General features: G+C 45.7%; 1 protein-coding gene across 4 annotated transcripts; it reads right to left on the reverse strand.

The window, feature by feature from the left end:
• Positions 1–670: 670 nt before the first annotated feature.
• On the reverse strand, positions 671–38128 carry LOC146009956 (uncharacterized). 4 transcript variants are annotated; one of them, XM_083150635.1, is made up of 4 exons: positions 37788–38128; positions 31825–31936; positions 9442–9553; positions 671–2900 (listed from the first exon to the last, which is right to left on the reverse strand). In XM_083150635.1, exons 3-4 carry the CDS (start codon positions 9500–9502, stop codon positions 1381–1383), a joined length of 1581 nt encoding a protein of 526 aa, XP_083006761.1. In that variant the 5' UTR covers positions 9503–9553; positions 31825–31936; positions 37788–38128; the 3' UTR covers positions 671–1380. The 4 variants fall into 4 exon arrangements, 2 of the variants coding, with proteins under 2 accessions (XP_083006761.1, XP_083006762.1); XM_083150636.1 differs by lacking the exons at positions 31825–31936; positions 37788–38128 and adding an exon at positions 18772–18805; XR_014444705.1 differs by lacking the exons at positions 671–2900; positions 9442–9553 and adding an exon at positions 20691–21536 and having other exon boundaries at positions 37788–38117.
• Positions 38129–66793: the final 28665 nt, after the last annotated feature.

Below are 66793 nucleotides of genomic sequence, written 5' to 3' on the forward strand. Positions count from 1 at the left end.
CAGACCAATCACGGCTTAGCCTCTAAGGTGGGAGGAGACTAGGGGACACAGTGAGGTATGGCAGTAATATGATCACCGCAGATGCGAGAGCATTTGGTCATCAGCAAGTTGGAGTGAAAATGAAAAGAGAACGCTTCTGCTTTTCTGTGCATTGGTGCAGATGGGCCCGATACAGAATCGGCATTGCAGGGACACTCACCACCACAGAATGAGACAGCCTTAAGAAAATAGGGAATATATACATATATATCAAAAGTAATGCTGCCCATACACTTATGCTATCGGATTCGATGCAACATCGAAGTGCGATGTCCATCAAACCCGATTGCATCTTGCGGTGTAAAAAGTGCCCCTTTTCAGCACCCGATGTCCATGCCATCTTGAGATGGCACATCAGGTTCTGGCAGAGGACAGCATTGTAGTGTAGTGCTAGCGGGCGTCAGCAGTGGTGGCAAAATTGTTTAAAACACTGGGCAGCCCTCTGATTGGCTAAGCTGTCTCAGCCTATCAGAGGGCTGCCCAGTGTTTTAAATAATTCTGCCAACACCGCTGACTCCCGCTAGCGCTACAATACAATGTTGCCCTCTCCCACGTCCCCAGCGCTCCCTTCGGCCCCCTCTCCCCAAGCCACTGAAAGCGTTCTCTCCCCCCCCCCCCCCCCCCCCTGAATTGCTCCTGCAATTCAACAGAAATGATGTGCAGCACATACGATCTATCGGTGCAACGTTCAAAGGCGTGCCCACGCATCCTTTTATATGGTCCCATTAAAATGCATACAAACATTTCATCTATCAGCCAGATGTGGTCAAAAGCAAATGATTGCATGTAATAACTCACAAGTGTATGGGCAGCATTAGTTCTCACCCTCACAATTGCCTTCTGCTGTCCACAGTCTTATTTAACACATTGAATGGCGAATGAGAGACAAAGTAGAAAATGCTCTGAATCTACAACTAACCCCGCATAAAGAAGCCAATATTCAAACACTGAGATGTCAGCCTCCTGCTTCCCCGGGACAGCTCATATCTGACTATCAAAGGGACACCTGAGCCGAACGCTGAGGAAGACCCCGCAGTGCGATCGTGACACTGTGGCAGGTAGGAAGTAGATTCTGATTGGTTGCCCATAGCAACATCACATGTGAAGCAGAATACACATCTTAGTAAATGTCCCCCTTAGACTACTCGTGTATGCACTGACACGAAAAATCCTATAGAGACCGATATTAATAATAAGGTTATATAATGAATATTTAAGATCAAACAGCGCCTGACAATTTGGTATAAGTGAATACATCATATTTATGCCAACATTTCTCCTTTTTAGTGTCAGAGTAATGTAACCAGCCTGTATCATTTCCCTTATCTTCCGGGTATTACATTACACCTGTGTGTGGATTTTCTGGTGTCTAACCAAATAATATTTATTTATAAAACATTTCCCGCACTCAGAACATGCACACGGCTTCTCCCCTGTATGAGTTCTCTGATGAGCACAAAGCGTTTGTTTTTGTGTAAAAGATTTCCCACATTCAGAGCATAAAAACTTCTCCCCTGTGTGAGTTCTCTGATGTTTAACAAGATCTCCTTTCTGGGCAAAACACTTCTCGCACTCAGAACATGGAAATGGTTTCTCCCCCGTGTGCATTCTCTGATGTTCAACAAGATGTGATTTACGTGCAAAACTTTTCTCACACTCGGAACATGGAAACAGCTTCTCCCCTGTGTGAGTTCTCTGATGTATAACAAGAGTTGATTTATGTGGAAAACATTTCCCACACTCAGAACATGCATAGGGATTCTCCCCTGTGTGAGTTCTCTGATGTAGGACAAGATGTGCTCTCTGTGTATAACATTTCTCACAATCAGAACATGCATACGGCTTCTCCCCTGTGTGAGTTCTCTGATGTGTAACAAGAGTTGATTTATGTGGAAAACATTTCCCACACTCAGAACATGCATAGGGATTCTCCCCTGTGTGAGTTCTCTGATGTAGGACAAGATGTTCTCTCTGCGTATAACATTTCTCACACTCAGAACATGCATACGGCTTCTCCCCTGTGTGAATTCTCTGATGCCTTTCAAGATCTTTTTTTTGTGCAAAATATTTCCCACACTCAGAACATGGAAATGGCTTCTCACCTGTGTGAGTTCTCTGATGTAAGACAAGAGCTGATTTATGTGGAAAACATTTCTCGCACTCAGAACATGGAAACATCATCTCCCCTGTGTGGGTTCTCTGATGTACAACAAGAGCTGATTTATGTGTAAAACATTTCTCGCACTCGGAACATGAAAACGGCTTCTCCCCTGTGTGGGTTCTCTGATGTACAACAAGAGCTGATTTATGTGTAAAACATTTCCCACACACAGAACACATAAATGGCTTCTCCCCTGTGTGAACTCTCTGATGTGTTATAAGATAAGACTTTACTTTAAAACATTTCCCACATTCAGAGCATGGAAACGGCCTCTCCCCTGTGTGAGTTCTCTGATGTGCAACTAACCTTGACTTACATGGAAAACACTTATCACATTCAGAACAGGCAAATACTTTGCGAGATGTACTAGGTGTACCAACATCTGTGTCATCAGTGGTACATTCCTCACTATCGGTGCCATCAGTGGGACATTTCTCCTTATTGGTGTCATCAGTGGTACATTCCTCATTATCGGAGGGATCAGTGGTACATTCCTCATTATCGGTGCCATCAGTGGAACATTCCTCATTATCGGTGGCATCAGTGGTACATTCCTCATTATCGGTGGCATCAGTAGAACATTCCTCACTATCGGAGGGATCAGGCGATGTATCTGCACTGTGATGGACTGAATGTATAGTTAGAGGAATGCGGTTTTCTCCTGGAGAACTTCCTGTGATGTCATCTTCTATTTTCAAATCTGAAAAACAAAATGGGGTTAATCCATCAGGATTATTAATTCTTTGGTGTCCGTGCGCTGGGAATACAATACACGCATGGAAACAGAGATCTTGTGTTACACCGTGGAGCATTTCCACAGATGGGTCCTTAATTACTGCAGCAGCACCAAATAGCCCCTCTCAGCCGTGCCAGGCCCCCTGGCTCACAGCAGCACAGAGCATCTTTCTCACCCATAATGTGCATCTTATTTGGAGAAGTAAAACAGACAGAGGTGGAAGAACGACATTGCTAGTGTACACTGATCTCTGGTGTGTGCGACATTTGTACATCAGTGTGGGACTGAGGCTGAACCTGTACACAAAGCCCCACAACGCAGTGCCGGCAGCGTATATCACACGTTCTGTTGTGCGTCATCTGTGACTGTACGTGTGCGACACCAAGTCACAGCCCAGAGTCTGTAGTACAATCAGAGGCTTTTCTCTGCACCTGCGATGTGACTAAGATGCCTATTGTAAGGAAACATATGAGACACTACTCCTCTCGTGGTGCCACTGGGAATCTCGTACCACGTGGTGTAAGGGTGCACGGGGCATGAGGACACAACTGTGATGTGACTAAGATGCTAAATGTAAGGAAACTGGACAATGAGGCAGCAGCAGGACAGAGGAGTAGGGTACAGAAGGAGATCACACAGAATGGGGACATCAGGACTGAGCTGGAGAATGGGGCAGGACAGAGGAGTAGGGTACAGAAGGAGATCACACAGAATGGGGACATCAGGACTGAGCTGGAGAATGGGACAGGACAGAAGAGTAGGGTACAGAAGGAGATCACACAGAATGGGGACATCAGGACTGAGCTGGAGAATGGGACAGGACAGAAGAGTAGGGTACAGAAGGAGATCACACAGAATGGGGACATCAGGACTGAGCTGGAGAATGGGGCAGGACAGAGGAGTAGGGTACAGAAGGAGATCACACAGAATGGGGACATCAGGACTGAGCTGGAGAATGGGGCAGGACAGAGGAGTAGGGTACAGAAGGAGATCACACAGAATGGGGGCATCAGGACTGAGCTGGAGAATGGGGCAGCGGCAGGACAGAGGAGTAGGGTACAGAAGGAGATCACACAGAATGGGGACATCAGGACTGAGCTGGAGAATGGGGCAGGACAGAGGAGTAGGGTACAGAAGGAGATCACACAGAATGGGGACATCAGGACTGAGCTGGAGAATGGGGCAGCGGCAGGACAGAGGAGTAGGGTACAGAAGGATATCATACAGAATGGGGGCATCAGGACTGAGCTGGAGAATGGGGCAGGACAGAGGAGTAGGGTACAGAAGGAGATCACACAGAATGGGGGCATCAGGACTGAGCTGGAGAATGGGGCAGCGGCAGGACAGAGGAGTAGGGTACAGAAGGATATCATACAGAATGGGGGCATCAGGACTGAGCTGGAGAATGGGGCAGGACAGAGGAGTAGGGTACAGAAGGAGATCACACAGAATGGGGGCATCAGGACTGAGCTGGAGAATGGGGCAGCGGCAGGACAGAGGAGTAGGGTACAGAAGGAGATCACACAGAATGGGGGCATCAGGACTGAGCTGGAGAATGGGGCAGGACAGAGGAGCAGGGTACAGAAGGAGATCACACAGAATGGGGACATCAGGACTGAGCTGGAGAATGGGGCAGGACAGAGGAGTAGGGTACAGAAGGAGATCACACAGAATGGGGGCATCAGGAGTGAGCTGGAGAATGGGGCAGCAGCAGGACAGAGGAGCAGGGTACAGAAGGATATCACACAGAATGGGGACATCAGGACTGAGCTGGAGAATGGGGCAGCGGCAGGACAGAGGAGTAGGGTACAGAAGGAGATCACACAGAATGGGGGCATCAGGACTGAGCTGGAGAATGGGGCAGCGGCAGGACAGAGGAGTAGGTTACAGAAGGAGATCACACAGAATGGGGGCATCAGGACTGAGCTGGAGAATGGGGCAGCGGCAGGACAGAGGAGTAGGGTACAGAAGGAGATTACACAGAATGGGGGCATCAGGACTGAGCTGGAGAATGGGGCAGGACAGAGGAGTAGGGTACAGAAGGAGATCACACAGAATGGGGACATCAGGACTGAGCTGGAGAATGGGGCAGCGGCAGGACAGAGGAGTAGGGTACAGAAGGAGATCACACCGAATGGGGGCATCAGGACTGAGCTGGAGAATGGGGCAGGACAGAGGAGTAGGGTACAGAAGGAGATCACACAGAATGGGGACATCAGGACTGAGCTGGAGAATGGGGCAGGACAGAGGAGTAGGGTACAGAAGGAGATCACACAGAATGGGGACATCAGGACTGAGCTGGAGAATGGGGCAGGACAGAGGAGTAGGGTAAAGAAGGAGATTACACAGAATGGGGACATCAGGACTGAGCTGGAGAATGGGGCAGCGGCAGGACAGAGGAGTAGGGTACAGAAGGATATCATACAGAATGGGGGCATCAGGACTGAGCTGGAGAATGGGGCAGGACAGAGGAGTAGGGTACAGAAGGAGATCACACAGAATGGGGGCATCAGGACTGAGCTGGAGAATGGGGCAGCGGCAGGACAGAGGAGTAGGGTACAGAAGGAGATCACACAGAATGGGGACATCAGGACTGAGCTGGAGAATGGGGCAGGACAGAGGAGTAGGGTACAGAAGGAGATCACACAGAATGGGGACATCAGGACTGAGCTGGAGAATGGGGCAGCGGCAGGAGAGAGGAGTAGGGTACAGAAGGATATCATACAGAATGGGGGCATCAGGACTGAGCTGGAGAATGGGGCAGGACAGAGGAGTAGGGTACAGAAGGAGATCACACAGAATGGGGGCATCAGGACTGAGCTGGAGAATGGGGCAGCGGCAGGACAGAGGAGTAGGGTACAGAAGGATATCATACAGAATGGGGGCATCAGGACTGAGCTGGAGAATGGGGCAGGACAGAGGAGTAGGGTACAGAAGGAGATCACACAGAATGGGGGCATCAGGACTGAGCTGGAGAATGGGGCAGGACAGAGGAGTAGGGTACAGAAGGAGATCACACAGAATGGGGGCATCAGGACTGAGCTGGAGAATGGGGCAGCGGCAGGACAGAGGAGTAGGGTACAGAAGGATATCATACAGAATGGGGGCATCAGGACTGAGCTGGAGAATGGGGCAGGACAGAGGAGTAGGGTACAGAAGGAGATCACACAGAATGGGGGCATCAGGTCTGAGCTGGAGAATGGGGCAGCGGCAGGACAGAGGAGTAGGGTACAGAAGGAGATCACACAGAATGGGGACATCAGGACTGAGCTGGAGAATGGGGCAGGACAGAGGAGTAGGGTACAGAAGGAGATCACACAGAATGGGGACATCAGGACTGAGCTGGAGAATGGGGCAGCGGCAGGACAGAGGAGTAGGGTACAGAAGGAGATCACACAGAATGGGGGCATCAGGACTGAGCTGGAGAATGGGGCAGCGGCAGGACAGAGGAGTAGGTTACAGAAGGAGATCACACAGAATGGGGGCATCAGGACTGAGCTGGAGAATGGGGCAGCGGCAGGACAGAGGAGTAGGGTACAGAAGGAGATTACACAGAATGGGGGCATCAGGACTGAGCTGGAGAATGGGGCAGGACAGAGGAGTAGGGTACAGAAGGAGATCACACAGAATGGGGACATCAGGACTGAGCTGGAGAATGGGGCAGCGGCAGGACAGAGGAGTAGGGTACAGAAGGAGATCACACCGAATGGGGGCATCAGGACTGAGCTGGAGAATGGGGCAGGACAGAGGAGTAGGGTACAGAAGGAGATCACACAAAATGGGGACATCAGGACTGAGCTGGAGAATGGGGCAGGACAGAGGAGTAGGGTACAGAAGGAGATCACACAGAATGGGGACATCAGGTCTGAGTTGGAGAATGGGGCAGCGGCAGGACAGAGGAGTAGGGTACAGAAGGAGATCACACAGAATGGGGACATCAGGACTGAGCTGGAGAATGGGGCAGCGGCAGGACAGAGGAGTAGGGTACAGAAGGAGATCATACAGAATGGGGACATCAGGACTGAGCTGGAGAATGGGGCAGGACAGAGGAGTAAGGTACAGAAGGAGATCATACAGAATAGGGACATCAGGACTGAGCTGGAGAATGGGGCAGGACAGAGGAGTAGGGTACAGAAGGAGATCACACAGAATGGGGACATCAGGACTGAGCTGGAGAATGGGGCAGGACAGAGGAGTAGGGTACAGAAGGAGATCACACAGAATGCTGCTTGGACAATTGGTGAGCATACTCTTCAGTGAGGATTACCTGTGCTATAGTGAAGATCTGGCATGCGGTTTACTTTTAGTAATCTCTGAGGTGTCTGTTCCATGTAAATATATCTGTATGTGATCTCGAGCTTACACTACTTGGAGCTGAAGTCCTGGTGGCTGCAGAATACCAGTGAATGACTGCAGATCTGGGAAAGTGGCAGTTATAGGCGAGGCACTTGGTAGGTGGGGTCTGTAAGCTCTAGGACATGGAAGACACCATATAGGAGCCCATACACGCTCCGTTGTGGGCGTACGTTTTGTACTTTAATAGTACACATCGCATTGCATGCCTTGTGCATGCAATGCGATGCAATAAAAAGCTAGTACAAAAAGTTTGTGCAGCACATACTTTTTGTACTGTACAATGAGATGCGCGGGAGCGCGCATCTCAAAGTACAAAATGGAGCCGCCGCATTGCAGCGTGTATGGGCTCCTTAACACAGGGAGATAACGGGCACTATGACAGGTGATACATGTTTCTGCCCTGTGGGTAACGCAGGAGCCAATAATCTTCCATCCCCCGAACATCCCCTCTTCTCCCACTATCTCCATCAGCATTGGTGAAATCGAGATCACATCCACCGACCAAACGCGAAGCCTCGGTGTCATCATTGACTCCTCCCTCTCTTTCACCCCCACATTCCTGCTCTCACAGTCTTGCCGCTTTCACCTCCGCAACATCTCGCGCATCAGACCATTCCTCTCCACTGACGCGACCAAAATTCTCATTCACTATCTTGTCATCTCCCGCCTTGACTACTGCAACATCCTTCTCTTCGGGCTACCTCTCACCCACCTCGCCCCTCTCCAATCCATTCTTAATGCTGCTGCTAGGGCTCATCTTCCTCTCCCGCTGCTCTGCCTCCGCCTCCCCCCTCTGGCTATCTCTTCACTGGCTCCCCATTCCTTTCCGAGTTCTCTTTAAACTCCTCCCCTTCACCTACAAGGCTCTCTCTTCTCCTCAGCTGCTTCTTACCTCTCTTCACTGATCTCTATCCACACTCCCTCCCGTCCTCTTCGCTCCACCACTGACCTCTCACCTAATCACCTCCTCCCACTCCCGTGTCCAAGACTTCTCTCGCGCTGCCCCCCCTGCACTGGAACAACCTCCCGCCACCCATCAGGCTTTCTGATTCCCTTACCCACTTCTTTTGACTAGCCTATCCCTCCTCCATTAATACTTATCCTATTGTTTTTCGTTTGTCCACCCACCTCCTTTTAGTATGTTAACTCTTATGAGTAGGGTCCTCCTTCCTCACGTACTCACCCTACCTCTTTACCTCACCAGTGCTCCTGCCCTGTTCTTCCCTTCCTTTACTTCATTCTCAGTCTTCTCAACAATTTCGACAGCTACTTCAGAATTGATGCTGATTTCAGTTTTATCAGCTATACCCTATTTATGCTGTATTTTATCAACACACCCTGTACGTTACCTTTTAATTTGTTTTTATGTTTGCTATGGACGGCGCTGCAGACACTTTGTGGCGCCTTATAAATAAACAAACTACTACTACTAATGTCACTGGTTCTCCTCTCACTGACTAATGATGGAATCACTGCGGCAATGTCCCTTGTAGGAGCAGCACCAGGCTGCGGGGAGGCTGTGGGAACAGCTGAGAACATTGGTGTAAGAGGAGATGTTGGCTCCAGCGTTACCCACGGGGCAGATACATTTCCCTCATTAGTCTGAGCTGACAGAAGCGGGTATAGAATAAGATAATACTGTATAGACAAGGAGAATATGTGACTGTGATTAGTACACAGAAGCCTACGCAGCTGCCATGTCTGAGGTTACAGACCTGGTGACCATCAAACGTGAGCAGCTGCCCAGACAAGATTACACACGGCCACCGGAGCCATTGCAAGGTCCTCACCATACACGGCACCATCACAGAAGTGGGGAACATCGGCTCCCTGATTCTATGGTCACACAGACTGGCCGCTGCAGTACTGATACTGGCCCGTGTTTCTCTACATACATGGTCACAGCTGATGGCAGGAACACACCCTGATAATGGCAAGGACTCTCCTGCCGCCACTTCCTGTTACCTCCCCCAAGCCGTCCCTTCCGGTCATTCACTCTCCGAGTACTCACTGCGGCAGCATCACAGAGTTACCTTGGTGCGTGCGCAGTGTATGGAATGTCCACCGATAATCGCTTAGCTGTGACCATCGGTATTGCATACATATCGGAATCAGACCCTCTGTTCTGTACTTAGTGATTATTACTCACCTGTACTGATACCTGCAGGGATTTCCTCCTCCTTACACTGCTGGTCACCCATCACATCCATCTCTTCTTCTCCCTCTTTATTTTGTTCTTTAATATCGGTCAGTGCTTCACCCTAATTAAACCACAAAATAAAATACATTATTAATGTCTGAATATTACTAACGGGGGGCTGCTAAGAACATATATTACATGCATCTTCACATCTATGTTTATATGTGCTGGCAGTGTATTTGGGATAGGCAGCAGCACTGTGTATATCTCCTGGCCAGCTTGTCCAGCATCAGGAGCCCTGTACCCAGCAGAGGTGTAAGCCAAGGTCTCAGGTGCTGATTACCTGGCTGTTCTTCCCAGCAGGCTGCAAAAGATGCTTAAAATAGGAAATACAGTCCATTACATTCTGTTATAGGTTATAGCTTTTATGATTTAGTACAATCCATGAATGTATATGTGCTACAGGAGGGGTAGCAACAGGAAATGGGACAGGCTAGAACCAGATAGATGACTGAACTGGAACCGGTTAGGTGTGCTGCTGCTGGTTTGTTATTTAGCTGTTGCTAAGCAACCTGGTCTGATTTTTCTCATTAGCGGATTACCTGTCATTAGGGATTCTGACCAGCTGCTCCCTGCTGGTTATATTTCCTGTTTTGTTCCACAGCAGTGGCTTCTCACTGTGCAGTCTGTTGGTTAGTGTTCCAGCCTGAGTTCCCAGCCGTGGGTCTGCTGTCCAGACTCCACGTGCTGCTGCCTTGCCTTAGTTTGCTGTTGGAATTGCTGTCTGCCGCAAGTCCCTGTTTCTGAGTCCTGTGTCCTCTGCCTGGCCCTGCAGAACCCAGGAGGTTGAGATAAGGTGCACCCCCTTTCCATCATTGTGCCTTACTAGCATTCTGTGAGAGATTCTGTGTAGAGTTATATTGTCTCTTTCAGGTCAAGTGTCTTCTAAAACACTGTGTGTCTTTGTACTTGTTAATTATTTTGTGTAACATCTTTATGCATTGTTGCATTTACCAGCATTATACTTGTGAGTTACTTTTGTTTAACATCTTCATGCATAGTAGCATTCATTAACACTGCTCGTGTGTATGTTGTTATTTCCTATACTAGCATGCAGTGATTTTCCGTATTTTGTACACAGAGCAGAGGGGTCATTACTTCTGTGCTTTTACTTTCTGACTAGGCCTGGGTTGTTAGGTCTACACCAACTAGGTTTGGTCGACAAGCACTGGGTCGACATGGGCGAGGTCAACATTGTTTTTTGACCCGAATGTCAAATCAGTCGACATTGACACAGTTTGAAGTACACTGCATAACCCCGCATTGCTCGCAATGCTTCGGGCACATTATTTTATTCTCCCACCACACCCTAGTGGATGGTAGTGCATGAAATACTGCCTGCCGGCACATGTCGGCTCAAAAAACAGTGAAAAACCCCATGTGGACCTTTTGACTGTCAACCTATTGCTTGTGTCGACCTACTTACCTGTCGACCTAGACCCATGTCAAACCAGTTGGTATAGACCTAATGACCGTATCCCTTAGGCCTCTAGAGTCTGTTTGGGGGTCATTCCTCAAATTACCCATTGGGAACAATTGTGCCACTGTCTGTTTGCTTGTTTACTGGGTTTTAGTTAGTTTTTCCTCTTGTCCAGTTTAGAGGTATTAGGCACCTTGTTCCCTATAATACCTGGTGGCACCGGGCTGGGGCCGGACACAAACATGGCTATTATAGGTGAAGCCTTAAGGCCCACACACACTAGAAGATTTTCACTTCAAAAGACTTTGCCAAAATCTATGATAGATATATCTTTCACTAAAGTAGTGCGTACACACTGAGCTATTTTCCCCAAAGAGCGAGAGCTTTTCAGGAGGCGAAAGACTTTGCTGAAAATCTTTCATAGAAAAGGCTATTTACATAATGGGCGGGGTTTATATATATTACTGTATTGCTGGCGCAGGCCAGTAATGTGTACATTATCGCTGACACTGTCCACCTGCGCCAGATTTTTTATATTTATATATTGGCGATATCATTGATTGTGTACCCCCGAACTCCAGAGGAGGTGACAGAGGCCGCCAGCTCCTTCAACTTGAAGCGAGGTGGCTCTATAAACTACAAACAATACAACCCCTCGGTTTAAATGAACAACTGTCCTACACATGCTTTTTGTAAAACAGTTGATACAATGTCGACCATGTAGCCTGCTGACCACACATCAGGCACACAACCCGTGTAATTAGCACAGTCCTTACAATTACCCTAACTTGTCCATTCTGCTTCTTACTCTGAGTGCCAGGCTTGATTGGCACCCCACAGGACATTCAGTTTACCCCACTGCCTTGTTCCTAATTAATTGATGAGTGCTCTTCTGCAACATCATGCTCGTAATATGCGTCGCTCTATATCGCTTGCCTACTTACATACTTTGTGATTAATGTAGGATTCCTTGCGTGAACGCATAAATGTACTTTCATGTTTTGATGCATTCAGTACCACGGAGAATCCGCATCTGTTTTTAATGCACAGTGTTTGTTTCACATCACCTAGGTTACGGTGAACACCACTTCTGACACGCCCTCCCCCCCCCGGGAGTCTGGACCCGTTGGCGCCTTGGCGCACCAGTGACGTCACCCGGCTCCGGGCCACTGCGTCAGTGGAAATGTACAGCACGGGTTTTTGCACTGATCATGTCTATATATGTAAGTACTGCACAATGTCTTTTTATGTCTTGATAAAGGGTGTACAAGCCCGAAACGTCGATATCACAGCCTCTGGTCTAAGCTGTCATTTATTTCATCGCATTGAATTGAATGAAAAGTGTTGCGAGTGCCTCAGGATATCTCCAATATATTTCTCCCAGCAAAGGGATAGAGAGCACCGGATCCGTTTGCAGTGGGCATATAAATATTCAGACATTGGTGGGCAGTGCTGGCGGTAATGTGTACATTACTGGTGCAGGCTAGCAATGTATATGTTACCGCCATCACTGCTTACCAATGTTTGAATATTTATATGCACACTGCTAACCAATGTTTATATATATATTGATGAAGTCGTAGATGACGAAACGCGTTGGGTACTGCCTGCTGACTCCTCCATAGAAAGATAAGTTCTGATACCTTTGTATCTTTTATCTATAACTTATTGTATATCTCCCATTTTTAAGCGATTTTTTTGATAAGTGTTTTTTACTTAGCTTCGCTATTTTTATTATTGTTATTTTCTATGACATTTCTTGTACTGTTTGTTCTTATATAAATGCTCTTGTGCATTTTTATATATATATATATTTTTTACATGTACTAAATCAAACTTTTATGTTTTAAAAGTAAAACGTTTCCGATACAGATATTTGTAGTCGCTTAGACCTTTTTCCAAACCGTTGTGTGTATATATATATATATATATATATATATATATATATATATATTGTAGATAACAGCGGTGGCACTCGCTGGACTTTCTAGGAAAAATGCAGGCTACACGAGCAGGTACTGGTAAGCTTTTGGATTTTACTCCTTCATCAGACCAACCAGGTTGGTCTGATGAAGGAGTAAAATCCGAAAGCTTACCAGTACCTGCTCGTGTAGCCTGCATTTTTCCTAGAAAGTCCAGCGAGTGCCACCGCTGTTATCTACATTGCATTACCGGAGGGTCCGTGGGAGGCACCGGGGCAGCTGCTATCTCTATTACACTGGAGTGCCTGTCTTCTCATATATATATATATATATATATATATATATATAAATATATGCCCAGTGCCCACCATTGTTTATATATGTGTATGCCCACTGACCACCAATGTTTGTATATACAGGGTATTCCGCAGAGACATAACAGAACCATATTGGGTACTTATGTAGTATCTGGGTGCCCGATTTTTTGATTGTATGCCTTAAGTTAAGGCATACAATCAGATGCGATGCGATATCGCATCGCATACGACCATATCGCATGCGATGACCCGATTTTTCCATAGGATTCAATGTTAAAATGAACTGAGTCCATTTTAACATGGAATTCAATGGGAAAAAGGGGTCCTTTTCATACCCCTACTATCCAAGTGGGCATGGAGTTGGATATAAACCTGTGGCGAGCGTAGCGAGCCAACGAGCCCGAAGCGTGGCGAGCGAACGGTATTCTGTGTCCGCTCGCCATGCTTCGGGCTCGGTGGCGAGCGACGCTCGCCACAGGTTTATATCCAACTCCATGCCCACTTGGATAGTAGGGGTATGAAAAGGACCCCTTTTCCCATTGAATTCCATGTTAAAATGGACTCATTCCATTTTAACATTGATTCCTATGGAAAAATCGGGTCCATCGCATCCGATTTGGTCGCATGCGATGCGATGCGCCCGATCCGACCCGATTTCTAAATCGGGCGCCCAGATACTACATAAGTACCCCATATTGATTACTGGGCTGGAACTGGATAGTAATTAAATAGGAACCAAACGGATGACGGAAACAGAAGGGGGATCGATGACAAGACTGGAACCGGATGTTTGCTGCTGCTAGGAACAAGTCCCTGAGTATCTACATTGGAACTGAAAGCTGGAGCAGAGCACAGATGTGAAGTAACCAGACTGGAACTGGATTGGACGGACTGGAACCGTGCGGATACAAAGTACCAGGGAGCTCAGCACCGAGCTGTTACTTCTGCACAAGCGACATTGTACTGGCAAATTTGGTTGGTCAGGAAGTTCCCTTTATAGTACTGTGTGTTCACCCATTGGAAGATGTTAACAGCTGATCTGGGTGCAGGGCCCTGAGTGGCTGAGGAAAGTCAGATGACTGATTTCAACATGGCTGCACCCATAAATGGTGTTTAGGAGGGAACTCTAGCATTCAATATATTCAGTATTACAAGATCACCAAATGTATTATGTTGTACAGTTGGACAAGTATAAAATGTTTAGTGTATATCTGCTTATTTCATCTTTTTTTGCGCCTGATAAGTGTTCCTTAACTCTTGGCACTGACAGCGCTGTGCAGGAACAGCATGAACAAACTTCGCTGCCAGCTGGGAGTGTGACATCACCAGCTCCGTCTTTTTTATTTTTTACTTCAATAACTTAGGCAAAATGGATTCCACTAAGTACAGATGAAAAGAAACCTCCCCGGTCAGGTCCCTGTGTCAATAATAGAGATAAGAGTGATGTCACTGTGACGCTCCCAGACCCCCTCACCTCCCCAGTCAGGTCCCTGTGATGCTCCCAGACCCCCTCACCTCCCCAGTCAGGTCCCTGCGTCAGTAATAGAGATAAGAGTGATGTCACTGTGACGCTCCCAGACCCCCTCACGTCCCCAGTCAGGTCCCTGTGTCAGTAATAGAGATAAGAGTGATGTCACTGTGACACTCCCAGACCACCTCACCTCCCCAGTCAGGTCCCTCTGTCAGTAATAGAGATAAGAGTGATGTCACCCTGACGCTCCCAGACCCCCTCACCTCCCCGGTCAGGTCCCTGTGTCAGTAATAGAGATAAGAGCGATGTCACCGTGACGCTCCCAGACCCCTCACCTCCCCAGTCAGGTCCCTGTGTCAGTGATAGAGATAAGAGTGACGTCACTGTGACGCTCCCAGACCCCCTCACCTCCCCGGTCAGGTCCCTGTGTTAGTAATAGAGATAAGAGTGACGTCACTGTGACGCTCCCAGACCCCCTCACCTCCCCGGTCAGGTCCCTGTGTCAGTAATAGAGATAATAGTGATGTCACTGTGACGCTCCCAGACCCCCTCACCTCCCCAGTCAGGTCCCTGTGTCAGTAATAGAGATAAGAGTGATGTTACTGTGACGCTCCCAGACCCCTCACCTCCCCGGTCAGGTCCCTGTGTCAGTAGTAGAGATAATAGTGATGTCACTGTGACGCTCCCTGACCCCCTCACCTCCCCAGTCAGGTCGCTGTGTCAGTAATAGAGATAAGAGTGACGTCACTGACGCTCCCAGACCCCCTCACCTCCCCAGTCAGGTCCCTGTGTCAGTAATAGAGATAAGAGTGATGTCACTGTGACGCTCCCAGACCCCCTCACCTCCCCGGTCAGGTCCCTGTGTCAGTAATAGGGATAAGGGTGATGTCACTGTGACGCTCCCAGACCCCCTCATCTCCCCAGTCAGGTCCCTGTGTCAGTAATAGAGATAAGAGAGATGTCACTGTGACGCTCCCAGACCCCCTCACCTCCCCAGTCAGGTCCCTGTGTCAGTAGTAGAGATAATAGTGATGTCACTGTGACGCTCCCTGACCCCCTCACCTCCCCAGTCAGGTCCCTGTGTCAGTAGTAGAGATAAGAGTGATGTCACTGTGACGCTCCCAGACCCCCTCACCTCCCCAGTCAGGTCCCTGTGTCAGTAGTAGAGATAAGAGTGATGTCACTGTGACACTCCCAGACCCCCTCACCTCCCCAGTCAGGTCCCTGTGACGCTCCCAGACCCCCTCACCTCCCCGGTCAGGTCCCTGTGTCAGTAATAGAGATAAGAGTGACGTCACTATGACGCTCCCAGAACCCCTCACCTCCCCGGTCAGGTCCCTGTGTTAGTAATAGAGATAAGAGTGATGTCACTGTGATGCTCCCAGACCCCCTCAACTCCCCAGTCAGGTCCCTGTGTCAGTAACAGAGATAAGAGTGATGTCACTGTGACGCTCCCAGACCCCCTCACCTCCCCGGTCAGGTCCCTGTGTCAGTAATAGAGATAAGAGTGATGTCACTGTGACGCTCCCAGACCCCCTCACCTCCCCGGTCAGGTCCCTGTGTCAGTAATAGAGATAAGAGTGACGTCACTGTGATGCTCCCAGACCCCCTCACCTCCCCGGTCAGGACCCTGTGTCAGTAATAGAGATAAGAGTGATGTCACCGTGACGCTCTCAGACCCCCTCACCTCCCCGGTCAGGTCTCTGTGTCAGTAATAGAGATAAGAGTGATGTCACTGTGACGCTCCCAGACCCCCTCACCTCCCCGGTCAGGTCCCTGTGTCAGTAATAGAGATAAGAGTGCTGTCACTGTGACGCTCCCAGACCCCCTCACCTCCCCAGTCAGGTCCCTGTGATGCTCCCAGACCCCCTCACCTCCCCAGTCAGGTCTCTGTGTCAGTAATAGAGATAAGAGTGATGTCACTGTGACGCTCCCAGACCCCCTCACCTCCCCGGTCAGGTCCCTGTGTCAGTAATAGAGATAAGAGTGACGTCACTGTGACGCTCCCAGACCCCCTCACCTCCCCAGTCAGGTCCCTGTGTCAGTAGTAGAGATAAGAGTGCTGTCACTGTGACGCTCCCAGACCCCCTCACCTCCCCAGTCAGGTCCCTGTGATGCTCCCAGACCCCCTCACCTCCCCGGTCAGGTCTCTGTGTCAGTAATAGAGATAAGAGTGATGTCACTGTGACGCTCCCAGACCCCCTCACCTCCCCGGTCAGGTCCCTGTGTCAGTAATAGAGATAAGAGTGACGTCACTGTGACGCTCCCAGACCCCCTCACCTCCCCGGTCAGGTCCCTGTGTCAGTAATAGAGATAAGAGTGACGTCACTGTGACGCTCCCAGACCCCCTCACCTCCCCGGTCAGGTCCCTGTGTCAGTAATAGAGATAAGAGTGATGTCACTGTGATGCTCCCAGACCCCCTCACCTCCCCGGTCAGGTCCCTGTGTCAGTGATAGAGATAATAGTGATGTCACTGTGACGCTCCTAGACCCCCTCACCTCCCCGGTCAGGTCCCTGTGTCAGTAATAGAGATAAGAGTGACGTCACTGTGACGCTCCCAGACTCCCTCACCTCCCCGGTCAGGTCCCTGTGTCAGTGATAGAGATAAGAGTGATGTCACTGTGACGCTCCCAGACCCCCCTCACCTCCCCAGTCAGGTCCCTGTGTCAGTAATAGAGATAAGACTGATGTCACCGTGACGCTCCCAGACCCCCTCACCTCCCCAGCCAGGTCCCTGTGTCAGTAATAGAGATAAGAGTGATGTCACTGTGACGCTCCCAGACCCCCTCACCTCCCCAGTAACACGCCGGTCCATAGGGGCGCAGTCACACGCAGAGGTCCATAGGGGCGCAGTCACGCGCAGAGATCCATAGGGGCGCAGTCACGCGCAGAGATCCATAGGGGCGCAGTCACGCGCAGAGGTCCATAGGGGCGCAGTCACACGCAGAGGTCCATAGGGGCACAGTCACACGCAGAGATCCATAGGGGCAGTGGCGTAACTATAAATTATGCTCCCCCAAGCCAAAATATTTTTTGGCGCCCCCCCCCCCCCCCCCATCCCAGTGAAACTCATTCATGACCACTCATAATATATTGACCCCCCCCCCTTACTATCTATAATCCCCCAAGCCTTAAAAATGTATGTATCCCACTCACCCCCCACCCTTTGTTTATTTTACACTAATTTTTCCCCTCCCTTCTGTCTTTATAAACTGACGGTTACTGACCTCTAAAAGTACAGGAGCATTCTCCAGCTCCTAGTCTCCACAGCCCCAGCGTCTGGTGAAAATCAACAGCAGCAGATTCCTGCCGCCAACCTCCAGCTTCTCAGCGTCTCAGCATCACCAGTGGCCCGGCGCCTGCATCTACTATTAACCACCGGTGCTGCAGCAGCAGCGCCAGTAACGAGAGCTAGCAGCGCACGGGTACAGCCGCACACATAGGAACAACTACTATACTTTTCCCCAGGCATCGTCATTAGGGAAGCGACGGTAGCGCTGCTTGCTCCTGTACTGCAGCGCTGGTGATTACTAGTAGATGCAGGTGCCGGGACTCTGGTGACACTGAGAAGCTGGAGGTTGGCAGTGGGAAGCTGCGTCTGCTGAGAGTGAGACACCGAGGAGCTGCAGAAGAATGAAGACTCACTCGTTGCGGTGCTGCTGCTGACAGGGAGTACAGGTAATGAGATCCTGACTCTCCGTGCGGGAGCCGGCGCCCACGCAGCCCCCGCTCCCCCAAGCAGTGGCGGGGGCTGCCTTACACAAGTTACGCCAGTGCATAGGGGCGCAGTCACATGCAGAGGTCCATAGGGGCGCAGTCACACGCAGAGGTCCATAGGGGCGCAGTCACACGCAGAGGTCCATAGGGGCACAGTCACACACACACAGGTCCATAGGGGCACAGTCACACGCAGGTCCATAGGGGGCACAGTCACACGCAGAGGTCCATAGGGGCACAGTCACACGCAGAGGTCCATAGGGGCACAGTCACACGCAGGTCCATAGGGGCACAGTCACACGCAGAGGTCCATAGGGGCGCAGCCACACACAGGTATATAGGGGCACAGTCACACACATGTATATAGGGGCACAGTGAGTCAGGTGTAACCCTTTCCCCAGCATCGCTCACACCGACACTGCAGCACTTACTTACACCCCGCTGGCCGCCTCTCCCGGAGCTCCGGACACTTCTCTGCGTTGCCGCCCGCTACTTCCCTCTTCCGGAGACTCCGGGAAAATGGCCGCCGCGGCCCCGCAGCGAGTACACAGGAAGTGATCATGTTCTACTAGTGACTGTGACGGGGATGTGACAGTGCTCAGCCGTGCACGGAGCCGCTGTCACTGGGGAGACCCCGGACCCGCTGCCGCCCCCGGACACACTGGCTGCTGCTGCTGCCTGTATATAGCCCGGCTCACACTGCTGTATACACAGGGAGGGGGCACACAGGGACACTAGGATGGGGGCAGATAGGGATTAGGGGGACAGATATTATCAGAACACTATATTAATACCTAACCCTCCCACAGGGGCTCCCTGGTAGTGTTGGGAGGTCAGGGGGCGGAACGCTGGGAATATCAGTGACCATCAGTTTATCGATTAATTAGAAAAAAACATCACCTCCATCATTTCCTGAGCAGGATGACCAGTTCTGTAACAGGGCGCAGATGGCCTTAGTTACCGGATCTGGAGCAGACAAACTCAGCCAGATGTCTCAGGGTACAAAGCACCTTAGATACCCATTGTGGGTGCCGGGGCAGGGTGCAGACCACCATATAAGACTGTTCTGGATGTGTGAATGGGGTGTAGACCACCTTAGCCATTTCTAGTGGCAGACACCACCATAGACAGATGTGCCGAATGTTGACCACCTTAGATAGCCATTCTAGGTGTAGACCGTGACCTGAGCAAGACCTCCTTATTTATTTAAATGCCACATGGTGTGAAGACTACCTTAGTTAGCTGTTCTGTGTGTTGGAACAGGATGCAGACCGCCATAGCTGTTTCAGATGCTAGAATGATGAGCAAACCACCTTCACCAGGTGTTCCGGATACCAGAGTAGGGCGCAGACCACCTTAGCCAACCATTCAAGGTACCAGAATAGGGTGCAGACCACCTTACCTAACCATTCAAGGTACCAGAATAGGGTGCAGACCACCTTAGCCAACCATTCAAGGTACCAGAGTAGGACGCAGACCACCTTAGCCAACCATTCAAGGTACCAGAGTAGGGAGAAAACCACCTTAGCCAACCATTCAAGGTACCAGAGTAGGGCGCAGACCACCTTAGCCAACCATTCAAGGTACCAGAGTAGGGCGCAGACCACCTTAGCCAACCATTCAAGGTACCAGAATAGGGAGTAGACCACCTTAGCACAGAATAGGGAGTAGACCACCTTACCAACCATTCAAGGTACCAGAATAGGGCGCAGACCACCTTAGCCAACCATTCAAGGTACCAGAATAGGGCGCAGACCACCTTAGCGCAGAATAGGGAGCAGACCACCATACCCAACCATTCAAGGTACCAGAATAGGGAGCAGACCACCATACCCAACCATTAAAATAAATATAAATGTATAAAATATAAATATATAAGAAATGCGCTATTTGCTGGCATGAATTATAGACGTGCGTCTCACACATTTGAATAATGTAAGAGACGCCGCACGTAACCTGGGAGACAAAACAGCACCCATTCACACAAGAAAATAATGACGCTCTCTGTTGCTATGGAGAAACGGAGCGTCACATATACTTTCAAAATTGCTAGGTGACCGGTCAGATGATGCGGACATGAAGCCGTCAGCCCCTAGGAGAGAGTTACGCTATTGTCTCATCATACAGAGCGGAAGGAACTTCCACAGCCCTGATTTGCCATTGATACCAGACCGACCTAAAGTAAGACGTATCACAATAATGCAGGGAGGTGCCGCCGAAACCCGAAGCACCTAATAACGTGAAATAATTACCTTCGATATATTCAGTCACCTCTGCTTTACCTTACCTTTACTGATCTGATCAGGAGAATACAAGAATAATAAACAACACAGGTTCATCATTGCAAGTATTCTATCGTTTATTTGCACGGACACATATTTGTACATAGTAACAAAAGCATGGACCTCCCTTCAGGGGTAGGTCTTACAGGAAATTCATACATATTCATTATGACCCTCCTCAATGGGGTTGGGCTTCAACCAGAATATTGGTTCAAACATGATTTGCGTAGCAGACGTGCACTTCCATTTTGTAACAAAGGAGTGGTCTTCCAGTAAACTGGATTACCCTAGACCTCCCATATTCCTGCCCCCTAATGCTGTTTGTCTGGAAAATAACTTATGCCTTACATAGGCAGAAATCTGGTTCTAGCTGCCTCCTGTGGTCACTGACCACTGTCTGGAAACACAATACTTCCTCAAACCTGGGTGTAACTTCTAATGTTTTAGCAAACGCTGCAAAAGCCAAATATCAGCTTACAAATCACATTGTTTAACTTATTGTGAAATTTATTAGTTCATATGTGCTTTGTAATAATTCTTATCTATTACCTATATGAATATGCAGACCCCAGGGGGGTCTCTATCATTCCCTCATTTTGTACAATAATTAAACATGATGTCATGTTCATTCGCAAACTGCATATTGCATACATGGTTTTAGCTGGACTACCTAGACCAGGAATACTCAGAATAGGTGAGAACATCATACAGTAAATCTTCCTAACTGCAGAAGAAACAGTCTAACTTAATAGTGATAGTGGATATTTCTCTGAAACATGTTGCACTTGTCGCTCGTGTCTCAGAGGGCTGATGACCATTCTCTCACATCCATCAGGCCAGACTGATTCTCTGCTTTCTGTGCTCCACCATTCCTGAGTTTCCCAAACCGATCTGGTCATTGCTGATTTGCATTTCTTCTGGCAAACAGAGAACATACACATGAGTATATTGAAAGTGACATACTGTAAGCAAGTAACAATATTTCTATAATATTTAAAGCAAACATCGCTATACCTACTATATGTTCCATAATTCCTGTAATTCATGTTGCTGGATTAAGCTAAATTAACCATCCTGAATTCCCTTTAATAATCTGCTTCTTCAAATCCTTGACTCTAGCTGTGTTCCTCTATAGCAGGGCTCCTCAAACTATCTTTCTCTGGGATCCCATCAGGAAATAAAAATAATGACTGGACCCCAGCAAGTTACTGCAGAAGGTCATAACATCACATGTGTAGTCAGCAGACAGCACATGCATGGCAGCATTTGTGGAGGCACAGAGTGATTGGAGGAGTCTAGAATAACAGACAATTCAACAGATGTTCCAGACTCCCTGAATCACTGACTGAGATTAGAAAAATAATCAGCCTGATGGGCAGCAATAGGGAGTTATGACCCCATGCTGAGAAAGTCGGGACCCACTTTTTTTTTAGAACCGCTGCTCCATAGTATCTTCAATTTACATCAGACTGGTAATTATAACATGCTCTTGGTACAGCTAAACACATATCTGTTTTTTTAGCTGCACGTTACCATCTGAATATTTACAAATAATTTTGATCTGTGGCACTGACATAAAAATAATCCTTTTTGGTCATTCTGCTTATCAGAATGTCTACCTAGTCTTATTAGCTAGTGAGGAGTTACAAAGATACCCAGTGATGCTAATATTTATCAACTCTATAGTGGTCAATGGGACTTCTAACCAACGCTTGGATCCCATGCCTTGAAAAAGATAGCTAGTCTATCGAAACCGGTTGGCCAGAAGGGGACCAGCGCAGTGGATTCCATCCAAAGGGAAGGAGAACTTATCAGGGCCTGTTTTGTTTAACCACCCATGCAATTTTTGTCTGCAATTATTTGTAGACCATCCTATTTGTCTTTTCTTATGCATAATAATAATAATACATTTGGACCTCATACTGAGGATCCGGAGTGCCTATGGTGACTTCACTGTCCCTCCCTATGCGCTATTTTCTGACAATATTCCTTTTAATTGATAATAATTATCGTTTAAACAGTATATCACTATTGTTGGGTATAATTTGTTTTTCTTTTCTTTTTTTTTTTTTTTGTACCCCATGTGGGAGGGACCATTTGGACCCGAAAGACCATTTGATTTAGAGTTTCAGCACTCAGAAACATACCAAGGTCCTTTTCTGTGGTAATGCATGGATCTTGAATTAAAAGGGGAAAGTGAACAGACCTAGCAATCTCTTAATTTAAATTCTTGCTAATTGGTAATGGGCCTGTACTATTTGAGTCAGCCCATGTCTGAGGCTTCTCTGCTTTATCAGAAACGTAATCAGGTATCTTCATTATCATTACCATAAACCATATTACTGTCACTTATCGTAGCTGCTAGGCACAAAATACAGCCTCAGACCCTTATCAGGTTTGGGCCTTAATAACATTTTAGCAAACTGCATCGTTGAATTTAACTTTCAGCTTTTGAGCTTTGCAGATGTTGGAGTAGTCAGTTTGGACTTGTAGTTCAGGCATATACTGCAGTTCTGTGCTCTTTGGTACTGTAACTGCTTCTTTCTTTCTGTGGACTTGTCATTGCAGCTTGCTTTGCTTCAGCATCTGCTAGATTGCTTTCTTTGGTCTGGTTCCCTGTGTGTGCTTGTATCTTTATGATAGTTACTTTGTATGACTTCATCAATGCTTGGAAAAGTTTTTTTATGAGGTCAGCGTGCTGTATCTGTTTTCTTGTAACTGTTTTAAAAGTCTCTGCTTTTCTAGATTAGCCGTAGCCCATCGTCACTCCCCAGCTGTATCTGGAATCTGTATAAAGGTTTGCTGTTGTGTTCTTCGCATGTTTCAATGCTTTAGTGAGGGCCACAAGTTCTGCTGCTTATGCTGACAGCTGTACTGGTAAGGCTCTAGAAATCACCACCTCAATCTCTGTGGTGACATCAGTCAGTGTAGGGTGTGCCATCTTCATAATATCTGGACCCATCAACATACAGTTCATAATGAGCATTGGGTATGGGGGTGTCATGGACGTATGGGAATGTCTGAGTCTCTTGTTTCATCAAAGCAAGTCAATCATGGGAAAAATTTATGACATGAATATTCGCTTCTCACCTCCACCTTCTTCCGAATCTACTTCCATTCTCTGGGCTGCTGTAGATAAAGGTGTGCTTGTAGAAGGTGCTTGTTCCAATATTCTCCCTCATTTTGAACATTTGATGTTCACACGAGAATTGTTGGCGGGTTAAGATGCATCTCTTTATTGTCGCATTGGTTGCACTCAATATGGAACTTCATACTTGGTGAGTCTGGCTGCTGATAGGTGCTTAGTTCTGGCTTATTGCAGAATTTCAGTTACCACATGTGGTACTTGTATAGTCAGTTCATGATTGAGAACAATGTCTTTTAATACAGCCGCAAGTGCTTCTTGGATAATATTTTCAGGCTTGTGGAGTAGTAAGCAAGAGGTCTTGTCCCATGTAGCTGCGTAAGGACTCCCAGTGCGTGTTCCTTTTCCTTATGACAGTAGAGGAAAAAGGATTTTGAATAGTCTGTAAAGCCTAGAGCCAGTGAAGAAGCTATGGCTGCCTTTAGTTGCTGAATTGCTTGAGACATTTCTTCATCTGATGGGCATGGACTTCTTTGTAGCATCGTACAAGGTTGCATATAAACGGATGCAAGAGGGATCCAGTCCCTGCAATAGCCAACCAGGTCTAGGAATGACCTTATTTGTTTAACAGTCTTTGGTACCTTGGCTTGCAGTATGAGCTTATTCCTCTCTTCTGTCAGGTATCTGATGCCTTGAGAAATGCAGTGGCCCAAGAATATGACTTTGTGTTTGCGCCCCCTTGGGGTAATCGTGTCCAGCAGTATTGCTTGCCATCATGTGTAAAAGCTAACAGTTCTTGCGAGTCTTTGATGATAAGCATAGAGCAGAGTGCATTGGCCAATCATTCACCGTAAACCAGGCCCCTGATGGTGGGATCTGATCCAGCAAGGTGTGTCGATTTTAGGCACAATGGGACAGTTTATTAGCAGTCTTTCAATGACTTCTCTTGTACCAGTCTGTATTGAACTTCACCAGAACCGGTGACATCATATTTCTGGACAGAACAGGTGTATTGCTGTGGAGATCTGCACTGCACAAGGACACCAGACCACAGGAAGGCTTGGACTTATTTGCTGATGGCTGCTGGCTGCTGTTTGTTCTGTGGTGAGTGGACATTGCAGTTGCATGCTGACATCCAATATTCATTTTTTTTTTTCTTTCCAAATCGGGCAGCATGGTATCAGCAAAGTCTGCAGGAAAACTTTCTAAAAGAGCACAGAATACAGCAACTTCTATTTCTGGCATATAGTTTTTTTTTTTTTTATACTATTTGACCTTTATTTCATGCCTGTCTTTTGTGCTTGCATAAATTGCAGAATATCAGCTCCTAATAGGTTAACACAACATGTTAGTGATGTGAGGAATTATACTTAGTATGGGCGTTCATTTATCATTGATAGGTAAAGGGGTTGGCTTACTCTTCTGGAGTAGGAGTGTCTGTCCGCCCACCCAAGTACCTTTTAATGTACTTCCTCATTTAATTCATTTTGCTACTTCATACACAGACATTACACATAATTGTATTACTAAGAGACTGTAGTTTCTGCCCTGTGTGAAGATCAACATGGAGTACTGCGTCTTCATACCTTCCCACGAGGTTAGTCAAGATGTTCTTTTTCCTTGAATATCTATCTGTGCTAAAACATTACCTTTTGGGTTTATTTGATGATCAACTATAAGGTCTGTCCCTAAGGTTGAACAACATTTTATACGGTTGCTTTGTTCTAATACATATACATGTTTCCTCTTTTCTATATTTTTTTCCAACTTCCTCTAAATCTTTAAAAATCTGTAATTACACTTAATATTACATATGAACAAATTTAATTCAGGGCATAAAGCCGTGGTTCTTAAAACTGTGTGCCTAGGCACCCTGGGGTGCCTCAGGACACCTGCAGGGGTGCCTTGGGTTGGTGGACCAGGATCAATTCATATTAGTTATGTGCAATGTAACAGGCAAAACAGTGCTGGTGGCTGCTAATTATAATATATGTAGACAAACAGGAGCAAATCCTGTCCCTCACCAGATAACTGTGACACATAAACACAATGCACATAATTTTATATATTTTCTGAATAAGAAACATTTGGCCTAGGGGTGCCTTGAAAACATTTCTATGCTAACAATCTATAGTTAGCAGCATTTGTCATTATAGTGTTCTACTGTACCATTTCAAATGGTCTGCTTCTGACAATTTGCTCTAAATCTATTCAACAAACATCTACACATACACATATATATATATACATACACATAACAATAGCTTATTATAACTAAATTCTAGAGGACTTAACAATATTAAGCATTTCATTCAGGTCTTGGAATTAGTTCCCCTTTTTTATTTTGTGTCACAGGAAGCATCTGGACTGTGAAATACATCTCTGTCTTTTGTATGTGGTATGAGTTCTGATTGCGCTACACTGAGTAATATTGTGCTCTGGTGGGTTCATTTATCACAATGCTGTAAGTACATATACTTGTTTGTGATAAGTCTCAAATACCCATATAATCCTGTAACTGTGACTAGCAACCATCTGTAATTAGGAATTTCTGACATTCCTGATTTTTTTTTCTCTTCTCCCGACCTTCGATGCAACGATTCTAAAAGGAACGTTCAATATTCTTACTCCCGTCACCTGACTTGAACCACTCGTTCAAGGGCGTGGCTTTATCCACCTGCGGTGTGACGGAATATGTCTGTGTGCAAGGAAGTAAAACTGTGTATTGCTAGCTAGGATTTGTTATGGATCTGTCTAAGGCTGCTGTATGAAAATCAACAAACCTTATTCCACCATCTCAATCTATCTCTATGAATGAGACCTTGACCAATAGTACCTGTGAGAGTGCTGCTATTTTGAATGTATTTAAACACCAGGAATAAATTTGACCTACACCTTTTTTTCCCACCAATTCTGTCTCTAAATGGCAACCAACAATAATAACAAAATCTACTACTTTGTTTTCATTAGTGACCTGAACAGTTAACTGAATTTATACTGGATCTTTAATGCCAGCCGTTATTTTTGTCTTAAAATAATGCCCACTAAAATTATCAAACCAAAATACAATACTACATTTACAATCTGAACAAGGTGTGACATGGAGCAATGTGACAATGTGAATTTGCAAGTCTCCTTTCTTTATTCTCTATTAAAAAACCTCATAATATTAAATTTCAAAAACCTCTGTTTCAAATATGACAACTCAATACTAGGACAGTTTGTCTGATCATTTCATTTTGTACATTAACTGTAGTTTTAAAATCTGTTGGTCTTGTTACCGCAATTGTGATTCTCTATAATAATCTTTTATCTTATAACATAGGACTATACTATTTTTACACTTTACACAAGTTCCACGTAGTGACATAGGTCATAGAGACCACTATTCCATAAGAGCTGTGTCCTAATTGGTTCAATATAACACTGTGTACACACAGCACAATTTAGCATGAAATTTTAGATGACACTGAACCTTATTCACCTTAATATTTACCAGACAGTCAGACAACACAAAACATTTTTACGGATATCCTTCTACAGCGTTAACTCGAAGTGATACTGCAGGGTGTTATCCTTCATGCTGGTTCCGTGAAGGTAACCGTTGTCCAATCATTCACTCAACATTTACTTTAGACAGAACAGTATAACAAACATTTGAAATGTCACAAAGGATTATTTCAAAATACAATGCATTGTTAAATGTGTGTGATCTGAATATTTCGGGTTACTAAAAATGGCTTAAAAAGGGTGACATAAATGTATAATTTGTTCCATATAAACGTGGCTAGACTGATGCACAGAGAGGGTCTGACTAAGCAACAGTGATCGTAAATCAACCAATCTTCTGTTTGCTTACCCGGGGTTGTCAGAGTCTCCCTGCGTTATCTAGCATAGAACTGAGACCATTAGATGTCCCCCCTTTGTTTGCCATTCCGGACGTGCAGCCCCCATATAATAGCTTGAAATAATTACCTTCGATATATTCAGTCACCTCTGGTTTACCTTACCTTCACTGATCTGATCAGGAGAATACAAGAATAATAAACACAGGTTCATCATTGCAAGTATTCTATCGTTTATTTGCACGGACACATATTTATACATAGTAACAAAAGCATGGAACCTCCCTTCAGGGGGTAGGTCTTACAGGAAATTCATACATATTCATTATGACCCTCCTCAATAGGGTTGGGCTTCAACCAGAATATTGGTTCAAACATGATTTGCGTAGCAGACGTGCACTTCCATTTTGTAACAAAGGAGTGGACTTCCAGTAAACTGGATTACCCTAGACCTCCCATATTCCTGCCCCCTAATGCTGTTTGTCTGTAAATAACTTATGCCTTACATAGGCAGAAATCTGCTTCTAGCTGACTCCTGTGGTCACTGACCACTGTCTGGAAACACAATACTTCCTTAAACCTGGGTGTAACTTCTAAATGTTTTAGCAAACGCTGCAAAACCCAAATATCAGCTCACAAATCACATTGTTTAACTTATTGTGAAATCTATCAGCTCATATGTGCTTTGTAATAATTCTTATCTATTACCCATATGAATATGCAGACCCCAGGGGGGTCTCTATCAAAGCCTAGACAACATCGGGGAGAGCAAATCTCGATACTCTCTGTTGAATACGTTTGTGAAACCGTCCGGGGGCCTTATTATTTGGTAGAGAATTAATGGCAATATCAATTTGGGATGAGGACCGAGGGGCATTCAACTCCTCTAATTTATCCAATGGCAAGGAGGGCAGGTTTATAGATGAAGGGAAGTTCTGAATGAGTGCAGGAGTGGGCTGGGGGGGGGAAGCACCGAAGTTTCCGGGCTAGCAACCTTCCGGGTCTATTCCCCACTAAATACATTTTCTGTCTAAGTCTATTCAGGGCGATTTGGATTCCTTGGATCGAAGTGCAGATGTGATGGGGGCTAGTGCCCTACGTTTTTGGATTGTAAATGCAGAGAAGTCCGGAAATAGCTGGATTCCGCCTAGACCGTCAGATACCTCTGCTTCTCGGGCTGCCTGAAGAATACGCTCTTTTGTGGTGAAAAAGTGGTCTCTCAGCAGAGTGTCGCTGGAGAGCGAGGCAGGGAGGGACCTGGGATTCGGGAGGCGGTGAACTCAGTCAATAAGCAGCTCATTATCGCTCGCTGAAGGTAACTTTCTAAACAGGGACATCACATAACCCAACAGCTCCGCATTAGTGACCGAATCTGGGATTCCTCGGATCTTTATATTGTTCCTCCTGGAACGATCCTTAAATCTGCCACCTTAATTTTAAAGGGATTATAGTTCGGCTTGCTGGTGTTCATGAGCGGGTCCCGGACATGGTCCCGACAGTCGGGATCCCGACAGTCATTTACCCGATGTCGGGATACCGACTGTCAAAACTCCAACAGATGGCCACCCGCTATTCTCCCTCGTGGGGGACCACACCCCCCATAGAGGGAGAATAGAACAACCTAATTGTGGCCCAATTAGGTCGTTGTGCGAGGAAATCAATTCTTGTATTTTATGCTCTAGGTGATCCGTCCGGTCTCCAATAGCTGTAAGTTCAACCTTGACCTCCCGTAAGATCTTGAGAGAGGTCCAACTTGAAGGCCACTAGTACTTGGCAAAGGGTTTTGACTGTAAGGGGCTCAGAGGAGTTTGGATCTATGCCCGATAGTGAGAGTGGTAATTGGGTAGTATTGCCTTGTCCCGGCCATCTAGGCGAAGCGGGGGTCTGTCCATCTTTTGCAGTGAGGGAGGTGCGGACGATTCTCTGAGGTCGGGAAAGACACAGGGGGTGGCAAAGTGCCTTTGATCTTCTTAGAAGGCATATTTGCATGTGGGCAAGAGCCAGCGAGGAAGTAATGTAAATTTCTGCAAGTAAGCGGTAAATGGGAGTTGTATAGTGTTGGTTTCCCAGTCAACTATAGCGTAATCATAGCGACCCTGGGTGGTAAGCAAGGAGAGCATCACATCACATTCGTACAGACAGACACGAGCCACACACGCTGGCAGTAACGATCACAATTACTTAAGTGTACTCACACAGTACTGGGCACAAGGGACCGTGAGTGCAGGTGAGGGGTACCTGGATAGGTTATGCGTGCAGTCCAGGTCAGGAGAATCTTGGTCAATGTAGATGGGCAGCAGTGTGGGCACTCCAACCAGCAGGTAAGGGGTACAAGAGTGATGGCTGCAGCTGATAAACAGCACAGTGGCAGGACCAGCCCATGGGTCCAACTTTATAAATACCAGTGAGAGTCGCTGCCCCTGCAAGGATCCCAGGAGGGTAAGCAGCAGCAGCAGCAGGGGGGAGATCTCCGATCCTCCGGTGGGTCCCGTTCGCAGCCGCTCCTGGAAGTCGGTGCCGGCCGTGGGAATCACGCAAGTCCCCGGCCTGGAGGTAGCAGGTAGGCTGCAACCTGCAGGACCCTCTTAATAGGGTGCCTGACTCCACAGACCTTACCTAGCGCACCAGCAGGGGTAGAGGGGAGTGGGGTTGTTCAGCAGGAGGCTGCAGGGCTGTCAGAACACTGGATGCTTTAGGAAGGGGCCCAGAGCTGAGGAAAGATGTGGCTGCTTTCCATATATACCAAGCCACGCCCACAATCTGGTGTATTCTGAAGATCTACTCAGTATCTTGCTGCAGTGACAATTATTTGTGCTGCTCAGGAAATGTATTAGTGGTCTGTAACCATCTACTGTGGAATATACTTGTGGTACTGGGAAGAACTGCGCAGGATTTCAGGAAAAATATTTAAAAAGTTGTGATTTAAATGTTTTCCTTAGGTTCACTTACTGTATGTGGTGAGAAACATGATTCACTTCTGTTTACCCACATATTCTTAACTGGTAGCCACAAGCACTGATTTGGCCTATTTCATTGGCCATAAATAACTTGAATTTTTACTGGACCACCAACCTGCGGCACCCTTGCAAGTGCTCCAAGGCACCCCAGGGAGCCTAGGCGCACAGTTTGGGAACCACTGGACTAGCCTATCCCTCCTCCTCCTAACCTCTTTCGCTCCTCCTATCCTGCCTAACCTACCCCTACATCCGTGCCTACTTATCCTATTGTTTTTTGTTCGTCCACCCACCTCCTTTTAGTCTGTAACTCTTATGAGTAGGGCCCTCCTTCCTCACGTACTCACCCTACCTCTTTACCTCACCAGTGCTCCTGCCCTGTTCTTCCCTTCCTCTACTTCATCTTCAGTCTCCTCGACAATTTCGACACCTACTTCAGAATTGATGCGGATTTTAGTTCTATCAGCTATCTTTACCCTATTTATGCTGCATTTTATCAACACACCCTGTACGTTACCTTGTAATTTGTTTTTATGTTTGCTATGTACGGCGCTGCGGACACTTTGTGGCGCCTTATAAATAAACAAACTACTACTACTACTACTAATGTCACCGGGTCTCCTCCCACTGACTAATGATGGAATCACTGCGGCAATGTCCCTTGTAGGAGCAGCACCAGGCTGTGGGGAGGCTGGGGAAGAGCTGAGAACATTGGTGTAAGAGGAGATGTTGGCTCCTGTGTTACCCACGAGGCAGATACATTTCCCTCATTAGTCTGAGCTGACAGAAGCAGGTATAGAATAAGATAATACTGTAGAGACTGAACAAGGAGAATATGTGACTGTGATTAGTACACAGAAGCCTACGCAGCTGCCATGTCTGAGGTTACAGACCTGGTGACCATCACACGTGAGCAGCTGCCCACACAAGATTACACACGGCCACCGGAGCCATTGCAAGGTCCTCACCATACACGGCACCATCACAGTAATGGGGAACATCGGCTCCCTGATTCTATGGTCACACAGACTGGCCGCTGCAGTACTGATACTGGCCCGTGTTTCTCTACATATATGGTCACAGCTAATGGACGGAACACACCCTGATAATGACAATGACGCTCCTGCCGCCACTTCCTGTTACCTCCCCCAAGCCGTCCCTTCCTGTCATTCACTCTCCGAGTTCTCACTGCGGCAGCATCACAGAGTTACCTTGGTGCGTGCGCAGTGTTCAGCGATAATCGCTTAACTGTGACCGTCTATATTACATACATATCGGAATCAGACCCTCTGTTCTGTACTTAGTGATTATTACTCACCTGTGCTGATACCTGCAGGGATTTCCTCCTCCTTACACTGCTGGTCACCCATCACATCCATCTCTTCTTCTCCCTCTTTATTTTGTTCTTTAATATCGGTCAGTGCTTCACCCTAATTAAACCACAAAATAAAATACATTATTAATGTCTGAATATTACTAACGGGGGGCTGCTAAGAACATATATTACATGCATCTTCACATCTACGTTTATATGTGCTGGCAGTGTATTTGGGATAGGCAGCAGCACTGTGTATATCTCCTGGCCAGCTTGTCCAGCATCAGGAGCCCTGTACCCAGCAGAGGTGTAAGCCAAGGTCTCAGGTGCTGATTACCTGGCTGTTGTTCCCAGCAGGCTGCAAAAGATGCTTAAAATAGGAAATACAGTCCATTACATTCTGTTATAGGTTATAGCTTTTATGATTTAGTACAATCCATGAATGTATATGTGCTACAGGAGGGGTAGCAACAGGAAATGGGACAGGCTAGAACCAGATAGATGACTGAACTGGAACCGGTTAGGTGTGCTGCTGCTGGTTTGTTATTTAGCTGTTGCTACGCAACCTGGTCTGATTTTTCTCATTAGCGGATTACCTGTCATTAGGGATTCTGACCAGCTGCTCCCTGCTGGTTATATTTCCTGTTTTGTTCCACAGCAGTGGCTTCTCACTGTGCAGTCTGTTGGTTAGTGTTCCAGCCTGAGTTCCCAGCCGTGGGTCTGCTGTCCAGACTCCACGTGCTGCTGCCTTGCCTTAGTTTGCTGTTGGAATTGCTGTCTGCCGCTAGTCCCTGTTTCTGAGTCCTGTGTCCTCTGCCTGGCCCTGCAGAACCCAGGAGGTTGAGAGAAGTGCACCCTCTTGCCATCATTGTGCCTTACTAGCATTCTGTGAGAGATTCTGTGTAGAGTTTTTTTTGTCTCTCTTCCAGGTCAAGTGGCTTCTAAAACACTGTGCGCCTTTGTACTTGTTAATTATTTTGTGTAACATCTTTATGCATTGTTGCATTTACCAGCATTATACTTGTGAGTTACTTTTGTTTAACATCTTCATGCATAGTAGCATTCATTAACACTGCTCGTGTGTATGTTGTTATTTCCTATACTAGCATGCAGAGTGATTTTCCGTATTTTGTGCACAGAGCAGAGGGGTCATTACTTCTGTGCTTTTACCTTCTGACTAGGCCTGGGTTGTTAGGTCTACACCAACTAGGTTTGGTGGACAAGCACTGGGTCGACATGGGCGAGGTCAACACTGTTTTTTGACCCGAATGTCAAATCAGTCGACATTGACACAGTTTGAAGTACACTGCATAACCCCGCATTGCTCGCAATGCTTTGGGCACACTATTTTATTCTCCCACCACACCCTAGTGGATGGTAGTGCATGAAATACTGCCTGCCGGCACATGTCGGCTCAAAAAACAGTGAAAGACCCCATGTGGACCTTTTGACTGTCAACCTATTGCTTGTGTCGACCTACTTACCTGTCAACCTAGACCCATGTCAAACCAGTTGGTGTAGACCTAATGACCGTATCCCTTAGGCCTTTAGAGTCCGTTTGGGGGTCATTCCTCAAATTACCCATTGGGAACAATTGTGCCACTGTCTGTTTGCTTGTTTACTGGGTTTTAGTTAGTTTTTCCTCTTGTCCAGTTTAGAGGTATTAGGCACCTTGTTCCCTATAATACCTGGTGGCACCGGGCTGAGGCCGGACACAAACATGGCTATTATAGGTGAAGCCTTAAGGCCCACACACACACACACACACACACACACTAGAAGATTTTCACTCCAAAAGACTTTGCCAAAATCTATAGGCCCATACACACTTGACGATTTTCAGCTGAAAATCGCCTAGTGTGTATGGGCCAGAGATCCCCGACTAGCGATGATGCGCGCTCCCGCATCATCGGTAGCGAGGTGGGAAGTCTGCTGGTTTTACCAGCACATCTAGCGATGATGGCTGGTTTTTTAGCCATCATCGCTAAATGTGTACGGCAGCCGGGCTGAAAGATCACAGTCAGCCCAGCTGACCGCCCGCTCCCTCCCCCTGCTTATACTCACCCCTCCTCGCTCCCACGCTGTCCGGTCACAGGCTGCAGATATGCACGCAGCGCAGCCTCCTCTCCCCCTCCTCCCGGCTACAGTACACAGCAGCACATCGGAGCGCCCCGCCCCCCCAGCCGAACGCCCGGCCCACAGCCCACTGGCCGCATCCTCCCTGCTCCTCCGCTGACCACCAATGTTAAAGGCAGTGATATATACATTGCTGGCATATGCCAGCAATGTATATATTTCTGCCACCACTGGCCACCAATGATATTTATAATGCAGTAATATATACATTGCTGGCACAGGTCAGCAATGTATATATTACTGGCACCACTGGGCAGCAATGTTATTAATAAGCCAGTAATATATACATTGCTGGCACAGGTCAGCAATGTATATATTACTGGCACCACTGGGCACCAATGTTATTAATAAGCCAGTAATATATACATTGCTGGCACAGACCAGCAATGTATATATTATTGGTGCCACAGGGCACCAATGTTATTAATAAGCCAGTAATATATACATTGCTGGCACAGACCAGCAATGTATATATTACTGGCACCACTGGGCACCAATGTTATTAATAAGCCAGTAATATATACATTGCTGGCACAGACCAGCAATGTATATATTATTGGTGCCACAGGGCACCAATGATTACGTATTAGCAAGTAATATATACATTGCTGGCACAGGCCAGCAATGTATATATTCAGGGACATCTTAATGCAAGGGCTTGATGGGCAGTTGCCCTAGGGCCCCATAATCCTAGGGGCCCAAGTTCCAGTAGCGGACTGTGTCGGGTGGCAGGGTGGCATGTGCCCCCCCAGCCAGTACACTTTCCGTCACCATCACCGGCCACCCTTACGCTGCCGTCACCATCACCCACTGCCCATCACCCTCACGCTGCTGTCACCCACTGCCCGTCACCCTCATCCACCACCCTCATGCTGCTGTCACCCACTATCCATTACTATCACTCACTGCTCGTCACCCTCACACCGATGTCGCCCTTATGCTGCCGTCACCCACTATCCATCGCTATCACCCACTTTCCATCGCTATCACCCACTGCCCATCACCCTTACACTGCTGTCACCCACTATCTGTCACTATCACCCACTGCCCGTCACCCTCATCCACCACCCTTACACTGCTGTCACCCGCTATCCATCACTATCACCCACTGCCGATCACCCAATGGTGTGTGGCATATTGTGTAATGGGCATTCTAGTATGTGGTATAATGTGTAATGGACATGATGGTGTGAATAATTTTCTCCCTATGTGCACGGCTACAAATAAAATGTTTGCTGTGCACACGGGCGGGATTTTGCCAACAATCAGTTCTGAATCAGGCACCAAGAACAGGAATGCACTGATTAAAATGGACCCTGCTCCCACCCTTGGAATTCAAACCCAGCCCATTATGTAAATAGCCTTGTATATGAAAGATTTTCAGCAAAGTCTTTCGCCTCCTGAAAAGCTCTCGCTCTTTGAGGAAAATAGTCTAGTGTGTACGCACTACTTTGGTGAAAGATATATCTAAAGATTTTGGCAAAGTCTTTTGAAATGAAAGTCTACTAGTGTGTATGGGCCTATAGATAGATATATCTTTCACCAAAGTAGTGCGTACACACTGAGCTATTTTCCCCAAAGAGCGAGAGCTTTTCAGGAGGCGAAAGACTTTGCTGAAAATCTTTCATAGAAAAGGCTATTTACATAATGGGCGGGGTTTATATATATTACTGTATTGCTGGCGCAGGCCAGTAATGTATACAATATATATATATATATATATATATATATATATATAGGCGATATCATTGATTGTGTACCCCCGAACTCCAGAGGAGGTGACAGAGGCCGCCAGCTCCTTCAACTTGAAGCGAGGTGGATCTATAAACTACAAACAGAACAACCCCTCGGTTTAAATGAACAACTGTCCTACACATGCTTTTTGTAAAACAGTTGACACAATGTCGACCATGTAGCCTGCTGACCACACATCATGCACACAACTCGTGTAATTAGCACAGTCCTTACAATTACCCTAACTTGTCCATTCTGCTTCTTACTCTGAGTGCCAGGCTTGATTGACACCCCACAGGACATTCAGTTTACCCCACTGCCTTGTTCCTAATTAATTGATGAGCGCTCTTCTGCAACATCATGCTCGTAATATGCGTCACTCTATATCGCTTGCCTACTTACATACTTTGTGATTAATGTAGGATTCCTTGCGTGAAATATGTATGCCCAGTGCCCACCATTGTTTATATATGTGTATGCCCATTGCCACTAATGTTTGTATACACAGGGTATTCCGCAGAGACATAACAGAACCATATTGATTACTGGGCTGGAACTGGATAGTAATAAATAGGAACCAGACTGATGACGGAAACAGAAGGGGGATCGGTGACAAGACTAGAACCGGATGTTTGCTGCTAGGAACAAGTCACTGTGTATCTACATTGGAACTGAACGCTGGAGCAGAGCACGGATGTGAAGTAACCAGACTGGAACTGGATTGGACGGACTGGAACCGTGCGGATACAAAGTACCGGGGAGCTCAGCACTAAGCTGTTACTTCTGCAGAAGCGACATTGTACTGGCAAATTTGGTTGGTCAGGAAGTTCCCTTTATAGTACTGTGTGTTCACCCTTTGGAAGATGCTAACAGCTGATCTGGGTGCAGGGCCCTGAGTGGCTGAGGAAAGTCAGGTGACCGATTTCAACATGGCTGCACCCATAATGGTGTTTAGGAGGGAACTCTAGCATTTAATATAATAAGTATTACAAGATCACCAAATTTATTATGTTGTACAGTTGGACAAGTATAAAATGTTTAGTATATATCTGCTTATTTCATCTTTTTTTGCGCCTGATAAGTGTTCCTTAACTCTGGGCACTGACAGCGCTGTGCAGGTACAGCATGAACAAACTTCACTGCCAGCTGGGAGTGTGACATCACCAGCTCCGTCTTTTTTATTTTTTACTTCAAAACTTATGCAAAATGGGTTCCACTAAGTACAGATAAAAAGAAACCTCCCCGGTCAGGTCCCTGTGTCAGTAATAGAGATAAGAGTGATGTCACTGTGACGCTCCCAGACCCCCTCACCTACCAGTCAGGTCCCTGTGTCTGTAATAGAGATAAGAGTGATGTCACTGTGACGCTCCCAGACCCCCTCACCTCCCCGGTCAGGTCCCTGTGTCAGTGATAGAGATAAGAGTGATGTCACCGTGACGCTCCCAGACCCCCTCACCTCCCCGGTCAGGTCCCTGTGTCAGTGATAGAGATAAGAGTGATGTCACCGTGACGCTCCCAGACCCCCTCACCTCCCCGGTCAGGTCCCTGTGTCAGTGATAGAGATAAGAGTGATGTCACCGTGATGCTCCCAGACCCTCTCACCTACCAGTCAGGTCCCTGTGTCAGTAATAGAGATAAGAGTGATGTCACTGTGATGCTCCCAGACCCCCTCACCTCCCCAGTCAGGTCCCTGTGTCAGTGATAGAGATAAGAGTGACATCACTGTGACGCTCCCAGACCCCCTCACCTCCCCAGTCGGGTCCCTGCGTCAGTAATAGAGATAAGAGTGATGTCACCGTGACGCTCCCATACGCTGGTCCATGGGGGCGCAGTCACACGCAGGTCCATAGGGGCGCAGCCACACGCAGGTCCATAGGGGCGCAGTCACATGCAGGTCCATAGGGGCACAGTCACACGCAGGTCCATAGGGACACAGCCACACCCAGGTCTATAGGGGCACAGCCACACCCAGGTCTATAGGGGCACAGCCACACCCAGGTCTATAGGGGCACAGCCACACACAGGTATATAGGGGTGCAGGGAGTCAGGTGTAACCCTTTCCCCAGCACCGCTCACACCGACACTGCAGCACTTACTTAGACCCCGCTGGCCGCCTCTCCCGGAGCTCCGAGTCCGGACACTTCTCTGCGGCGGCGCCGCCCGCTACTTCCCTCTTCTGGAGACTCCGAGAAAATGGCCGCAGCGCGGCAGCGAATACACCGAAAGTGATCATGCTCATCTAGTGACTGTGACGCGTCCAATGGAACCGCCGCCTGCAGCGCCCTCTGCCGCTGGGGAGCTCTCTGTGCCGTTGCCGGGCAGCAGCCGGGGAGGTGACACTGCTCAGCCGTGCACGGAGCCGCCGTCACTGGGGAGACCCCGAACCCGCTGCTGCCGCCCCCGGACACACTGGCTGCTGCTGCCTGTATATAGCCCGGATTAGGGGGCAGATATTACGCCCGCTGGCTCCCTAGTAGTGTTGGGAGGTCAGGGGGCGGAACGCTGGGAATATCAGTGACAATCAGTTTATCGATTAATTAGAAAAAACATCACCTCCATCATTTCCTGAGCAGGATGATCAGTTCTGTAACAGGGCGCAGATGGCCTTAGTTACCGGATCTGGAGCAGACAAACTCAGCCAGATGTCTCAGGGTACAAAGCACCTTAGATACCCATTGTGGGTGCCGGGGCAGGGTGCAGACCACCATATAAGACTGTTCTGGATGTGTGAATGGGGCGTAGACCACCTTAGCCATTTCTAGTGGCAGACACCACCATAGACAGATGTGCCGAATGTTGACCACCTTAGATAGCCATTCTAGGTGTAGACCACCTGAGCAAGACCTCCTTATTTATTTAAATGCCACATGGTGTGAAGACTACCTTAGTTAGCTGTTCTGTGTGTTGGAACAGGATGCAGACCGCCATAGCTGTTTCAGATGCTAGAATGATGAGCAAACCACCTTCACCAGGTGTTCCGGATACCAGAATAGGGAGTAGACCACCTTACCAACCATTCAAGGTACCAGAATAGGGTGCAGACCACCTTAGCGCAGAGTAGGGCGCAGACCACCTTACCAACCATTCAAGGTACCAGAATAGGGTGCAGACCACCTTACCTAACCATTCAAGGTACCAGAATAGGGAGCAGACCACCTTAGCGCAGAGTAGGGTGCAGACCACCTTAGCCAACCATTCAAGGTACCAGAATAGGGTGCAGACCACCTTACCTAACCATTCAAGGTACCAGAATAGGGAGCAGACCACCTTAGCTAACCATTCAAGGTACCAGAGTAGGGCGCAGACCACCATACCCAACCATTCAAGGTACCAGAATAGGGAGCAGACCACCTTAGCGCACCTTAGCCAACCATTCAAGGTACCAGAATAGGGAGCAGACCACCTTAGCTAACCATTCAAGGTACCAGAGTAGGGCGCAGACCACCTTAGCCAACCATTCAAGGTACCAGTATAGGGCGCAGACCACCTTAGCCAACCATTCAAGGTACCAGTATAGGGCTCAGACCACCTTAGCCAACCATTCAAGGTACCAGAGTAGGGAGCAGACCACCTTAGCCAACCATTCAAGGTACCAGAATAGGGAGCAGACCACCTTAGCGCAGAGTAGGGCGCCGACCACCTTAGCCAACCATTCAAGGTACCAGAGTAGGGAGCAGACCACCTTAGCGCAGAATAGGGAGCAGACCACCATACACAACCATTCAAGGTACCAGAATAGGGAGCAGACCACTTTAGCCAACCATTCAAGGTACCAGTATAGGGCTCAGACCACCTTAGCCAACCATTCAAGGTACCAGAGTAGGGAGCAGACCACCTTAGCCAACCATTCAAGGTACCAGAATAGGGAGCAGACCACCTTAGCGCAGAGTAGGGCGCCGACCACCTTAGCCAACCATTCAAGGTACCAGAGTAGGGAGCAGACCACCCTAGCGCAGAATAGGGAGCAGACCACCATACACAACCATTCAAGGTACCAGAATAGGGAGCAGACCACCTTAGCCAACCATTAAAATAAATATAAATGTATAAAATATAAATATATAAGAAATGCGCTATTTGCTGGCATGAATAATAGATGTTCGTCTCACACATTTGAATAATGTAAGAGACGCCGCACGTAACCTGGGAGACAAAACAGCACCCATTCACACAAGAAAATAATGACGCTCTCTGTTGCTATGGAGAAACGGAGCGTCACATATACTTTCAAAATTGCTAGGTGACCGGTCAGATGATGCACTCGGTCAATGTAGGAGTGGACATGAAGCCGTCAGCCCCTAGGAGAGAGTTACGCTATTGTCTCATCATACAGAGCGGAAGGAACTTCCACAGCCCTGATTTGCCATTGATACCAGACAGACCTAAAGTAAGACGTATCACAATAATGCAGGGAGGTGCCGCCGAAACCCGAAGCACCTAACCTGGTAGCTTGTAGATTCGTACAAATAAAGGAGACCCAACACGTCCCCCTCACTGGTGTTTAAGCCTTCGTACCGGTGAAACGCGTGGCCAGAGTCTGGGGGACTACACCAGATGGAAACCAGAGTCACATATGATCTGATTACGGCTCATTAGAAAGCTAAGTACACATTTACTAAGTCCATTACCCCCGGTTTTCTATATACAATCGTCATCGAGGAGCAAGTATTTAAATGGACACAGTGCATATATATTTAGAGAAATATGAGGATGTTATTTAATGTTATCTATAAATTGAGAAATATAAGAGCATTTAATCAGTAGTACCTAAACTGATGTCCGCACTTTGGGATATAGGAAAGAGTTGGGGGGAATCTGTATAAGATATACATCTCCATGGAGTGCTAGAGTACATCTGAATAAGATAGAACTGAATAGCTTACCATCTATTAAGACATATTGTTTATTGGAATTATACTTTGGCTATCTACTACCTATCTTACCCCATTAGGGGATTTATTATATAAACTTTACCTTGGCTATCTACTTTACCCCACTAGGGGACTCTCATTGTTGGCCAGTCCTAGTTTGACCCCCTGCACTGGGTTATTCTAAACTGGTTAGAAACCTGGCACTGGACCTCAACAGCAGATCCCCATATCTTCCTTCTACTGCCGCTGATAAGCCTCTATTTAATTGTGCCCTCATCCAGTCCGTTCACTGTCCTTGAGACACATGGCAGGAGAGCAGGAACAATTTGAGGCATAAGGGAGCAGTCCTTCTTTCATAATCTCCCATTGATACTCCTCATCTTCTCCCTCTGTGTAATAATATGTAAATCTGCATTGTCGGCAGTGTGTGTGTGTATATATATATATATATATATATATATATATACACACACACACAATATTTTCCTGAATGAGTATTCCATTAACATTGTGGCTATCAGCCTGAGACAGTCACCCAGACCCAGAATAATATCTTTGTCAATTTTTAACATTTATATTTAATTTGATGTTTCACGTAATGGGGCAGATGTATTATAGCTATAATACTTCCTGCTTCGCCTCATTAGCGAGGCGAAGCAGGAGGGGAGACCGACAAGATCGCCGAAGCGGGGGAGCGCTAACCCCCCCCCCCCTCCGGCGATGTCCCCTCCTGGAGACAGTGCATCAGTTTACACCGATGCGCTGTCTCCTGTCCCCCGGCCGGCTGCACTGGGCATACATTCGGCCTGCTATCATAGGATAGCGCCTCTGTCCTGTACCGCACGCTGGCTGCTTCATACATGGGGGAGAAGCGGTATCAGTGCACATAACGTGCGCTGATACCCCTTCTCCCCCATAACGACCCTTCGTACATCTGCCCCAATGTTTGTTAATATATCACTTATATAAAAAATCGGTACTTGTTTCCTAGCACGGCCACAACGATCATAATCGCGGTCATCGGGGGTAAAATCGGGGCCATCACGGGCATCGCGGCCGCTAAAAAAATCGGGTGCGATGGGCCAGACGCGATGCCCGCGATTTCCCCATAGAGAACAATGTTAAATGGCTCAATTTACCCGCGATGACCACGATTTCCCATAGGAAACAATGTGAAATGGCTCAATTTACCCAAATTATCATAGGGAACAATGGTAAATGGGCCAAAAACACCCCTGAACATAAAAATGTCCACCCAAAAGTACTATACGCCACCCCGCGATCAACGTGAACCCGAAGCGTGGCGAGTGCAGCGGTACGCGTCCTCCGACCTTTTCATGCCCTACTATCCACGTCGGCGTGGAGTTGAGAATAAAATAGTGTGGCGAGCGCAGCGAGCCACCGAGCCCGAAGCGTGGCGAGCGCAGCGCGCCCCGCGAGGGGACGCGGATACCTTCACAGTTATACGCGTCCCATTGCGGGCTTCCCAAGTGTCCATGGCGACGCGGACACCTGGGAAGCCCGCGAAGGGACGCGTTTACCTGTGAAGGTATCCGCGTCCCCTCGCGGGACTCGCTGCGCTCGCCTCGCTGCGCTCGCCACACTATTCTATTCTCAACTCCACGCCGACGTGGATAGTAGGGCATGAAAAGGTCGGAGGACGCGTACCGCTGCGCTCGCCACGCTTCGGGTTCACGTTGATGGCGGGGTGGCGTCAACTACTTTTGGGGGGACATTCCACTGCTCTGTGGGTTTTTTTGGGGTTTCTGGCCCATTTACCATTCTTCCCTATGCTGATTTGGGTAAATTGATCCATTTAACATTTAACGTTTCCTATGGGAAATCGTGGTCATCGCGGGTAAATTGAGGCATTTAACAATGTTCCCTATGGGGAAATCGTGGGCATCGCGTCTGGACCATTTAAGCATTTTTAGGTGCACACGACGCGTCTGACCCGATTTTTCACTGTTTTCAATGCATTTCAATGGAAAAATCGGGGGCATCGCGTCGGTCGCGTCGCAGGCCACTAAAAATTACCCCCGATGGCCGCGATTGTGGCCGTGCTAGGAAACAAGTACCAAAAAATCTGTACAAGATTAATGCCACAAGGGATGTGATAAACTCCCAAAGTGAGATCATTGGCTATCACAGCTGATACAAATAAATAGGTACTTGTTTCCTAACAGGGCGCCCATCGCATACCATCCGTATTGAGTGGTATGTGATGGTATGCGATGCGATATTCCCGTTAAATTAACAGGAGTGCTTGTACAATGAAATATCGCATAGCATCGCATGCCAGCAAATGGCATGTGATGCAATTTTTAATTGTACAAGCACAATGATGGGTGCTTACAATGTTAAATGCACCCCCATTGTCAACGACACCCCCACTATCAACGCCAACCCGAAGCGTGGCAAGCACAGCGAGCCCACGAGGGGCAGCGGTACGCGTCCTCCGACCTTTTCATACCGAAGCGTGGTGAGCCCCGCGAGGGGACGTGGATTACATGGAAAGTAATCCATGTCCCCTCGCCACGCTTCTGGCACGGTGGCTCGCTGCGCTCGCCACACTATCTAAAATCAACTCCGCTCCGACGTGGATAGTGGGGTTATGAAAAGGTCGGAGGACGAGTACTGCCGCCCCTCGCGGGCTCACTGCGCTTAGGGTTGGCATTGATAATGGGGGGGCGTTGACAATGGGGGTGCATTTAACATTGTAAGCACCCATCATTGTGCTTGTACAATTAAAAATCGCATGCCGCTATATTGCATGCAATGCGATAAGATGCACTTTGATCAAAATCTGTGGCACCGTGCTAGAAAACAAGTACCAATAAATATTCTTGATTCACTATTGTTTGATGTCATTATCTTTTCACTCTTTAAAACAGGTATCTAGTAGTGCAATTATTAATTATATAGTTGCTATTGGGTGGCAATTAAGCGCGGAAGTATAGTGTAGGAATATAGATTTTAACGTATATCAATAAAAATAATACATTTTATAAAGAAGTGTCCCAATAAAGAGTCATCTTTCTTCTTCAGTCCGACTTGCCAACCATTCTAGGTACCAGAGTAGGGAGCAGACCACCTTAGCCAACCATTCAAGGTACCAAAATAGGGAGCAGACCACCTTAGCCAATGTCACATCGGATGGTTGTTGTGGATCAGTGACAGGCTGTGGTCCCCGGACGGGCTGCACTTATGGTGCTGGAAGCTTGGCGGTAGGATGTAGGACCTATGCATAAACTCTCTGGCCGTGAGACTTGGCTAAACTCCTTGGTGAGGGCACGGAGTCTAACTGCCCAGCTTTGCAGATCACCTTAGCCAACCATTCAAGGCACCAGAATAGGGAGCAGACCACCTTAGCCAACCACTTAAGGTAGCAGAATAGGGTGCAGACCACCTTAGCCATTGTGGCTGCTGGGCAAAGTGTAGTCTACATTCAGCAGCTATTTCTGGTGGCGGGATAGGGTGCAGACCACCTAAGACAGCTGTTCCGGATACCAGAATGGGGTACTGGCTACCTTAGTGTTAGTACTCTGGGGTGTACCCGTGTACAAATACAGAAGGAGACTGACCACAGCACCACACCGGGCCACAGCACCACACCTGACTCCAAAGGTTATAGGCAGCAGCGCTAAGACTTCACCTATAGTAGCCACATTCGAAGGGGTAAATTAGGTTCACCCCAACCCCGGTGTCACCAGGAATTTGCAAGGTAACAAGATGCCCACCACCTCTGGAGCAGACAAGAGTAAAGCTAACTAAAACCCGTACAATGGGAAACCAAACAAAATGTGGAACAACGGTCCTCCACGGGAAGGGATCCTCCAGCTGAACAACGTAGAGTTTTATAAATAAGTAACCCCTACATAGGTCAGAGACACCATAAAGGGATTTTTGTAAGAACTTACTATTCAAATCCCTTTCTCTGATATGGTCCTGGTGACACAGCTTCACATTGGGATGTAGGAGGGTCCACAGGAGCCAGGCACCTATACCAAAGCTTTAGAGAGGTAGGCTCCTCCCACTGCATCCCAGAATCCTCAGTTCAACTTTCAAAGCCACTGGAATACATCAACTCAGTACAAACGCCTGAACATATCATATGCAGAAACTTCAATTTTACCATCATAACACGATACATCATGAAAACGGCAATACTTACTGAGCGTAAGGGAGGGATCGCTGTGCCACCAGGACCATATCAGAGAAAGGGATTCGAACGGTAAGTTCTTACAAAAATCCCTTTTTCTCTTTCAATGGTCCTAGTGACACAGCTTCACATTGGGACATTCAAGAGCCGCTCCATTGGGAGGGTACGCTCAGGTCTGCAGCTCTCATCACTGCTCTCCCGAATGATGCGTCCTCCGACGCGAACTCATGGAACCTGTAGAATTTGGCAAAAGTGTGAACAGATGACCAAGTGGCAGCCCTGCATACTTGCTCAGCCGTAGTTCCATGGCAAACCGCCCAAGAGGTGGCAACAGACCTGGTGGTATGTGCGTTTATTCTGGCTGGTACAGGCCTACCAACCTTAGTATATACAAACGCAATAACTGATCTCAACCACCTGGCAATGGTCTGTTTTGAAGCGGGCCAGTCTATCTTGTACATCATATAAAACCAGTAAAGTATCTGTCTTCTGAAAAACTTTAACTGTCCATATAAATGCGCAAGGCGCGCACCACATCCAAATTCCTCAATTTGTCCCTTTTCTTGGAACCCTCTGGGGGTTGAAACACAGGAAGAACAATATCCTGATTTAAATGGAAAGCCGAAACCACTTTCGGCAAAAACTGGGGTACTGTTCTCAGAACAGCCTTATCATCATGAAAGATTAAGAAGGGAGGCTTACAAGACAATGCTCCCAACTCCGAAACCCCCTTTACAAAGGAAACAGCCAACAAAAACACTAACTTCCAAATGAAAAACTTGGTCAGCCGACCTTAATGGTTCAAAAGGAGGCTTTTGAAGAATCTCCAACACCAGAGACAAATCCCAGGGTGCCACCGGTTGTTTGTATGGTGGTTTTAATCTAGTTACTCCCTGAAGGAAGGTTTGCACCTCCAGGAGCACAGCCACCCTTTTCTGAAAGAAAATCGACGCGATATCTGGACTTCAAGCAACTTAGATAGCCGGACTCTGGACGTATGAGACTTCTGGCGCTCACACCATCTAATATATGTCTCCCAGACCCTATAGTAGTTAGCCGAAGACACCGTCTTTCTAGCCTTGATCATAGTATTCACAACTGATAGAGTTATAGTACTTAACATTATATTTCTTATATAATATTAGACTTGCTAGCCAGTATTAAGTATTGCTTAAATTTTATTGTGCCTCTCTCTTCAGACTGCTGAAACAGTTAAATTCAAATGTATATCTCTCTAAGTCTAGTTTCCATTAGAAAAACTAGACATTACTGAAAATGGGCCCCTTCAATGTAAACCAAGATAGTACAGGAATGTGAGACCTCATATGTTTATACAAAAGACGTATGTTCTACTTAGACTTACTGCAAGAGTCAGCATAATATAGAAGCAACTCCCAGTCTATAGAGCTTCACTCCTTTAATGGATATTAGAGATACCATTTATCTGACGTATTCCTACGTTACTCACGTCGAACCAAAGTTTTAATTGTTAACCCCACCTTTGGGGTGTGTTGTATATGAATATGCATGTTTTTTGTAATGAACACTCCTTTATGGGAGTAAAGAAATGGTGTCTTTATGTATAAAAAGGCAACAGCTGATATTAAAAACACATCTCCTTCACCATCATCTGTCTGACGGTCAGCGTAACTGTGTGGTGTGATGTCTAAAGTACTTCAACTTTCCTGGGGCTCAAAAGACAAGCCATCAATTTGGGGATCTCGTCCGGGATTGAAAATTTGAAGGAATAGAACTGTGTATTGTTCTCTGCTGAAGCTACGTTACATATCTGAGTGAGTACAATCTGTTTTTAATTATAAGACTGCTTTGCTCGCTCAGATCTGTTAGTTACCTATGTAGTAAGCAGAGTGTAAATATACATTTAAGTTCTTCCTTGTAGACTTCATTTTTATAGAACCAGAGGTACTTCGATATCACACAACATTAAGTATAGCTGTAATATGTTTGTACTGTGTTTGTATTGTCATTGTTTACTGTATTGTCAGTGTCTACTGTGTGTCAGTATCTGTATGTTTTATGTTGGATGACTGGACGCCATCTTCACGAGGCGTGACTGATGATCGATAAACACTGAGTATTACTTCTGGTTAACGCTCAGTTGAAAAGATCTAAAGCGTATTTGTTTGTTTGTCTGTTTGTCTGGTAAACACAATATAAGTCATAAGGTGTAACAGTGTTCACAAGACTGTTAAGACTTTCTTTGATGGAAGCTGTAATAGGCAGGACCTGGCATTCATCAAAGACTGACCCTGGCAGTCAGTTTGAACCAATTAGGATACAGCCCTTATGAAACTAAGTGTGTTTTGCGTACATGTTAAGTGTTGCCTGATTGTCTGTCTATGTGTCATTTAAACATCAATAAGCGTAAGGTGTATATAAATCAAGACAGACCTGGGACCACCAAAGATATTTCTCCTTTGTAGCCTCTTATAAAGGCTAGGAACTGTCTCTTTGGTGATTACCTGGTCAATTTCATCTTGAAAAAGCCCTTATGATATAGTGTCTTGTGTTTATGTATTTATGTCTCATAATGCATCACATGGAACATGTTCAGAGTGTAAATGCAGCATAGTTCTAGAATTTATTTTACCGGGCCTGCAATATAGAGAACCAGAAGTGCTTGCAGTAAAACCACAAGCACATTTTAAAGTAACAAATGAAGAAATTGATATTGACAGTGTGCAAACTTTGTTAAGTGATCAAACAAACCCACACTTTAGCAATTGTTATAAGCAGCAGAGGAAGTGCTTAAATAGAAATAGACGACATCAGCCCTTTGCATTAAGGACACAACACGCTCTAGATCATATTTAAAGTGCTCAGAACAGGGTGCCTGCCCGAGTTATGAAAGTGGTATTATATTATTGTCCTGATAAGTGGTTATGATATTTTGACTTAGATTGAATACAGGGAACTGAAAGCCGCATCTATATTAAACTTCAGCCAATAGGGCACAGTATACCTTTCTGCACAACGTTATACACTGCTTTCCGCAAGTGGATAAGGCCACGCCCAGAGGGATTAATTACCCCAATGGGAGGAAAAAGTGGAAGGTTCATGGAGCGCTCCCCCTAGAGGTTGTGGCAGAAAGGGAAGGTAACAAATCGATCGGTTCGATTTTAAGAAGGGCTAATTTTTCCTACAAATGGAACTTTAAATCCTGTCGCATGGAAGCAATTTCAAGTGACGAACGCTCATTGGCTACAGAAAAAAGGTTATATAGATAGTTAATATATGGCTTACAGTGTCACAAGAATTAGATGATGAGAAAAGAAAAGTTAAGGAGTTGTCATTTGCCATAATCACTTACCAAGACCTAATGCACCACCACAAGCAGATAATCAGGTAGATAATGCACCATTTGTACACCAACCACCACAGGTAATTGAGCAACCCCAGGCAGTGGAGGGGGCAGAACATAGAAGAACTAGACTTGTTCGGGGCCACCACTCCCAAAACCACAATTCCAACAGCAGGTAGAAATACAGCTGGTATAGCCAGGTATAGCCAGGTCAGGCATAGGGACTGAGGAATTGTATCCAACTTCAGATTTGCAGGCCCTTAAAATTGAAAAGTATTGTCCACAGAGGAAGTGTCCATTATGTGTGTTTTGTATACCAGAAGGAGGCACACAAAAAAAAAATGTCCAAATTGTGGGAATTGGGTAGGGTCAGAGGTTTTTACCATGTGACCCAGAAGTAAGATCTGTAATAAGGCTAAAAGATTATAACCAAAGTAACTATAAAAATAAATTAAAGTGTTGTTTTTTATTTAAAAATCCTAGGAATAAATAAATATGTGCCCAGATCAAATAACTGATCTGAGAAGAAAAAAAAAACTTTATGTTTGAAAGTCTGTAAGTTGGTAATTTTGGAAAATATCCTGGCCAGGAGAATAAATGAATATTTAAATTTTCCCTATATTACCAATGAGCAGAATCAAATGTACAGTTTTGTGTTCAAAGTAATGAACTAAAAGTATCAAGTTTGTGTCATTACATGTGTGTAATGTTTAATGTACATCTCAAATTCATATGTATGCAATTATGATCTTTGCATTTGGTGAATTTTAATACTAAAGTGTATTTGAACATTCAGTATTTAACATTTAAGCATGTTAAGGATTTAACTGACTGCATGACAGCCAAAGGTCATGAAAGGTTACGTAGCTGCAGTGTGTAACAGTGAATGTCTTTTTGTGTTCAATGCATATGACGTCGACAACAGCTGCTATTGTAGTACGCTAGCTAAAAGAATCATTATTTAGGATTGAATGCGCTAACTTTAAAATTGTTTTTTTAATTTTTATTTTAGAAATCTGATCAGTATTTAAGTTGTATGTTTTTTTTTTTTTTTTAAACAATTATGTGACAGTAACATTTGTTTTTTGTTTCCTTAGTAGAAAGTTAAAGATACGAGCTGACTGCTATTTTCTGTTCTTTCTTTTATAGAATCATAGCAAACGTTTCAGTACAATTAAGTGTATTTTTTTGCATATCAGATATTTCTTATTTTTCATTGGGTATTACGACTTGAATTTTTCCTTAAAGTAAGAAAATATGTGGATATATGCACACATACTCAAACACATATGTGTGCATTTAATAAGAACTTAGTATTTGAAGGGAATGTTATATTTCTTTATTATGACATTATTTGGAAATTTAGTTTTTCGTTAAAAATGTAGTGCTAAGATAAACACAGTTCCTATTGGTCATATGTGACTATGTTATCTTTCATAGCCTAATATGAACAATGATACTTTACTGGAACATTGTTGCAAGCCACAGAGTGGCTCATTCCTGTTTTGGATATTTCGTTAGAAATTTTATGTTCTGTGTTTAGTTTGTATGGTCTCTCCGGATTAGTTTTCTAGGTTTTGCATTAATTTTTGGGGTTTTACCTTATTCAATCGTTCTTGTATCTGTAAGCACAGTTGCTCCTATGGATCTATAGCTTAATTGTTTTGTTAGGCTGCACAAGTGTAGCTTGTGTGCTCATTAGTGGACTTTATAGTCTGTTTTGTGTCATTTGTGGGTATAGGCAGTTTCTCTCTTATCAACTAACAGTCTCCACTGCTACTTTGTATCAAATATAAATCCAATATATACAAGGACTTACTACCTCAAATAGAGGCTGTATGTGTTTCTCTCCCAATCATCTATTACAGATTCTGCTGAAGTTATCCTCCCAGACTGGATCACATCCCAAGTACCGGACAAGCTGTGGTCTAAGGGGAAGATAGACACTGGCAAGCTGAACGTACAACCTGTCCAACTGCAACTAAAGCCAGGAGCAGTGCCAGTATCCGTAAAGCAAAATCCACTGAATCCTGATCAAAGAGTCGCCATCACCAAGCAACTACAAGCTTATCTACAGTCCGGCATCCTTGTTCAATGTAGATCCGAATGGTCGACGCCTTTGTTTCATGAATGATTCGTGATCTAAGAGAGGTCAACAAGAGACTGTTAATTAATTGTTCCATTGTGCCTAATCCACACACCTTGCTGAATCAGATCCCACCATCAGGGGCCTGGTTTACGGTGACCGATTTGGCAAATGCTGTGCCTATCACTAAAGACTCTCAAGAACTGTTAGCTTTTACACATGATGGTAAACAATACTGCTGTACAAGATTGCCTCAAGGGGGCGCCACTAGCCCCAGTGACTACTCTGAAGCAATGTCACTGGTTCTCCAGGCTTGGAGACCCTTTTACTCAGAAGAAACTCAGCTTATCCAGTATGTCGATGACCTCTTGTTAACTACAACAACTCAAGACAAGTGCCAGCAAGAAACAGTGTCTCTACTCAAGTTCCTGAGAGAACAAGACTGCAAGGCTTCAAAAGAAAAACTACAGCTCTGTAAGCAAAAAGTTGTCTTCCTTGGACATTGTATCTCTCAAGGCATCAAACAACTGACAGAAGACAGGAAGAAGCTAATACTACAAGCTAAAATACCAAAGACTGTTAAACAAGTCAGGTCATTTCTAGGCCTGGTGGGCTACTGCAGGGACTGGATACCTCTTGCATCAGTTTACATGCAAACATTATACAATGCAATCAAAACAGATGGTCCGCATCCAACAGATGAAGACATGGCTCAAGCAGTTCAGCAATTAAAGTTGGCCATTGCCTCTTCACTTGCCCTAGGCCTACCAGACTATTCTAAACCTTTTACCTTGTATTGCCATGAGGAAAAAGGACATGCTTTGGGAGTGTTAACAACAAAGCCACGGAACAAGACAAAGACCTCTTGTTTACTATTCCAGCAGGCTTGACAATATCATTCAAGGATCACCTACATGTATTAAAGCTGTAGCAGCGGCTGCTGTATTGAAGGATAAGTGCATAGACATTGTTCTTAATCATGAACTAACCATACAAGTACCACATGCTGTAACAGAAATCCTACAACAAGCAAGAACCAAACATCTTTCAGCAGCTAGACTCACCAAGTACGAAGTGTCCCTATTGAGTGCAACCAATGTGACAATCAAGAGGTGTCTCACTCTAAATCCCGCAACGCTTCTCCCAGCCCTGTTGCAAGAACGGAAGGAGTATGAACATAAAATGTTCAAAAGGAGGGAGAATAAGGGAACAAGCACCTTCTGTCAGCACAGTAACATCTACAGCAGCCCAGAGAATGGAAGTAGATTCAGAAGGTGAAGGTGAAGGTGAAGGTGAGGACAAAGATGAAAATACTTGTACTCAAAATTTTTTCTCATGACTGTCTTGCTTTGATGGAACAAGAAACCCAGACATTGCCACACGTCCAAGATATGCCCATACCCAATGCTCATTACGAACTATATGTTGATGGGTCCAGGTACTATGTAAATGGCACACCCTACACTGGATATGCCGTCACTACCGACACTGAAGTAGTAACTTCTGGAGCCCTACCAGCACACTTATCAGCACAAGCAGCTGAACTTGTGGCCCTTACTAAAGCATTGGAGCACGCAGAGCATACAACAGAGAACATTTATACAGATTCGAGACTTTAAAACAGTTACAGGTAAACAGATACAACATGCTGACCTCATTAAAAAAAAACTTTTTCAAGCATTAATGAAGCCATACAAAGTTGCCATCATCAAGATTCAAGCACACACAAAGAATCAAACAAAAGAAACAAGAGGAAACACTCTTGCAGATGCAGAAGCTAAGAGAGCAGCAAAAGCCCAGCAAGTAGGAAAAAGACACAGATTCTACAGTAGAGAACAATCCTCATCATCTCCAGCCAGGAGATTGGGTATATCTCAAAAGACACGTTCGGAAATCACTTGAGCCCAGATTTGATGGTCCATTCCAGGTTCTACTGACTACACCAACATCAGTGAAGCTAGAAGGAAGGGATACACTCATCCCATTGTAATCAATTACGAGTTAAGTTTGGAGATGCAGTTTTGCTGAAATGTTATTGGGGCCCAAATCTGATAAAAGTCTATGGGGATGTATTATGTGTTTGGCAACCACAATAGTGGCAATAATATGGTTATGTACAGTACTAGAGGTACCAGATTATGCTAATAACAACAGTAAAGTACAAAGCAGCTCTATAGTCTATCCCAAATCATATTATGTGAGAAAAAGGGAAGTAACAAACCCTGATCATGAATGTAGAAATTTGACACATAATTCAAGGTGTATTTGTGAGTATTGTAGACAACCACCTGAGGAGACATGTATAGAATAGTGTAAGGCCCCTACTGGAGAAAACCGAAATATGTTGTTGCAATTACATAATTTGGTAGGGAATGCCCTTAACACTACAAACTGTTGGATCTGCTCTCAAGGTCCTACCTCAGGAGGAGGAGAGTGGACATTTATCCCCATCACATTTGAAGAATGGGCACTATTTGAAGATAACCGTGCAGATAGCGAACCATTCAAAGCATCAGTAAGCCAATACTTATGCAAGGAATCCCCTAAATTGCTAGCACACCTAATTACCCCAAATGTATTTTTTTGCATTGAATTGAAAAAAAAGAAAAAGGGTGAAACCATACTTGGCTTTAATAAACAAAAGATTTACCCCTCAAACACCTACTTAGGAACATTTCATCCTTGCTCAAAGGCCCCTTTTAGAGTTGGTAGTGCCCCTGACACCTTCAAATTAGGAGTACCTCCATACCAAATGTTTTTAACACCATATGATAATACACCTGACACTCTAGGAGGAAATTGGGGCTGGCTATCATTCTTGAATCCATCCACATGGTTTTCGGGAATCAGTGGATGGTTTATGGGAATTCTCATGTTCAGCCTAAAAATTATAGGATTATGCATACTGGTTTATATTGTTGTCAAGATATTGATGTGTGTTTTCTCTGTCTGTTTGAAACAGTGCCAGTCTGCAATAACTACAACCAAGTTCAAAACAACTCATATCTGGAAGGACACAGAAAGCAGAGGATCAGTCTATTCCGATGGATGTGAGCGAACGGCCAGTTGCTCTCTGACGACAGGGAGAAGCTACCTTGTTCTCAGGGCTATAACCCACTAGAACCATCTGATGTGACTAATCCTTAGCATAGTGTAGGCAGTTTGTATTGTAAGATGTCCGACCACTATGAGTTTTTTCTTACATTTATAATAATTTTTTTGTGTGTTTTGTTTACTACTGTATGTAAACAATGTAATCTCAATTGTAATGTTTAATTATTATAAAAAGGAGGGAGTAAATGATAGAGTTATAGTACTTAACATTATATTTCTTATATAATATTAGACTTGCTAGCCAGTATTAAGTATTGCTTAAATTTTATTGTGCCTCTCTCTTCAGACTGCTGAAACAGTTAAATTCAAATGTATATCTCTCTAAGTCTAGTTTCCATTAGAAAAACTAGACATTACTGAAAATGGGCCCCTTCAATGTAAACCAAGATAGTACAGGAATGTGAGACCTCATATGTTTATACAAAAGACGTATGTTCTACTTAGACTTACTGCAAGAGTCAGCATAATATAGAAGCAACTCCCAGTCTATAGAGCTTCACTCCTTTAATGGATATTAGAGATACCATTTATCTGACGTATTCCTACGTTACTCACGTCGAACCAAAGTTTTAATTGTTAACCCCACCTTTGGGGTGTGTTGTATATGAATATGCATGTTTTTTGTAATGAACACTCCTTTATGGGAGTAAAGAAATGGTGTCTTTATGTATAAAAAGGCAACAGCTGATATTAAAAACACATCTCCTTCACCATCATCTGTCTGACGGTCAGCGTAACTGTGTGGTGTGATGTCTAAAGTACTTCAACTTTCCTGGGGCTCAAAAGACAAGCCATCACAACCGCTTCAGAAAATCCTTTGTTCTTTAAAATGGCGGTTTCAATAGCCAAGCCGTCAAAGTTAGCCGAGCTAAATCCTGATGAAAAAACGGCCCTTGACTTAGTAGGTCTGGCCTTAGAGGTAGACGCCACGACTCTACTGATAGTCTCCGAACACTCGAGTACCAAGACCTCCTTGGCCAATCTGGAGCTATCAGTATGACTGGAATCCCTTGGTATCTGATCCTCTTCAGAACCCTGGCAATCATCGGGAATGGTGGAAAAATGTATGCCAGATTCCCTGTCTAGGGTATGGTCATTGCATCCACAGCTGACGCCAGAGGATCCCTAGTCCTGGAAAAGAATTTGGTTGATGGTTGAACCTGGACGCCATTAAATCCACCTCCGGGAGCCCCCACCGAGATGCAATCTGCTGGAAGATCTGTGAATTCAACGTCCATTTCCCTTCTAGCAGCTCTTCCCTGCTCAAGAAATCGGCCTCCACATTCCTCACACCTGGTATGAATATTGCCGATAAGTCTGGAACATTCTGCTCCGCCCACAATAGAATCCGCGACACCTCCCTCATAGCCAGCATGCTGCGTGTGCCGCCCTGATGATTCAGATATGCCACAGCCGTGGCGTTGTCCGACTGAATCCTTATGGGGAAGGCCTCTCAGTCTGTCTTCCGACAGGGATAAGGCCTTGCAAACAGCCCAAAGCTCCAGGATGTTTATCAGGACAGCTGACTCCACTGCAGTCCACAGGCCCTGAAGCCTCAGGTCCAGGACTACTGCCCCCCAGCCCCTGAGACTGGTGTCGGTAGTGGAGCCTTAACCAGTCCAAAGGGCAGCGCCTGGAATTGAAAATGTCGGTCCCCGATTGCAAACCTGATGCTTCAGGTGAATTGGGACATGTAAATATGCATTCTGGATGTCCATGGACGCCACAAATTCTCCCTGGTCTAGGCTGAGAAGCACAGACCGCAGAGACTCCATCTTGAAGTGATCCCCCCACAGGTGAAGATTTAATGACTTCAGATTCAGGATGGGTCTGAAGGTTCCATCTGGTTTGGGCACTAAAAACAGAATGGAATAAAAGCCTATTTTCCATTCCTCCCGTGGTACCGGGATTACCACTCCTTTTTCTAGAAGCGACTGAGCCCCCCCCCAAAAGAGCAGTTCGGAGTCGTGACTCCTTTGGGAGTGGTGTGGGTAAGAATCTTCTCGGAGGAAGACCCCTGAAAGGGATCTCGTATCCCTTAGAGACAATGTCTAACATCCAAGGATCCTGATCCAACAAGGCCCAAGCTTACCGAAACCTTAAAAGACGACCCCCTACTCTGAAGACAGATGGGGATTCCCCAGGCAGTCATGCCGAGGGCTTTTCATCACCTTTGGTGCTCAGTTTCTTATGGAAAGAGCCGAAGCGAGATTTTGGGGCTTTTCCTTTACTGGACTGGAATTTACGCCTAAAAGACTGGCCTCAAAAGAACGCACCTCCTCTTTGGAGCCTCTTATCAGGCGTTTTCCAAGCCCCTTCTAAAAGATCCTGTAAACCATCATCTGCCGGGAAGTTAACAGCCTCTCTACGTTGCCTCTTAAACACCCCTTTAAAAGGAGTCTTGTCTTTTTCAGACAAATTCAAGGCCTGCTTAACAGCAGCAATCAAATCCTCCACCACAGGGGTTGAGGTATGCTCAATATCATCACCCTGCTCCCAGTGAATATCTGAGGTGCACTCTCCTTCCTCCCCTGAATCAACAGGCAGCAAAGGGACTGAATAAGACGGTCTAGGAGTCCCCTCGGAATCATTGTCAAATCTATCCAGCAGAGCATTAAACCTGCTGATACCCTTAGCAGTGTCCTGCATCACCTGCAACAGACCAGGATCTGCTTGAGTCAGAGGCAAGGAGCCCGAGGACTGTTGAGAAGATGACATAGGTTTAGGGGAAGATACCCCAACATCTCTGTTTGTCAAACAACTGCACTAAGGCATTCACTGACCTGCCCAGGGCTCTAGCCCACGCAGGCTCTGTCTGCTCTACCCTCTGGGGTTCACTGCCCATCGGTCTCACAGCTACGCAAGCAAGGCACAATCCCCCCTCGGCCATCTGTTCAGGGGATATTTGAAGTGCACAAACACTGCACGTGCTCAATGTAAATAGGGCTCCCTCCCCCAAAGTTACAGACTGTTGCTCTGACATGATAAAGTATTTTCACACAGTGCAAACTGACAGGCGTTATATACAGAGTCAATGTATATCACAGCCACTTATCTGTCTGAAGCTCCGGAATTCTCCTGCAGATGAAGGGGGTAGCGATGCCCAGGAAATCCACCACTCAGCCAGAAAACAGCGCTTCAGCTCCGCAGTCAGCATCTCCCAAAGCAGCGCCAAGCAGAGTGAGGGAAGAGACCAACTGTCCCTGCTGTTGCGGGGTCCGTGGAGTTTTGGCGCCAAACTACCCCCAGTAGCGGGTCCCACTGTTTGATCTCCTCATTCCTAGTGTCTCCCCTTCGCATGGGGACCACTTGGAATCGTCCTGCGACAAACTGCTGTCTTTTTCAATAAGGAGCTCAGCTTGTAAGCTCCGCATAAAATGGCCGCCCCCATAACGGAGCACCCCTCCCCATGAACCTCACCTGCGTGAAGCCGGTTCAGTGCATTCCGGAGCCCAGGCAGCTTTTTAATAGAAGCTGTCAGCGCCGCACAGAGAGAACAGTGTCTCCTCTGTGCGCAGGGAGCTGACAGGATGCGCTTCAGCCTCTTCAGTATAACACCCACTCCGATGGGCACCTAACACGAACTGAGGATTCTGGGATGCAGTGGGAGGAGCCTACCTTTCTAAAAGCTTTGGTATAGGTGCCTGGCTCCTGAGGACCCTCCTACAGCCCAATGTGAAGCTGTGTCACCAGGACCATTGAAAGAGAATATCCAGAAATGTTTAAATTATCTGAGGATAATATTTGGATTACTCTGCGAGTACTATCAGTAGGTCAGATATACTGTGAAGACGGGTTCAGGTCCTTTCAACAATTAAAAGATATTTTTGGGGTCCCTAATACTGCTCTATATCGATATTTTCAGTTGCGACATGCTGCGACAGCCTAGTTCTCGCAGGGTCCCCCGACAATTTTAGACTCACCAGTTAAAAAAAATGTTACTTAACCTGGGACAGAGGGGAAAGATATCTGCTACATATGTAGTTATTAATGATACATCGGTACTTGTTTCCTAGAACGGCCACAATCGTGAGTGATCGTGGCTCTTAATTAAGGGACACGATCCTCACGATGTGGCCGATTTTTTACAATTTTTTCACTTTGATTGACAGAAATCGGGTCAATCGGTCGGTCGCGACCAATTAAAATCGGCCGCGATGCGATCGACCGATTGACCCGATTTTTCCATAGACTTCAATGTTAAAAAATCTTTTAACATTGAAATCGGTCGGTCTTGTGCCATTATAATGGCACAAGATGAGATGGACTTGATTAAGTCCATCTCACATAGGGAAAAATGATAAAAAAGGTGAAATGGGCCAATATGACCCATTTCACATTTTTTATGTGCCCGCCATGACCCCACGATAGACGTGAACCCGAAGCGTGGCGAGCGCAGCGAGCCCGCGAGGGGCGGCGGTGCGCGTCCTCCGACCTTTTCATTCCCCTACTATCCACTAGGGCGTGGAGTGAGAATATAATAGTGTGGCGAGCGCAGCGAGCCACCGAGCCCGAAGCGTGGCGAGCGCAGCGAGCCCCGCGAGGGGACGCGTATACCTGTGAAGTTAGACGCGTCCCCTCGCGGGGCTCGCTGCGCTCGCCACGCTTCGGGCTCGGTGGCTCGCTGCGCTCGCCACACTATTATATTCTCACTCCACGCCCTAGTGGATAGTAGGGGAATGAAAAGGTCGGAGGACGCGCACCGCCGCCCCTCGCGGGCTCGCTGCGCTCGCCACGCTTCGGGTTCACGTCTATCGTGGGGTCTAGCACACTTATTAACATTTGGGGGGGCAATTTAAACAAATCTGGTGAAAAAAAAAAAAAAATCGGGTGAAAAATCGGTCGATCGGATCGGTCGCATCGTATGCGACCAAATCGCATGCGATGCGATCGATCCGATTTTTTATCTTACGACCACAACGATCTAAATCGTTGTGGCCGTTCTAGGAAACAAGTACCGATACATCTATACTGGAGCAAGTTGTTAAACTCAGATTGAAATGGGAAATAGACTTAGGGTCCCTGTCCAGTGAGCAGTGGAATCAGATCCTGGGATCACCGGAATATACTACCCCATGAATCAGATTTAGACAAATATCCTTCAGTACTTGTGTATTATCAGGGCACCCATTACGTAGTGGTGTATTCAGAATACCAGTACAGCACCATGCTGGCTACGTAAACTACGCAATTGGCTCTGGAGCCCTAAAAACACACTGCTTAATATCCCCACTGGCTGGTCTATACTTACCCTCCTCCGGCCCGGGCACCGCGTCGTTCCCCGCTGACTTACGCTGGGATCCAGGGCGACTCCTCAGCAGTCACATTCAGTCCCCCTGCTCAGGCACTCACCACGGACGCTGTACGCAATTAGCGTAGTGCCGCTGGGGGAGCAGGAAAACCACGCTCCCCCAGTACAACACAATACTTTGAATTGTTTGATGGTACATTGCTGGTTTGGGTTATAAAATGATACATATATCTATTATTTTGGTACTTGTTTCCTAGCACGGCGCCACTGATTAACATTGTATGGCATCGGGTCTGTGAAATCGGTCGCATCGCATGCGATGCGAATACACCTGATTTTTAATTATACAGCCACCCTGATGGCTTATTCCTTTGTTAAATGCCCCCCCAGACCCGATTTTTAATTGTATACCCACCCTGATGGATAATTACTATGTCAAATGCCCCCCCCCCCATTGTTAACGCTGCGCCACGATAAACGCCAACCCAAAGCATGGCGAGCGCAGTGAGCCCGCAAGGAGCGGTGGTACGCGTCCTCCGACCTTTTCATACCCCCACTATCCAAGTCGGCGTGGAGTTGATTTTATATAATGAGGCGAGCGCAGCAAGCCCAAAGCGTGGCGAGCCCGGCAAGGGGACGCACATTACTTCACATGTATTACGCGTCCCCTCGCTGCGCTCGCCCCACTATATACAATCAACTCCAAGCCAACGTGGATAGTGGGGGTATGAAAAGGTCGGAGGATGCGTACCACCGCCCCTCGCGGGCTTGCTGCGCTCGCCACGCTTTGGGTTGGCGTTTATTGTGGCGTGAACAATGGGGGGGCATTTGACATACTAATTAACCATTATGGTGGGTATACAATTACAAATCGGGTCTGGGGGGGCATTTAACATTGTAATCAGTCATCAGGGTGGCTGTACAATGTGAAATTGGGTATAATCGCGTTGCATCGCATGGCATTATAATGGCATGCGATGCAACGCGATTTTAAAATTGTATGGGAACGTCTTATAAACCCTAGAATCGGGTCGGTCGGGTCCCATCGCATACCTTAAGATTTGGTATGCGATGGGACCCGATGGGCGCCGTGCTAGGAAAGAAGTACCATTATTTTTTTCTCTTGTATATTTTGTGAATATATTGAGGATATATATTACCCGTGGATATATATGTAGGAAAGGAATAAATAGATAAGAGATATATTTGCTTAAATATGTATACAGACAGCAGAAAATACAGAATACAATTCATTGGGTTGTTTTCATTTATTTATTTGCATTTAATTTTTTTTTTGTTCTGTTTCTTTCTTGATTTTTTTGTTCTGTGTAAAAAAGATATAGTATACGGTTGGTTTTGGTTTTATGAAGATCAGCGGAAAGGCGTGTGACTGGGTTGGGGGGGGGGTGAGTGGAAGGAAAAGAATCTTGTGATACTGTAATAAATTTATAGTAAATATATTTAAATTTAATTTTAAAGTATTTTATATACCATTTTTTTACAGAGACTAATATTAATAATATGCTCCCATATTTTTTCTTTTCACACTTGGATAATATACACATTAGTTCACATAATAATTATACATATTGGTTTCGCCAGAAACTATATATATATATATATATATATATATATATATATATATATATATATATATATATATATATATATATATATATATAACAGTATAGGATCCGGCACTCCCTTCAATATAAATTTGATGCTGTGGTGCCTTACAAAACCCTTTGCAGGGATAACATACTAGTGAAGAGGGCGGCACTCAATCAGACTTGAATCCAATGTGAATTAAAACAGCCTTTATTTCCTACGGCGTTTCGGGGCAACACACCCCCGTTTTCAAGGACAGACAATTTCAACAATGACATAAAACACACACATATATATATATATATATATATACATAAAAATTCCCGCCACCACTCCCCCAGAACTGGCGTGGACACGCCTCACTCACCTGTCCAGGGAATCACCACCGGCGTCTTGTGATTCTTGCCCTTGTTCTTAGGTTTCTGGTTCTAGTTCTAAACGATATCATGTGCCTATATCTAATTATTAAGATTTATCTGGGACAGAATGATGTTTGCTCATTTTTCACTTTAGCCGCAAATTTTACTCTATATGACAATTATATTGCTTTCAAAAAGTGCCTTAGGAGTAGAGCGGACCATTGCTTAAATATGTACATCTCGATCAATAAGAAAAAGTTCTTGAGTATGTACTTAGATGTATAAACATTGACTGCACACCAGTAGGATATCACTGGTTTTTATTTGTTTTAAAATATTCACAATGTATTGATGTACACGCTTTATTGTTTTGTTTTGTAGATTGCCTGGCAACACAATTCGCTCCATGTACAGGGCTAGCTGTTGGTCGGAGCGCATCACGTGACTGGAACCCCGGAAGTGTGCGCAGGTCTGTGTGGTACCCGGAACCAATGCAATGTTGCTAGGTTCTGTGGGGAAGCATTGCGGCGCAACACCTCTGTAGCGTGGTTGACAACGGTGATGGACGCCGGCGGTGATTCCCTTGACAGGTGAGTGAGGCGTGTCCACGCCAGTTCTGGGGGAGTGGTGGCGGAAATTTTTATGTATATATATATGTTTTATGTCATTGTTGAAATTGTCTGTCCTTGAAAACGGGGGTGTGTTGCCCCGAAACGCCGTAGGAAATAAAGGCTGTTTTAATTCACATTGGAATCAAGTCTGATTGAGTGCCACCCTCTTCACTGGTATGTTATCCCTGCAAAGGGTTTTGGAAGGCACCACAGCATCAAATTTATATTGAAGGGAGTGCCGGATCCTATACTGTTGTACTTGGACATATGTGGCTTTGCTGCCTAGAGTATGTTCTTGTGAAGGCACCCTGTGGCTAAACCGGGCCATTTCTCATTCAGGACTGACTTGGATGCTCTATATATGGTTTTGCATTGGCACATATCTAAAAGAGCTGGATTTTAAAAGTGTTATACTCTGATGATTGTCAGCTGGTTGCCTATTATACATACAGATTGAAATGGCGGCTAGCCAAGCAATGGACACTGCACTAGAATTTTTACAACTGGATGTACGTGATTTACTGTGCTTCAGTGAATCCGAGGCGGAGTCAGTATTGTCCAAACAGCAGTTGGAGGAAGATTTGCCCAATTTGTCTCCAGAAAGTTTATACAGGCAACTATTAAAATTGCGACAGAGAGAATGTGACTTTCTATATCACAGTGTGTCACTCTCGGAATATTATCGTTTACACCAGATTCCGCGGGGCTTTCGCATTAAAAATATGCCCACGATTGGAAGATACAGCATCAATTTTTGTAAAAGATGGTGCGCGGTCTTAAATAAATGCTCCATGGACTTACTCCTCCTAGTCATAGAGGAGGCAACTCGGGAGCAAAATGTCTATAAAGAAAAGATTGTCGAGTTTGAGAAGTCCTACAAGCACATTTTCACTGAGGTAACGGATACTGATTGGTTATCCAAACTTCAAACAGAAATGGATAAGTACAAAAGGGATCTTGTTGCTTTTAAACGTGACAAAATGAAGAAAGTGCAACAAGACTATGATCAGCGCCAAGTGTACAGTTGGCTATCATCGACACAACAGCGTGATAATCCCCGACCCTCTTCAAGACGCCGTCCGAGGCGGTTTCAACATCTGAATCAGGGGTCGAGTAAATCACAGAGTGATAGCGAAGCATCTGGCACTCAGTTACCCTCAGGTTCAGGCCCTTTAGGCACGTCTACAAGAGCCATGATCACAAAAGGCAAAGGCGTGCTACTAGAAGGGCTGGACAGAACAAAAGGCAGATACAACCAGAGATCTCCAAACAGGGGCAAGAAATAGTGTTTAATCTTTCTTCCACTCCATTAACAAAGGATGAACAGGATGTCCTGACATTGGGGTTAGCGTTTGTTCCCACGACCAAGCACGATGCCTTTCAATGGAAGGTGGACACCTACAAACTTCAAAGGAATTTACGGTTAAAGGATCATTTTGGACGATTTAAGTCACCTGCTAAATAATTGGATGCAAAGGAGACAGTGATACCACCCCAACTAAAAAAGGTGACTCCAACATCGAAATTCGACCCAACATCGATGAATCCGTCGATTAAGACTTTCTCTCGACTAATGGACCAACTGGGTGAGCAACCTTTACAACATAGACACTATGATAATTTGACCCCGGGCCAACGGACAGCCATTAAAAATCTGTCTTTGAGGCAAGACATTGTGATAAGGGGGGCAGATAAAGGCGGGGCGGTGGTCGTGCAGGATACCGCCGCCTACAGATCAGAATGCCTTAGACAACTGGGAGATAGCACGACCTATTCCAGTTTGTTAAAAGACCCTACCATTGAATATAAAAAAGAGTTAGTGGAATTGTTGTCCATGTTTGGTTCATAAGGTCATCTAGATGTGGATATTTGCAAGGCTTTGATTGTAGAGTTTCCGGTATCACCATTATTTTATACTATCCCAAAGATACACAAGGATGTGAACAAACCCCCTGGTAGGCCCATTATATCGGCTAGGGGGTCCCTGTTCCATCCTTTGTCTGTGTATTTGGATAGTTTGCTGAATCCTTGTGTCCAATTTATGTCCTCTTATTTACAGGATACCACCGACCTGTTAAGAATGTTGCAGGTGGCAGAAGATAGTGGGGAGTTGTCAAAATTCCAATGTATTGGTACCGCAGATGTGACCAGCCTCTACACCTGCATCCCACATGATGCAGGTGTGGAGGCGGTGGGTGCATTTTTGGTAAATAACCCCCATTACAAGGGTCCACCTATTCATGTATTTCTACGTTTGTTACACTTGATCTTGACCAAGAATTACTTTTTATTTGAAGGCAGATTTTATTTGCAGATAGCCGGGTGTGCAATGGGGTCCTCGGTGGCCCCGGCTTATGCAAATGTATTTATGCACCATATTGAACAACAGATGTTTTTCATCAATGGTAATTTACGTAGTGTACAAGCGGTTTATTGATGATCTTTTGATTATTTGGCGGGGTGAAGAAGAATGCCTTGGTGATCTTATTGAAATGCAGAATGTATCATCAAGTGTGGTGAAATTTACACATGACAGTGATAAAACATCGGTCCATTTTTTAAAATGTATCAATTGAAGTAAAAGATGGACATATCACCACATCATTATTCACCAAGAAGACTGATAGGAACACTCTCCTGCGCAATGAGAGTCACCATCCAGCCTCGTTGCGCAGAGGATTGCCCTATTCACAGTTAAATAGAGCAAGAAGGATTACTTCAAACACAGAACAGGTTGAGCCAGCCCTGGATTCTATAGTGACTAAATTCCACAATAGAGGCTATCCTTTGGTTGAGTTACAGGCGGCAAAGAAAAAAGCATTAGCAATCCCACGTGACAAATTGTTATGTTATAGAAGGAAAGAACCGCAGAGTGATAAAGTCATCCCATGGGTAAATAGATATTCCACCCACTCTATAAGAAACACCAAAAAGGTAAAAGCATATTGACCCATTGTGTCCTCAGACACAGATCTTCCCTTGTAGTTAAATTCCAGGATCCTGCCCAGTTTTACCCGTGGCCGCAACATCAAGGATACTGTTGTAAAATATGACATCACAGGGTGGGAGAATAAAAACAGTAGCCACTTTTTGACGAGGAGGAACGGATGCTACCGATGCACCACTTGTCGCGCCATGAGCATTGGTGGCACATTCAGTCATCCCCGGTCTGGCAAAAGGGTTCCAATAAATTATCCTTTGACCTGTAGTTCTTCCTACGTCATATATTTGTTAACTTGCCCCTGTGGCTTGGGTTATGTGGGGAAAACCCAACGCACTTTTAAAGAAAGAATGGCTGCCCATAGATCGGGAATACATATTGCCCTCAACCAAGGTAATTCAGATCAACCTGTCCCGAGACACTGTTTGAAGATGGGACATAGTGTCGCCAGTATAAAATCTATTATAATAGACCATGTCCCTGCCACCTTAAGGGGAGGTGATAGGAATAAGGCCTTATTGAGGAAGGAAAGCCGCTGGATCCATTATTTGGGGACGTTGGCCCCCAATGGCCTCAATGAGAATTTGGGGCTGCAATGTTTTTTGTAATCATGGGGGGTTCCTTCTTCAGTAACAGTGGTTCTTTCCTAGTTAGTTTAATATTTTACTGTGTCAGTGATTCTTGCCCTTGTTCTTAGGTTTCTGGTTCTAGTTCTAAACGATATCATGTGCCTATATCTAATTATTAAGATTTATCTGGGACAGAATGATGTTTGCTCATTTTTCACTTTAGCCGCAAATTGGACTCTATATGACAATTATATTGCTTTCAAAAAGTGCCTTAGGAGTAGAGCGGACCATTGCTTAAATATGTGCATCTCGATCAATAAGAAAAAGTTCTTGAACTTGAACAGATATCACTGGTTTTTATTTGTTTTAAAATATTCACAATGTATTGATGTACACGCTTTATTGTTTTGTAGATTGCCTGGCAACACAATTCGCTCCATGTACAGGGCTAGCTGTTGGTCGGAGCGCATCACGTGACTGGAACCCCGGAAGTGTGCGCAGGTCTGTGTGGTACCCGGAACCAATGCAATGTTTCTAGGTTCTGTGGGGAAGCATTGCGGCACAACACCTCTGTAGCGTGGTTGACAACGGTGACGGACGCCGGCGGTGATTCCCTTGACAGGTGAGTGAGGCGTGTCCACGCCAGTTCTGGGGGAGTGGTGGCGGAAATTTTTATGTATATATATGTTTTATGTTATTGTTGAAATTGTCTGTCCTTGAAAACGGGGGTGTGTTGCCCCGAAACGCCGTAGGAAATAAAGGTTTAATTCACATTGGAATCAAGTCTGATTTGAGTGCCGCCCTCTTCACTGGTATATATATATATATATATATATATATATATATATATATATATATGTATAGATATATATATGTATATATATATCTATATATATATATATATCTATATATAGATATAGATATAGATATATATATATATATATATATGAAAAAGGTAAGAGTTCAGAGTACGCTACCAGAAATTACACAATTTTTAAAATACAATATGATTTTAATATAAAAGCCTCATAGGCAACACGTAAAAGTACAAAAATACAACAGCTTTTTTTTTTTTTTTTGAATAATAAATTTTTATTAGATCTCCAAGGAAGGAACATTATACAGATACAGACCGTATATTAAGGTATCATATTGTACACTTCCATCAGAACAAGTGGAACTACTATCAACTACCAATCTGAGAATGGAGACCTATATTATAAAACAATAAGTGTTGGGGGTATTACAAACCAAAGGGGAGACAAACATATAAAGCTAAAGAAGAGCAAAGGAAAGAGAGAATGAAAGGAGAGGGAGGACAAACACACAGGGGGGGGGGGGGGGGGTTTCATGTGACATTTTATAGATCATTATTCCATATGTGGAGATCAAGCACAGAGCTCATCCAGAGGGTAGATATAAAGGGTTTCTCATTATACGTCGGGTGTGTGTGGGGGGGAAATTAAGGGCCAAAGTTCCCCAAGAACTTTCATTAGATAGAGAGAGGTTATGGGACTCCCTAAACTCACACCATTTGAACCACTTAAAGTGTATCGATGAGGCCTCAGAGGAGTATTTAACATTTGCAGTCTCAAAGAGGAAATGATTATGAACCTTGTTAGCAACCTGGCCGACTGAAGGTATCTCTGTGGTTTTCCAGAACTGGCCAATGGCTGCTTTAGTTGATATTAAAATATGTCTCAGAATGTACAGGTCTCCACCTTTTAACTGATCAGTATGGTGTAATAATGCTAATACCGGGTCAGGCGGGACAGTTATTCTAAGAACCTCACTGATGAAGCTGAAAATCTCCGTCCACTTAGGGCGGATAACTGGACAGTCCCAGAAAATGTGACAAATAGAGCCCACTGAGCCGCAGTTTCTCCAGCATAAGTTAGAGACAGTCGGCCATATAGCGTGTAGTCTTGTAGGGGTGAAATATGTCCTATGGCAAAGTTTATAAAACATTTCAGCATGTTGTATACACTTAGACATCTTAAATTCTGAGTATAGGATAGAGTCCCACACCTCCTCGCTAAAGGTGATATTCAGATCAAGTTCCCATTTTACCTGAGCAGGTAGTTTCCCCTGCTTAGAGTTAGTTATCAAGTAGTCGTACCACCTAGAGATGCCTCCCTTATGCGCCTGGGGTGACAGTTTGGAAAGTAATATTTTAGGAATGGGAATAACTACAGCGGGGTCTTTATG

This window comes from Crinia signifera, chromosome 6 (assembly GCF_055691185.1).
Source record: "Crinia signifera chromosome 6, ASM5569118v1, whole genome shotgun sequence".
Taxonomy (NCBI): Eukaryota; Metazoa; Chordata; class Amphibia; order Anura; family Myobatrachidae; genus Crinia; species Crinia signifera.

Excerpts from the sequence above, each read along its gene's own strand:
- LOC146009956 (XM_083150635.1), bottom strand. The coding sequence starts at position 9,502 with ATGGATGTGATGGGTGACCAGCAGTGTAAGGAGGAGGAAATCCCTGCA. Across the intron at positions 2,901-9,441 it reads CCCTGCAGGTATCAGTACAG|ATTTGAAAATAGAAGATGAC; the intron begins GTGAGTAATAAT and ends TTTGTTTTTCAG.